Consider the following 60,948-nt stretch of genomic DNA (forward strand, 5'->3'; position numbering starts at 1 on the left):
TGCTATAATGATTTAATCTGCGTGGTAAAGTAAACCGAAGGCTCTGGTTACCGTATAACGTCCTTGTTCGAGGAACGTCCCATATTTGTTTACTTCTGGTGTGAAAGGGTTTCTCGTAAGGCTTAAGTCCAGATATATTCTTCAAGAAGTCAGTTAAGCATTGAGGTGACAATTTAAGGCAGTGAAGTAGATGATACTCAAACATGGCATGCACACGATGAATCCTATATTTCGGAAATAATGTTTCTGTATGGGCAGTGTAGCATGCACCAGCGATCAGTCTAATTGCCTTCTTTTGGAGACCGAGTATGATGTTTAGATTTGTTTTGGATGTTGTACCCCAAACGAGGTGACAGTAGTTTATGTGAGATTGAATTAAAGAGTGATAAATAAGGAGCTTATGCTTTGGGGAAAAATCGTTGCGCAGTCTCGAGAGGAAACCAACAGATCTAGTGAGCTTGCTTTCAATATACATTATATGGTCAGACCACCTCATGCGAGAGTCGAATACAACACCGAGTGATTTGAACTTGTCTACAATTTCAATAATGTTATTTTCTAGATGCAGAGTACTGTTTAGTGTAATATCCTGGCTAAGGGGACGAAAAAAGACTGCTTTGGTCTTGTTAGAGTTAACTACCAAACCATTAGTTGTGGACCATTTGTGGAGAGCACAAAGAACCAGATTTGCACTATTGATTAGTGCATCGGCAGAAGATCCCATAAGAAAAGACTAGTGTCGTCAGCGTACTGAATACAACTTGTATGATAAGCTATGCTCGGAAGGTCGTTAGCATATACAATAAAGAGGAACGGTCCAAGAAGGCTACCTTGCGGGACACCACATTCAATGAAAAGGGAGCTAGACTTGTGATTATCGACCGAAACGACCTGCTGGCGCATGTTTAAATAAGAACGAAAGAGTTGGAGGGAAAGACCACGGACACCATAGCTTTCAAGTTTACAGAGTAGTATTTCATGATTAAGAAGGTCGAAAGCTTTGGTAAAGTCGATGAAAATACCAAGGGCCAAACTTTTAGCTTCGATATTACTTAAAATAATTTACTTTTGCAAGAGTAAAGCAGATTCCGTGGACTTGCCCTTTCGAAATCCAAACTGACTGGCATTTATTAAGGCATGTTAAGAAAAGAACCCATCGATTCTCTTGAGCATTACTTTTTCAAGAGCCTTTGAAAAAACAGGGAGAATAGAAATTGGCCTACAGTTTGTCATCTTGTTTATATCGCCTCCTTTGAAAATAACAGTTACGTTTGCATATTTCATTCGTGCAGGAAAAATTCCTGATGTGAGCGACAAGTTAAAGATGTAGCTTAAGCATGGTGCTAAGAGATCCGAAACAAATTTAACTGGTTTAATTTGGAAGCCATCGAAATCGGTGCAACTTGTAGCTTTTAGGTTCATTATAACGCTAAAAACTTCCTCACTAGTCGTTAACTCAAAAGGAAAAGTCTCTAAACCAGTACTTTGGAGATACAGAAGTGCTTCGACCGCGGAACCACTCGGTCTAAAGCTTGTGAAGAAGTCATTGAATTTTTCTGCCAGCAAACAGCGGGAATAGGGCGAGCCATCGATCACAAGCTGACCTAAGTGCGTATTTTTATTCTTGTTTAGAAACGATTCATTTAAAAGTTTCCAGAATGCTTTTGGACCTTCCCTGCTAGTGAGGATACGCGATTGATAGGCATATTTAGATCTTCGCAGTTCGTTGGTTAACTTGTTGCGGAGTTTTTTGAAAGCTGTAAGGGGATCAGGGTTCCGAGGGGACATAAAGCGTTTGAAGAGCCTAGACTTATGATTCATCATTTTGACGTGTGTTGGAGTCACCCAAGGTTTACGGAGTTTCGTGTTTGATTTCTTTGTTTTCCAGGGAAAACACTTATTGTAAATGTCTTTCAAAGTACCTATGCACAGTTCTGCCGCGTCGCTTCTCGTGAGTGCTATGCTCTCCTCTCATCGATCGTCCATTTCAGGCGATATCGGTCGAAAAGGCGTCGCCGTCACCGCAACAAAGAATCGCCTTTAAAAACATAAAAGAAATAACGCATGTGAATTGTTATCAAAATTGCAAGTCACTATGTTTTTTGCAGCGCTCGGGCTGGGGTCATACCATTTCGCCTCCCACTAAGCATTCATCTCCTAGTCAAATTAGAGGCTAGTTTTTGATAAGAATACGTGCATTGAATTCTATGCCATTCATTGTACGCAACCATCTAAAGCTCCTTAACACTTTGCCAAATTGTGTGGCAGTCTCTCAATACCAAAAAAATAATAGCTGGTCTCGTTTTTTCCGTGGTTTAACCGAGCTGGACTACATATCTCGGTTTTACATGGTTTTCCATGATATAGCGTTTGTTTAGTTAGAATTGAGGGGACAATGTACAAAGCAAATTAATTTATTCGTATTCTGCTGGTCTTTTCGCTGACTTGAAAATTTCGACGACTAGGAGCAAAATGTGCGCTGACGCCGCACAGTACACGAGCGCCTTGATTTTTCGCCGGCGTCGAAAAGCGGCCGCCACGGCTGGTGGTATTTGATCCTGCGTCCTTTGGTTTGACCGTTTACCACGGTTTTGCTTGGTGGTTTAGCATTGAAACTGGCACAGAGTGTGACAAAGTGTTAATTAAACGTGTTTAACTGTACAATGTACACTGGTTTTACAGGAAAGGAAATGCGAAATATGTGCCACACTTCTCGGTGGAGCCCTAACTCATGCCGTAAGGGAAAGAAGCTGTTGAGAAAGAGAGAACGAGGTGCTATAGAGGAACCATTCCGACCACCTGGGGGTCTTTAACGTGCACTGATACCGCACTGATACCTCCCCCATGCTGGCGTTTTCTGCGTGTATAAATTATCGGTGCGTCATTAAGCTTAAATGCTGGTGATGAACGCTGATGCTTATATATTCGAACTCTACTGTGAAAAAAACAAAAACATTTTCAGTTCTCATAATGCGAGGCACAGATTTTTTAGTTCACGAACATCGCAGTCTATAGTTCAAACAGAGCTTTTACTGTGAAGAAATTTAATATAAAACATGCTCGAAGATGCCAATGTATTTAACACATAAGTGCTATCTCAGCATCAATTTGTGTTCAACGATGTCTCGAGGCTTTCTTTATCTGTATCAAGTGTGCATATATACGCTCGGGCTCTTTAGCAGCGTGAATTTGTCCATGTGTTTACTTCTTTCTGGCTGCAACTTACCGCTGAAGTTCTGCAAGTAATATTTTTGTGCACAAAATGCAGGAAATGCGTTGAGGCTGATGCCACAGAGAATTTCCATTGCAGATCCAGAATAATTTAGTACAGTAAGGTACCATACTATTAAAGGTAGATACAGTATTTACTGAATCAAACAGTACATGTCCACAGGTATCCAACAAATTGAACATATGCTCTCACGTCTTCAAAGGCATTTCGAACAATGTCAGCTTTTCCTCGCTATAGTCTCAGCGAATACTTTTCCTTGAATAGAGCGCGCATGACCCCACGTGCGTGAATACTTTTCATTGGTCTGCTTTGCCCAACCGCACAGAAATATTTTTCCCCCGCGAACTCGCATTCCGCAAACTTTTGTGCATAGCTGTACGTACGTCATAGCAAGTTTGAAAGAGGCAAAGACCGAAACGCGGTTATGACACTGAATTGAGGACGTGAAACAGAGGTATGTTCTACGCTAAAGATGGCCAAATTTCTTTGTGTTTTCCACTATTTCAACATTTCTTTTTTCGACTATTGTTTAGACATCTGAAGCATCTGCTGCTTTAAGAATTGAAAAGCCTGAGTGGGACCTTTCCAGCGATTTACGTTTAACAGCCTATTCGCGAAAAAACAAAAGAAAAAAATAAAACTTGTTGAGCTCTCAACGCTCGTATTTATTCCCAAATGCGGTACTGTAGGCGATACATCTCTGTCCGCCACACATCGCCGATGTGTAAAATTTTTCTCTTTTGTATTTCGTCACTGCTAAATCTTTTGCGTACCCATTAATGATGTTGCTGGCGATATCACATCTCCAGTTGCGTTGTTGAACAGTTATACAGCGGTTGCACCTGTAACAGGTTCCAACTATACAGCCGGCTTTTTTAATAACTTTGTTTATTGCCTCAGGGCATAACGCAATATGTGAAAATAAAATAAAAAAGTGGTAACAAAAGGTTGGCAGTTCTAATAAAGTCCAAGAGGGAATGATGATGAGGCGCCTGCGTCCAAGCAGTGTAAGAAGATGGGTTGTTAGGCGGAGGACCCACTGCAACCTCACGAAATTTCTGTGTTGCGACAGGGGCGGCATAAGCGAGGTTAGGTGGAGCATAAATCTCATATGTTTCATGTGGGCTCGTCGATGTTTGCTAGAACGTGTCTATAGGCGAGGGCTACAAGAGTTGAATGGAGAGGTTATTTCTTGAGACATTCTGCAAAAAATGCCTCTCCTTTAGCATCCCGGCAATCAAGATTTTCTTTTAATGAGTTGAAAGGTCTGCATTGTTACTCCGCTGTCGTCTGCACTTGTGGACATCAATCTCGGCCGCCGTATCATTTTTGTATTTCGTGTTTGTTTCTCGTTTTGTTTTCCGCCTCGGTTGCGTCCCTGCATCCTGTCCGTCTGTAAAAATCTTGAAACACCTTCTGCTGAGTACCAGCTACTCCTCCTCCTCCTCCGCAGACGCCCTCTGGCCATCTTTCCTTTTTTCGCGTACCCTCTCACAAGGTCACTGCCTGACGAGTTCGCAATTAGCGCTTCTCCTCACCGCCTATTTCCGGCTGCCACCGGCGCCGCTTTGCCGCAGGTTGTTTTGACTGGCTTGTACCAATAACTGTCGAGCCTTCGTTTCGGAAATATTTCCTCAACTGTCAGTCAGCGAACTTGATGCGTCGTGTTTGGTGGCCTCCTCCTGCGAGCTGCTTTCTGCCATGTTTACGGGAAATACGCCGAAAAGAACGAGGAAGCGGCATGTTTGTCGCGGAGACAATGATTTGACAAGTCAATGCGAAATATGCTGCGGTTGTCAACCTATCTTGCTCATGGGAGAAAGTTAATGGGCGGCGCATTTTATACTTCATTGCAGAATGCAGTTGCAGAGAGTGAATGAATACAGGAACTTCTGACAGTGCCGGGCTGACTGAGATGAAGCGGGCAAGAGAAGTGATTACGTCGTTGGTTACAAGGCATTTATATTGTGGGCGCGACTAACCGGCCACTTGGCTGCGGTAATGGACAGCAGAGGAGGCATCCAAAGTTGAGCCTCTTTTCCATGTTGTATTAAACAGTCACCGAATATGAAAGTGTCAGTGTCAGGCATTACATGGCAGGCTTAGATAGCATCTGTGAGACAAACTTCACTAATGCAAAGCCTCACTCTTCCCGGTACGTGCAAAGCCGGCGGCATTGTTATGTGCGCAAGACAGCCAGAAAACCACGTCGTAAGCAGCTCTGCAGCTAACAAAAAAAAAAAGACAAGCAAAATTGTCCGCGGCATCAGGCAGACCTATGACGCATACAAAGAGCCTCCAAGGTGTATCATTTGGATGCATCCACCCACAACCGAGGTCCCCGCAGGCAGTCCCGTATACACATGTTTTATCGACACTCACCGATCTGCGTGTGGCACACACCAGTTCTCCCAACATTCGTAGGAAAGTTGTTTTGTTTGTCGTACCATCTTTTGGTGCGACATGTGTAGTCAAGTTAGAGGTTATATAGAAATTTTCTAGCAGCTGTCCTGGCAGAAATTTTCTTTTGTGCTTTGTTTTCTGTTTTTAATTTTTTTTCTTTTTTTTGCACTTTTTTACTCTCTACAAATAACAGAACATTGTTGTAGATTTACAAAAACTGTCCGTTATACTACGCGGTTTAGGTTTTTACTTTTGTCATTTCACAAGTTCTTTATATATGGTTTTGCTCAGATAAGAACGGTAATCGAGGTCCGATGACCATTTTTCGTTTGCAATAAAATTTTTGCTTGACGGACAATGTCTCAACACAAAGCAACAAATCTTAGTTTGGCAGAATACCGCGTAGTTTCCTCTGAAAAAAAAAAAAAAACACCACTAAAGGTGTAAAACGGCGTTTTTGCCATTTCAAAAAGTTGCAAGTTTGGATACTTCCTGCTTCCACACTAAGATCTTCGAATCGATTACGTTTTACTCACTAAATCTATGCACCTTTTACATACACAAAAGCTATTAGAAAGCCGTTTAGTTATTGCAGTTGATTTAGTACAAAATTGTAAACTTTCCTTTAGGAGCGACTGGCTGCAAAAAAGTTCATTTTAAACCTTACATACTGGCATGATGACTTGAATTGTTTGCTCCAACACCTTTTCTATTTCTTATGCGGGTTGAGTTCTTAGTTTCGAACAAAATTTAGAGCCGTAGATAGCTAAGTGTGTCTAAAATCGTCCGGATTTCGAAAACAGGGCAACTTTGATTCCGTGAAAAAAAAAAAAATCTTCAAATTTTAATAAAACTCTATCAAGAATCCTCAAAGCCTTATAAATATTACAGGCTAAAATGTGTTGCATTATATTGTTTAAAGTTATGAAAATTATTATAGAACCTCTCGCTTGTCCTGAAAATAGTCAGTATTGAGCCCTACATTCTGGCACGACTCGATAAAGTGTTGCCACTGAACATTTTTGTATATATTATCAAGGCCTTGTTCCTTATTTCTGGAGAACGTTTAAGCTCTAGTCTTGTCCGTTCTTTATTATATTTAATTCGGCCAAAATTCAAGAATGTAAAAAAAGGGGCAACTTTGATTCGAATTTAAAACTCTACCCCGACTTCGATATTTATCAAAATCAACTAAACACAATCCTCAGTACTTTATAAATATTTGCTGCTAAAAAGTATTCAATTATGTAAACAAAAATGTAAAAATACATATTAAATGGAACGCAATTTCTTATCTACAGAAGTGATCAGGGCTTCCTCTTAAGAAGTAGGTGCCAAACTTTTGACCTAGTATTTACTGAATTTAGTTCAATTTCATCGTATGTAATATTCAAAGCCATTAATTGCTTATAAAGTTTTCTGCTTGTTGACAGTGTTGATGATGTATTGATCATAGCCTAAAATGGAATAATTTCTCTTTTTGTTTTTCAATTTGATGGGAGAACGCAAGAGACATTTGAACTATTTCTCTATCTCGTAATCTCTTTTGTTGTGAGATCCAGTGCTATTAAGTTGAGTTCTTCATAATATTATCTCATTCCTTGGTCAAGACAAAAATAAAAAATACTTCATTTTTTGTGGCAATTCTTGTCACCTAAGTACAATTCTAAACATAAAGCTTTTCAGCATGATAGTCTTGCTAGAATTAAATATAGGTTTATGGAAGCAGCACGGGGGATGAGTCGAGATGATGAGTATTCTTGCCGGCAGAGCTATCTGTACCAGAAGTGAGCCAGCACGGAGCACCTAAGCGTGACCTGCAGTTTACCTGGAGGACGGGTTCGCTCCCTGTTGGCTCGCGTTTCCTATGAGCTCTATTAGCTAAATAGACTTATTATATCGCATGTTTTTCTGCCTCTAAAAAACAAATATAGCTTAAATCTCCACTTTCTATCAATGAAGAGCCTTTTTAGGCCGAAATCCCTACTAATCCCATTACAGGAACATGTATTTCGGCGCTGCAAATGCTCGATGGCATCCATAATTTTGGCCTTGCAAAAGCCGTTGTCTAGCCGTGGCCAGTGGAACGAGGCATGCATAACACATGTTACTGTAGCATGGAGCCACTTTCGCTTCTCTTTTAGACCACTATAGACTCGTAGTCATCAATAACGGACGTCAGTGCAGCGCCACTAGTTACCTTTTTTCGCATCAAAATTATTACGCCGCTGTTCTTCGGACAGCGCCTTCTTGGTTGTCATACAATTTCTCTTCCAATTCAGCGTGAATCTACTATTCCAGTGAGAACCGTTTGCGACAGGAAATTGAGCAGACGACACGTGTACCTGCAATTGTTTGTCTTCCAACCAAGGTTTCGACTGAAAAATTATTATTTTTATTTTTTAGCGAGCTATTTCGGTCATTGGCGTAAATAGATGTTCTCTACACGCGAAACGAATTTTTTTTAAATTATCTGTAATTCCGCGTATATTTCTTGCAGTGCTAGCAATAGAGACTCACCAATGACGTATCTACCTGCAAAGGCCTCTTTTCAAGCCAAATGTTCTGTGAATACGGCTCCCTGATGTCATGCGAAGCACGAACGTTTATGTGGAGTACGCAAAAACACTACAAAATACCACCAGAAAAATACATATCGAAAGCCTACACGAAAACACTCCACCCCCGCTATGTAATGCTTTCGTTGCATTCATGCACGACAGCAATCTGAAATCCTAAGCGTCTTTGTTTTATTCACGCTTGCGTCTGAAAAATGTCCGCAACCTCCCGCACTCATGGCGTACTCGGATATATACCGAGCACGATCCCTAGCCGAAAGTGTGAGAATGATAGGAGGAACAGCATGCTAACGATAATCATTTTCATGGACCCGTTCCCGCGCACAGATCGTCGTCATTGCTAACATCATTGCCGCTGTCCTCCTCCTATAGTGCGCGATCTTCTGTGCAATCAAGTGCATTGGAGATGCTGCACATTCGGAACGAGCACTATTAAGCCTTTCGGAGTGACCAACAGGAATGTAGCCACCTGGATAGTTACAACTGCTAGCGACGGTGCTATCTGTGTGCTATTTTTTTATCAATTGTGTTTTATCATTCGACGGCGAAATCCTCGAATCTGTAAGCCGAGCTAGGAGTTTAACATCCGTTTATTTTATTTTTTTATTTTTTACTATCGGCTAAGGGTCGAAGAAATGCGGTAAAGAACATCATTATGGGTCTCCCTTTAAGCTGGGCATCCGACAGGGGCCTGACCCGGACATAGGGTAACCACCTAACTGGGAGCCTCGGGCCTGAAGAAACCCGCGGTCGCAGGCTGCGTAAGTCAGCGATAATCTCAGACGGATTTCGCTCGCACTGTGCACGCCGCGACAGATCCTTCATGTCGTCACCGCTGTTGGGGAGATGGATAGAGTGCGTGCAGCGTGCTCTAACCCCGGAGACGGCAAAGGAGACACTGCGCACCATGGGCCTTCCACCACGCGTTGCTGAGATTGCGGCGGAAGAGGAGGCCGTCATTGCCAGCCTGGCGCAGCGCCTGCAGCAGCGGGGACCACATTCCTGCAGCATGGGGGCAGCTATGGTTGAGGATGACCTCAACAATGCGGAAAATGCCATGGATGAAAGTATCATCGCAAGAGACGTCATTCCACCTATTCAATGGAGGGAGAGGACCAAAATTGTTGAGCTTGGGGAAGAATCTGCTGCTAAGCGCGCACAGCAGATCAGTAACGACCATGGATACAGCATGCCGTATAATTAGTTTTGCCTTAATTTCCCCAATCTTGTTAGGGAATAAGACATGCTGACGGGCTTGCTGGCGCTGACTCATTGTAATCGGCAGCGCTTAGGGTATGAAGGGAGCACAGTAACACAATGGGAAAGGCGCTGATCTTAAACTTTATTCGGGAAGCCACCGAAACAGTGTAGGTATATGTACACAAGGCAATGGGTGGTGGGAACTTTTTAACGCACTTGACGGCAGGCGACTGGCATTTGCAAATGGTAAAATAAGGAAAGATGAAACATAGAGAGAACCAGCACAAGGTTGCTAGAGGGGGAGGCGAGAGCATCACAACGGGCCGCCCATGCAAGCGTGTGTCGCAGTCATTCATGCTGCCAAGAAGTGGCGCTCCTCTTAGATGTGTCTCGGCAGGCGCTGGTCTCGGCCCCCGTGATCTCTGCGGCTTGCAAGCGCGCTTCAACGCTGAACATGCGCAGGTATTTGTGCTTCTCGGGGCTTTCTCGTTGCATTGTGAGCAGTCAGTTTTTTTTTTTATTATTCCGGTGCCCTTTGTCCATATATATCCTCAGCACATGAGCGACAACGGAGAAACGTTTCAATTGCCAAGCGTATTGGTTTGTGTCTGGGTGCGTCAGGATATACCTACGCCATAAACAAGAGCAATAACCTCCAAGCCTCCTCAAGCGACGAAGGAAGACAGATGTTTCACAGCATGTAGTATTTACCATGCAGTCAGGGTGCCGCGTTAAGCTTGCTGTATCACAATAACTCTTGCGGACTGCCTCGATTAGAAAAGTTGCTCTGTATTCGCAAACAAATATTCGGGAGAAATGGTTGCCCTACTCCGTTACAGTTCCTGCATGCTTTGAAGTCAGTAGAGTGTTTGTCATATTGTGGTCTAGCGAAGGTTCCGTCTTTTGTTAATAAAGAACCGGACTCTCTATAGATCTGCAAACAGCGATTGAAAGACGTGTAAATCCAGTGACAGCTTGATCAGCGCTCACGGATACAGTTGGGTGTCTGAGGAGCGATGCACGAGAATTGAGACATTTAAATCACGCGACCATTAGCATGATTCATCTGCTTCGAAAATGAGCGACTCGCGGTGCTGCTGGCAAGTTAGAGATACTAAATAGAACGCTGCAAACTGGTACATATGACTGCTCGTACTGCTCTTTCCAGCTAGCTAGCAGGTCAAGGAAGCTTATGAGAAAAAAAAAGAAAAAGGTGATAACTGGAGGAATTGATGTAGAGGTTTTTTAGCGCACACAAAGACAGACAAGAAAGGTGAGACGTACACACACAAGATGAACTACCAACTCGCCTAGCAGGAAGTTTTAATAACTGGAGGACTGCTCTATATATTACCTGCAAGAGCATCGTAAATTGTAAAATTAGAAAACTCAACTAAATCATCCGCAAAGCAATTTCTTCGTTGTCGACAACTATATACAGGCTAAAGGCGAAGAGCGTAATGGATTCGAATATACTTTGGCAATTAAGCAATGATTATAAGCATATGGCTAGGAGTGAGAAACATAGGACAACTCTTATTTGAACTTCTATGCTTTTATAGGGTCGCCTTTTTTGTTTGGGGGGGGGGGGGGCTGCTAGCAGCACTATATATGAAAACACGCAAAGTATCGAGGCGTGGCAGCCAATTTGAGGTGCGTTCGTGAAGTACACGTGAGACACCCGGCCGGCCAAAAACTCGGGCGGGTTAAATCCCAGCCACGGCGGCCGTTTTTAGATGCAAGGCGCCCCTGCACTGTGCGCTGTCAGTGCATGTTACAGAACAACCGGAGGTCAAGTCAGGTCGAAATTTCCTGAGCCCTCTGCTACGGTCTAATCTCGAGTCGCCTTCGGCCACACACACACACACACACACACACACACACACACACACACACACACACACACACACACACACACACACACACACACACACCGTAACCAGGGATCAATCCAAGTGCGTTCCCCTGCAACAACTTTCTGCGACTTTTCACGGGCAAAAATAGCTAAAAATAAGACGCCGATTCTTTGCAAGAGCCTCAAGTAACAAGTGTCATTATATAATAATAAGGGCAGAGTGATGCTAAGTTCCCCCTTCATGGATCACTCCCTTGTCGTGGCGGAGGGGCTTGCGAAACTCGATGAAGTCGTGAGCTCTGCTGTGTAGGGCCACCCAAGATAGACAGGTCACGCCAGAGAGTTCTGAAAAAATGTGATTCACTGGAGAAGGTAATGGCAACCCACTCCAGTATTTCCTGCCAAGAAAATCCTATCACCAGTCACAATAGCATTAATGATATGGCGCCGGAAGATGAGCCCCCCAGGTTTGGAAGGCGTCCCACATGTTACTGGGGATGAACAAAGGGCGATTCCTAGTAACTCCAGGACGAACGAAGCCAAAAGGACGCTCAGTTGTGGATGTGTCGGGAAGTGACCGGAAAGTCCGATGTTGCAAGGAGATATATCACATAGCAACATGGAATGTAAGATCTATGACGCAAGGTAAACTGGATGTCGTCAAGCGAGAAATGGACAGATTGAACATTGATATCTTGGGTATCAGCGAGCTCAAGTGGACCGGAATGGTAGAATTTATTTCCGGCTACCATTATGTCGTTTATTGTGGGCACGAATCCAGGAGAAGGAATGGGGTCGCTCTCATATAGCAAACAGAAGAATGGGCGAAGCAGTGCTAGGGTACAACCCCAAAAACGACCGAATGATTTCACTTCGGATCCAAGGTCAGCCTTTCAACATAACAGTTATCCAAGTCTATGCACCAACCACTACTGCTGAAGAAGCAGACGTTGAGAGATTTTATGCTGATCTGCAATGCCTTTTAGACCGCACTCCCTCATCAGAGGTCCTTTTTCTCATTGGAATGCTAAGGTGGGGAGTGAAGAAATATCCGGAATTACAGGCAAGTTTGGTCTCGGTGAGGCAAATGAAGCTGGGCAGAGGCTAGTAGAGTTTTGCCAAGAAAATAACCTGACCATAGCGAATACTCATTTTCAACAGCACAAGAGGCGCCTGTACACATGGACTTCACCGGACGGTCTGTACAGGAATCAGATTGATTATATTCTTTGCCGGCAGAGATGGAGAAGCGCTATACAAGCAGTAAAAACAAGTCCTGGGGCCGATTGTGGCACCGATCATCAGCTTCTTGTTGCCAAATTTAAGCTTCGAATGAGGAAAACGCAGAAAACTAGAAGGCCTTTCAGGTATGATCTGGATCAAATTCCATCAGAATATGCTGTTGAAGTGAGGAATCGATTTCAAGAATTAGATCTAGAAGACAGAGAGCCTGAAGAGATGTGGACTGATGTGCGTGATATAATACAAGACGTTGCTACTAAGGTAGTTCCAAAGCAAAAGAAATGCAAGAAAGCAAACTGGTTATCTGAAGAGGCTTCGCAAATAGCTGAGGAAAGGAGGATGGCAAAAGTTATGGGGGAAAAGAAAGATACAAATCTCTCAATGCGAACTTTCAGAAAATCGCAAGAAGAGATAAGAATGCCTTCCTGAACATACAGTGCCAAGCAGTTGAGGACAACAGCCAATTGAGGAACACAAGAGCTTTGTATAAGACAATCAAAGATATCAAAGGGAGCTTCTGTGCTAAGCTGGGCGTGATAAAGGACAAACGAGGCAGGGACCTCACGGAAGCCTCAGAGATAAAGAAGAGGTGGCAAGAATACACAGAAGAACTGTACAAGAAGGACCCGGATGTGCAAACCCAACATAAGACGGCTGTGATTACTGATCTCGAGCCGGGCATACTGAAAAGAGAAGTTGAATGGGCCTTAGCCAGCCTTGCTAAGAACAAAGCTAGCGGAATTGACGGCATTCCAGCTGAGTTGCTTCAAAACCTCAACCATTACGACGCTGTTAACGTTCTGTATACATTATGTCATCAAATTTGGACAACCCTGCAGTGGCCACAGGATTAGAGGAGGTCAGTTTACATCCCTATTCCAAAGAAAGGCAGTCCCAGAGATTGTTTCAACTACCGCACGATCGCGCTTATTTCGCATGCTAGCAAGGTGATGTTGAAAATCCTCCTAGGTAGGCTGCAGCAGTATGTCGATCGGGAGCTTCCGGACATGCAAGCTGGGTTTCGCAAGGGCAGAGAAACTAGAGACCAGATTGCCAACCTTCGCTGGATCATGGAAAAAGCAAGAGAGTTTCAAAAACCCATCTACTTCTGATTATTGATTATGTGAAAGCGTTTGACTGCATACATCACAGCAGATTGTGGCAAGCTCTCCAGGAGATGGGAGTTCCAAATCACCTCATCTATCTCCTCAAGAACCTGTATGAAGGGCAAGAGGCCACAGTCAGAACTGGGCATGGTCTTACTGATTGGTTTCCGATTGAGAAAGGAGTGAGACAAGGCTGCGTTCTGTCGCCCTGCCTATTTAACCTATATGCTGAGTGCATCATGAGGAAGGCCGGTCTGGACGAGTCTTCAGCTGGAGTTAAGATTGCTGGGAAACGTATCAACAACCTTAGATATGCGGATGATACCACTTTAATGGCAGAAAGTGCAGTGGAACTCAAGAGACTTCTGATGAGCGTACAAGAAGAGAGTGAGAAGTTTGGGCTTAAACTGAACATTAAAAAGACAAAGATCATGGCGTCTTGCCCCATCAAGTCCTGGAGCATCAAGGGACAAGAAGTGGAAGCTGTGACAGATTTTTTCTTCTTGGGCTCCAAGATAACCCCGGAAGGAGACTGCAACCATGAAATTAGGAGACGCCTACTTCTGGGAAAGAGAGCCATGGCTAACTTTGACCGCCTAGTAAAAAGCAGAGACATTAGTCTGTCAACCAAATCCGTATAACTCGTGCAATGATATTTCCAGTTATGATGTATGGATGCGAGAGTTGGACTGTGAAGAAGGCTGACCGCCGAAGAATTGACGCGTTTGAATTGTGATGCTGGCGGAGAATCTTGAGAGTTCCTTGGACGGCCAGAAGATCAAATCAGTCGACATTGTCGACCATAAACCCTGACTGCTCATTGGAGGGTCAAATTCTAAAGTTAAAGCTCAGCTACTTTGGTCATCTGAGGAGAATAGAGGAGTCGCTGGAGAAAGATTTGATGTTGGGAAAGGTTGAGGGTCACTGGAGAAGGGGTAGGCAGCGAATGCGATGGTTAGATGACATCCTCGAGGCGCTGCAGATGACGTTATGTGATGTTAGGAAGATAGTGAGAGACCGGAAAGCGTGGCGTGATATGGTCCATAGGGTCACGAAGAGTCGGACACGACTGAACGACTGAACTGAACTGAACTGATGTTAAGTTCGTGTTCGGCAGGTTGATGAAGTAAGATGACAAGTCAAGCATTCTTGAAGTTGAACGAAAAGGGATGGTATATTTACAGTTTATATACACAAAAGACAACTGAATTTACACTGGTGGCCCCACACAGAGCTGCCACCGCCCTAGCAAAAGGGTACATCATAAGAACAAAACATCTACACAGAGAACCGTTTAGCTCACACAGAGGAAAGCTACATCCCGAGCACGGAGTTGCCAGCTTGTGCTCGATTGGACAGAACTGCTCAACCGGGTCTCATGGCCACTTTTTCATCGCAACGACAAAGACATGAGGACGGTCGCTTCACACGATCCGCCTCAAAATTACGCAGCCAATCAGACCCGTTGATTAATACGACCCACCCCGGTGGGATGGCCGTAATCTCGGACCCAGGTCCTCAATTTTGTAAAAATAAAAATGCAGTGGGCATGCTGCACACTCTCTCCACTCGAGGGTTAACAACCTATCCCCATCGGCGCTCGTCCTCCTTTCTCTATCGCAGGGTCTACATGGAAAAACAGAAACGGCGTCGCCGTCACTGCTGCCCGAAACGGAAGAGACGCCTTCTGTACAACAGCTCCATTAACTGCCGCGTTTCTTCGAAGAAGTGCCGCGGGGAGGGGGGGGGGGTTGAGACGAGGACGCTATTTTGTTGGCCACCGGAGGCCTGAAAGGGATCGTCAAGACGCGCGCGGGGGCGTCCATTGCCCCTACAACAGAAGCCGACGCTGCCGAGGAGTACGCCGGCGCCTATACAGCGTCCAGACAGAGGGACATTCTTTGGTTAATCTCCCTCGACAAGACTATGGACGACAGAAGCCGACACGGCTGAGTGGTAAGCCGGCGCCTAGTGTCCAGACAGAGGGGCATTGTTTGGTAAATCTTCCTTGAAGTCCCTGAATGGGAAGTGGGAGACCTTCCGAGTCGCGTTCGAAGAAAGGTGTCGCGAAGCGACGGCGCCGGCCCTTAATCCCCCCCCCCGTGACGGGAGCTTGAGGTCAGCAAGGAGACAGACGTCGTCGGCGGCTGGTCCGACGGGTTTGTAGCGAAGATGCGTGGGAGCGAACAGCTTCGAGAGTTCTCACAGCGTCATTTTCCCCTAACCCCCCCCCCCCCCAAAAAAAAAAAAAAAAAACTGCCGCTTGTCGCCGCCTTACACGTCCCCCTAAGAGGGTGATGAGCTTAGAGTCCGCTCATTCCAGCCGAATATAACAAAGGCCGCCACAAACCGCGACGATAACAAGATATGTATGACACTTCACACATGAATGCGGCACAAAATAAATCTCGCGACACAAAATGAGTCTAACACAGAATGAATCACACACATTCGCATCGGCGGACCGAGCATTGTTCGTGAAAGTCCCGCGTTTGAGCAATTGGACGTCCTCACACAGAATTCACGCGCACTTCACCATTCACATCACACATTGCACCGGGTACGCGGAAACATTCACGCGTCGCCGAAAGGCCATGGCTCAAGCGTGTGCTTGCTCTACGCCCCAAGTAACATTGGGGACCCGGGATAACGTGTCGGCATTCCCATTGCTTGACCCTTTCCTATTGGTCACCGCCACATTGTAGCGCTGTAGGGCCAGCGCCCATCGCGCGAGTTTTGTTCCGTGAGGCGTGATATAGTAGTGAGATAGGAGAGTGGGTTGTGGTCAGATGCCACGTTAATTTCTGCCCCGTACACCCAATGATCAAATTTCTTTAGTGCCCAGATAATGGCGAATGCTTCCCGCTCGATCGTAGACCAGCGGGTCTGCTTTGGCGTGAATTGGTGGCTGGCAAACGCTATTGACCTTTCTCGTCCCTCGTCTCCCATCTGCGCTAAACACGCCCCCGCTGCGACGTCGGACGCGTTGATGAACAGTCAATATGGCGTTTTAATGTCGGGGGTGTTAAGCGTTGCAGCTCCGCACAGAGCTGACTTGAGCATATCGAGCGCGTTTTGCGCTTCCATGGCTCCACGGAATCGTGTTAGGTACACCTCGCCTCGTCAAAGACGCGAGTGGTGCGGGCACCTCGGCGTAGCCTTCAACGTAATCACGGTAGTAACCACATAAGCCTAGCAGACTTCGGAGCTGTTTACTCGTTGCGGGGTGCGCGAGGCCTCGAATGGCCGATATCCTTTCTGGATCGGGCACATGGCTTCCGCCTCCCACTATGTGTCCTAGGTACTTAATGTGCGCCTGTGCGACCTGACACTTTTCCTGGCTCACTTTAAGCTTGGCGTCGTACAACAAATCAAAAATGATTTTCAAGTTCCGCAAGTGTCCAGCCCACGAGGAAGAGAAAATAGCGATATCATCGAGGTGTGCGGCCGCATAAGCCTGATATTTAGAAAGAAGGGTGCTCATTATCCGCTACAATGCGGCAGCGGCGTTCTTTAGCCCGAACGGCATGACGCGCCAAGCGTATTCTTCCTCATGGGATACGAAAGCAGTCAGATGTTGGCTCTCCGGAGCTACCGGCACCTTCCAGTATCCGCGTCGCTATTCGATAAGAGTGATATACCTAGCGTGGCCCACCCTCAATATTAGCTCTTTAAGGGGTGTCATTGGAAAGGCATCCATACGCGTCGCTGTGTTTAGAGCGCGATAGTCAACACACATGTGCATAGATCCATCCTTCATACCCACGCATACAACGGGATGGGCGCACTCGCTTTCCACCGGATACACTAGCCCGAGGTCTAGCAAGTCGTTTACCTGGCGGCTCACCTCACTCTTTAATAACTTCGGCACGCGATATGGGAAAGTGCGTTTGAGCTGGTGGCCTTCGTGCCGCTCTATCTTATGTGCACCAACCCGCGCGACTCCCGGCGTCTCGCTAACAAATCAGCGTAGCGGCTAACACCTCCTAGATCTCGAGGCGGTCCTGAGTAGGTAGGTGTGCGAGTTTCTCGGCATCTATCAGACAACCACCACATCTCTCAGGTGCAGACCGAGGGGTGTACTCGATTTCACCAAACTCCTCGTCTTCCTCGAAAACTACTCCGACATGGCTGACACGTGCGTAGTAGGGTCGCAGCCTGTTCGCATGCACTACCGCTGTAGCCGTCTCTCCCCTGCCGATTCTGCACGAGTTCTGCCTTTCTGGCGCGGTTACGACGAATCGACCAAGCCATTTTGGGGCAATTTTACTGCCAGGGTCTGTGTCAAAGAGCAATACCTGTCTTCGATGACAAACGTCTTGGTCCATGCTCTCCTGTTATACGTCTGCGCGTAACTTCCCTGACGTGCGCTCGCCGTCAAACCCGCTACTTCTGCTGCTACTTCTAGCTGCTCGCGTAGCTGTCGCAAATACTTCACGGGTTCTTCCCTGAGTGTGTTCGGGAGGGGTTGCTGGCCTGTCCATGTTCGCTGCAGAATTGCTAGCGGTCTGTAGGGTTCCTACCGAATAAGAGCCGGAACGGCGCCACGCCTGTAGTGTCATGGGGGACTTCCCTGTATGCCCAAAGAACGGGACCAGTCTATCCTAGTTCTTGATATATTTTTCAATAACATGGTACATGTTCTTCAAAACGCGGTTCCAACTTTTTGACTCATTAGTCAAAAAACGCGGCGCGCATCCCAGTCTTGCTAACATGTCACGCGTCAGCTGCGCCGTGAAGTTTGTTCCCTGATCTGGACAGACTACCTCAGGTATACCCGTGCGGCTGTAAATAGTAAGCAAGGCATCGCATGTTGCCCTAGTGGTCAGGGATCGAAAACAGACTACCTACGGCCACCGCGTGCCCAAGTCAACGAGGCAGAGAGCATACCTATGACCCCTGCCTGAGGGAACATCGAGCTGCCCGATTATATCGACATTTACGACCTGAAACGGATGGTTGGGTCTGGTGAGAGGTGTGATGGGAACCCTGTTTTTAATTCGCCTGTCTGAGCGGACTTGACAGCCGTGACATGTACTGCAGTGTCACGTTATGTCCCCTTCTAAGCCTGGCCAGTAAAAGCTGTACTTAATTCTAGTCTTCGTCTTCCTTGGCCCCAAATGTCCTCCCCAAAGGGACTCGTGCGCAAGGGAGAGTAACTCTTCGCGCCTGCTAAGGGGGAGCACAAGCTGCTTGACTTTGCTACCGGAGATCGAGTCCCAGTATACAACAAGCCGTCTGAAACAAACATGCCAGCCTTCACTGCCTCTGCGTCAGCCCACGCTTTCTTTAGGGTTTCGTCTGATTCTTGGTCGGATCTGAATACCTGGGGCTGTTTTAGGGCTTCGTCCGCATCATCCTGGGTCGAAATTACATCTTCCTTCGCACTTTCTTCCCGGTCTACTGCTAAGGGCTGTTCTGTCGCTACACCCTGCTCACCACTCATTAGTTTTTCTGCCTCAGGCCCCGCTGCTTGCTCCTCGTGTGATGTAGAGCTCAGCTTTATGCCCTACTCCGACATTGTTACGGACGCGTTAACTGCTTCAGATAGAGGGCGGGCCTCACTCGTAACAAGTGCCTAGTAACGACTGTCTATCTCCGAAAGCAGTTCCCAATCCTCCCTGGAGAGCAAACAATCTACTCCTTCCACCAGCTTATCAGAAAGTGCGCATACGATGTCTACTGCCTCGGCCCTGTATGTGTGCGGTGGGCCGCCTCATGCTTACCGCTAGAGTGACCAGTTTTGCGTTAACCGTCTCGCCAAAAGCCGAAACTAGCTTTATCGAGCCGGATGGCTCCCGACATATACTTGGCAGGAGGTTTTCCCCGACCACGGTTATCTCGCTACCGCTATCAATAATAGCTGTCGCCGGTATCCCTGCGCACTCAATCTCCACCTGCTGTAGCTTCGATCTGCGTACCTCGTCGAATGACTGAGGCGTTTTCATCTCTGCTACCAGGGTTGTCTGCGAGGTTACTGACGCCGGTGTTTCGCATGCCTCTACGTCGGCTACAGCTACTTTTTGAGCTCGAGTGCGTTTCTCCTTCTTCTGCGCGTTTTGCGGAGCGCAAGGGCATTCTTTGGCCCGGTGGCCAGATGCGCGGCACTCATAACACTAAATCGGCCGTTTTACATCATTGTTCACCGCTTGCGAGGTCTCTTCGGTTTTTCCGCGTACACGACAAATTCACTGCGCGCCCCTTGCCCTTAGCCTGTTCGAACGTCTGGAAAACGTCAGTTATCTCATCCGGTTTTAGCCACCTCTCCTCCTCACGAAGACGCACATACTCTAAGCCTACAGGGCTCAAGCTACCCTTTATGCGATCTGCGATGATCAATGATACCAGGCCGTCCTTGGTTTCTACGTCCTGTGACCGAAGGTAGTACTGAAAGTAGGTCTTAGAGCGCGTAGCGAACTGCGCCCACGTTTCATCGCGGCGTTCCATCGCGCGGTCAAAGCGTTCGGGGTTTTATGAGGGGTTAAGTTTCAGCTCATTTAAAACGGCTGTTTTACCGAGTCGTAGCTGCCACACTCATCGTCCCCGAGGTTACAGAGGAGGTACTTGACACGCTCAGCTAGTGCTGGCATGATTAATTGAACGCGGTTTTCTTTTGTCACCTTGTACGTCGTGAATTTCTCTCGACATCCGCGAACCATAACGGCACTTTCGTGTCACACGGCAGCTTCCGTCCCTTAAGGACTTTAGCACATGGGGAGAATCGATCGGGCCCCGGTCGACGATGACCGTCAATGTCGGACCTTACAGACGTCTGCCCGCTTCCCGCTATCGCCATTGCAACCGCTGGATCTAGCCCAATTTTTTGCAAACTCTAGACGTCCTGTGAAAGAATTTTCAATTTTTCCAGCTCAAAATCTAGTTCCATGCGACGAATTGCAACCACATCGGATACTGACATCTCCGCTACTTTATGTAGCGCTCCTGTTACAGGTTGTTTTTTTTTTATATTTATTCATACTCTTGGCCAGAGGCCGTTACAGGGTGGTTACAAAAAATAATTACAAAATAGCAGTACTGCTATGCTTAAAGCAGGTAATACAACATGAATATTCAAGAAATGGCACAACTACAAAGCAAGCAAAAAGAGAAATTCATCAGGATGCCATCTTTCTACAGCTGAAAATTGGAACATAATCACAATTAGAAACAAATTTACATATTGAAAATAAACACGCTTTCAATGAATTGTTAGCTACGTATTTCAAGCCACTGAAAAAAGATCATTCAGGCTGGATTCAAATTTAGTTATAGTATGTGCTGTTGGTATTTCATGGGGCAGTGAGTTCCACTCTTCTATTGTTCTCGGAAAAAACGAGTACATATATTTATCTATTCGTGCTGACATGGGTTGGATTTGGTCTTGGTGGCTGCTTCTGACTGTTCGAGACATGCGCTGCTTTATGTACTGTTGTGTGCTCAAGTTGAATGAGTTATGTCGAATGAGATAGAGAAATTTAACCTAGCTATTTTTGTACGTTGGGAGAGTGGCGATAGGTCAAGTTTCTCGAGCATTTTAGTGACTGAGTCGGTTGAACGATATTGCGATAAGATGAACCTCGCTGCTCTTCTCTGAACTTTTTCAATTTTCTCTATGGGGTTCTTCTTGAACAGGTCCGACACGACGCTCGCGTACTCCAATATCGGGCGGACAAATGCCATATATGCGGCTAAATTTGTTTTTTCAGGAGCGAGTTTCAACTTACGTCTTAAGTACCAGAGCTTCTTTTCAGCTGCACAGCATATGTTATTTATGTGTGATTTCCAATTGAGGTCATTGGATATGGTTACACCTAAGTAGTTGATTTGATTAACACGGCTTATGGGCTTACCATCTCTCTCATAATCGAGAGAGTACACATATTTATTCTTATTTATCACTCTCATGTACATAGTCTGACTGTTGTTTATTTTAATTTTCCACTTGGCGCACCAGTCAATAATAATTTGTAAGGTGATCTGTAATGCAGTCTCTGATCGTTGTAGCTGGATACTTTGGTGTATATTAAGCAGTCATCATCATCATTCATCATCATCATCATCATCATCATCATCATTTATTTACCCTTAAGGGCCCTTTTGTTAGGGCATTACATAAGGGGGGGAACAACCGTGACATAATACATTGGTCGATAATACAATAATATAAAACAGAAATACATGGTACAGGGTTCATCTTGTAACTATTCTAAAAAACAAAACATCAACGTTAAACATCAACATAAAAGACACTGCTGCTCAAGAACAACCTGAAAAAACGACACGCACTAAGAAGCGCGGAAGAATCATTCAGTACTTGAAATGTACTGTTAATAATTGCCTGAATTTATTTGGTTCTGTTTCAGTGACAATGGCATCAGGGAGTTCATTCCATAATGAAATAGCGCTTGGTAGGAAAGATTTATTGAAAGAGTTAGTGGAGCCGTGTATGCGTTGTAAACTTAAAGAGTTAAAGAGTCGGCGTGAAGTGCGAAGCGGCGTGTGGAGGACAGAGGATCTTAGCTGTGGAAAGTTGTAATATAATTTGTGGAATAAACAAAGCTGTGAAATTTTACGCCGAAGTGCCATGGGTTGAAGATAGAGGGATGATTTGATAACAGTTACGCTATGTCGTCTGTCATACTGCGATGTGATAAAACGGGCCGCGCGATTTTGGATGGCCTCGAGCTGATTGATTAGATAGGTCTGATAGGGATTCCAGATCGCTGAGGAATATTCGAGTTTGGAACGAATGAATGTTTCGTAGGCGAGTTGGCGGATAGAACGGGGTGAAAAGGCGAGGGATCGTCTGATGAAACCAAGCAACTTGGAAGCATCCTTACAAAGGTTTTCAATGTGCTCAGACCAGGTTAGTTTATTGTTTATAATGATACCAAGATACCTGTATGATTCTGCTTCGGAGAGTGGTATAGAATTTAATGAGTACGGATAGCTGAGGTTATTGTGCTTTCTTGATACCTGCATAAACTTACATTTAGAAATATTCAGTTGCATTAACCATGTGGAACACCAAGTTTCTATGAGATTTAAGTCACGTTGAAGCAGAGACTGATCTTCGTTGGTAGATATGCGACGGTAAAGGACACAATCGTCGGCAAAGAGGCGGATACAAGATGAAATGTCATTAGGAAGATCGTTGATGAATATAAGAAAAAGGAGTGGTCCTAGCACCGATCCTTGAGGGACACCAGAGATAACTTTAGTATTTTCCGAACTGTGGTTGCCAATAATTGTATATTGTAGGCGGTCGCGAAGAAAGCAATCAATCCATGATAAAGTCAAAGGGTCAATGTGGACGGACGAGAGCTTTGCCATTAAACGCCGATGCGGAACGCGATCGAATGCTTTGGAAAAATCTAGGTAGATAACGTCAGTTTGAAATAAAGAATCTAGGTTTAAGTGAAGGTCTGTGGTGAATTGGAAAAGTTGGGACTCACATGAATAGCCTGACCTGAAACCGTGCTGTTTTTCATAAAAGAAAGAATTATTGTCGAGGTGTGATGCAATCTGTGAGTATAAAATGTGCTCCAGTAGCTTGCATGGAATGGATGTTAATGAGATCGGGCGGTAATTGGAAGGATCGGATCGATTACCTGCCTTGAACACGGGAGTTACTTTACTAGTTTTCCAATCGTTTGGTATTTCACCACAAGAAATGGATTGGTTAAAAATAATTTGCAAGAAATGGCTTGAAATGCTCACTGTTCCCTTCAATATTTTTGCAGTTATGTTGTCCGGCCCAGGAGCGCTTGACAACTTAAGGTTGTCAATGAGTTTGCTGATACCCTCATGGGTTACAAAAACTGGTGGCATTTGGGAAAAATTAGTGGCAGGTATTGAGGGAATATGGAGTGCAGGTTCGCGCGTGAACACAGAGGAAAAATAAGAATTCATGACGTCTGCGCGTTCATCATCAGGGACATGTAAGCCGTCTTGGTTGAGTAAAGAAATGTTTTGAATAGCGCTTCTGCTTGGAGTGACCAGGTTCCAGAATTTTTTGGGGTTAACGCGCATGATGCTTCCAAGATCTTCATGAAAAAATTTCTTTTTAGAACGTCGTAGTAAGCTAATATATTCATGTAGGCACTTGCTGTATTTTTCCCATTTTTCAATTGAGTTCATCAGCATGGCCGCACGGAAGAGGCGCTTCTTTTTGTTTGCTAACCGTCGTAGGGCGTTGCTAAACCAGGGCTTATTAGAATCACCACGTATGCAGATTAGGGGAACACAGGTTTCAACAAGGGATAAGATTTTATTCTTGTAGAGCAACCAGTTTTGTTCTACGGATCTAACTGGTGCGGTCTCTTGAAAAAAGTGAAAAAGCGTTTCTAACTCACGGTTAATAGTGCAAAAGTCGGCTTTATTATAGTCTCGAATATACTTTAAGGAGGGTTGCTTGGTGAGGACAGGAACGGAAAAATTGAAGACAAGCACTTCATGATCGCTCAGACCGGTGACAGTTGTTAAAGACTCAATCAACTCTGGATTGGAGGCGAGAACGAGATCGAGGATATTGCCACCACGAGTAGGCACTTTAACTGTCTGGGTGAAGTTAAACGTGAGGACCAAGTCAATAAAATTTTTCGATGGACCGGAATGTGCTGACAGGTTTCCCCAGTCAATATCGGGAAAGTTGAAGTCTCCACAAAGTAGAAAGTTTGCGTGGGCGAAGCGAGAGTTTAGGTCAAGAAGGACCAAGTGTAGGTCAGTAACAAAGGAAGAGTCACAATTTGGAGGCCGATAACAAGCAACAATCAGATTTGTACAGGTAGGAAGGGCTAGTTTAACGCAAAGTATCTCATGAGAGCAATTAAGGCCAACAGGAGATGAATGCAATTCTGATTTTGCGAGAATAAGGACACCACCACCCCTTCTTCCCGCTCTGTCACGCCTGTAGGCAATAAGGGATTTCGTGTTGCAAAAAAGCTCTGTGTCCTTGATGTCTGGGGTCAGCCAAGACTCGGTAAAAATAGCAATATCCGTAGAACTATCTTCAAGGAGGGCTTCTACGGCATCTTTCTTTGGGAGGTAACTGCGGATATTTGTTAATAATATAGTCAGGGGCTCAGAATTCTGCGCCCTCCTATTAGTCAATGAAAATTGCTGAGGATTGGCCCGTAGAGGGCGGAAAGCAGGTGGTGGTGGTGGCTATGACAACGACAGCTCTGTTACGGAATCGGTTACGTCATTGTAGACGTACTGCTTGCTATCAATCACGAGTTTGTTGAAACGTATTTTGAAAGCAGCGTTAGTCTGCTGAGCATAGGCGAAAAGTTTTTTTCGGGCCAATCTGACACGGGCTGAATAATCTTCGCGAACAGTAAACTCCGAGTTTTTCAGCTTTGATGTAGAAAAAAGGATGACTGATTTGGTTTTGAAACGCGCAAATTTGACAATTATGGGGCGATTCTTTGTTTCCATGTAGCGTCCCATTCGGTGCGCACGCTCAATGTCAGCAGGTTCAATTGACACACCAAGTTTCTCGCGGCAGAAAGTAATGACATGCTCTTCAGATCGCGACCACGTTTCGTCACTTACATCAGGAATTCCAAAAAAAAATAAGGTTTGACCTGCGAAGGCGATTCTCAGTGTCATCACATTTATCGGTGAGCTGTTTAATTTCAGACGAAATCTTAGTACTGTCGCAAAAAGTCGAACTTTGATATTGGAGTCAATCCTGTCAACGATATCATTTTTATAACTAAGGAAAAGGACGGGGTCCAGCACTGATCCCTGAGGGATGCCTGAAGTTACAGGTAAAACACCGGATTTTGCACCATTTACCTCCATAAACTGTCTCCTTGCTAAGTATGATTGAATCCATTTGATAATTTATTGTTCACACTAAGATTGAGCAGTTTAAAAAGCAAATAAGTGTGTGGAACACGGTCGAACGCCTTGGAACAATCGAGGCAAACAGCATCTAGCTGACCTTTCTCATTAAGCACACTATAAAATCATGTATAGTTTCGGTGAGTTGTGTAATTGTTGACAGTTTCTGACGGAATCCATGTTGATTAGGTACAAATTTATATGCATTCTCAAAGTAATTAAACAAGCTTTATGATATAACATATTCCATAATCTTGCAGCATGCGGAAGTAATTGAGATAGGCCTATAGTTTTCGATACGATGTTTGTCACCAGACTTGAAAACAGGAATTACCCTGGCGGTTAGCCAATCAGATGGTAATTTGTGCTGCTCCAGGGATGCAGTGAAAATGATATAGAGATACTTGGATATCCACTCCAGATACCGTTTTAAGAGTTCCTTTGATACGATCAGGACAAGCTGATTTCTTTACATCTAGGTTGAGCAGTAGGACAAATATTCCCTTCTCTGTAAAACAATATCTGGCATACACGGCTTCTCACTGCGCTTCGCGTCAAGGTCAATTGAGAGTGGTTCCGGCGGAGAAAACACAGAATGAAAATATTCATTATAAAGCTCAGCAATTTCTGCACAGTCCCTAACTGCGTTGCCATCAACATTGATGGCAACGTTGTCGCTTGCTGCGACTGCTCGTTGTCATTTGTTATATCTCCCCCTGTCACTATCTCACCTACGCTCGCCATCATGCTCCGTGTTAAAACCATACGCCACTTTACACTTGAGCCATAGCCACTTCAACAAAGCGCAAGAAATCTCGCTTACCCGTGCTGGTGTCGCGAGTTGGGGCCCCCGTCCCTTGGTGCCGCAGCCTCGTCGGAGTCTTTCCCCAGAACGCTGCCTCTGGTTCGGGGCCTGGATCACCTTGCTGCTTCTGGCTGGACGTGCGGACGCTTGTTGCCTAGTGGGTTCCCAGGACCTGGGTGCTCTGGGTGATGTTCGTGGTCGCTGGTGCCAGTGATGAATGGGTGTCGCCCTTCCGAAGGTTCAGAAGAGTGATTCGGCAGACGAAGGAATATGACAAGTCAGGCAGTCTTGAGGCTGAATGAAGAGGGAAGATACATTTAAAGATTATATACCCTAACGAGAACAGGATTTACACTGGTGGCCTCACACAGAGCTGTCACCGCCCTAGCAAAAAGGTACATTATAAACACAAAACATCTCACACAAAGAACCGCTTAGCTCACACAGAGGAAAGCAACGTACCGAGCACGGAGTCGCCATCTTGTGCTAGACTGGACAGAACTGCTCAACCGGGTCTGATGGCCGCTTTTTCATGGCAACGATAAAGACATGAGGGCGGTCGCTTCACATGATCCGTCTCAAAATTACGCAGCCATCAAACCCCTTGATTAATAAGACCCAACCCCGGTGGGATGGCCATAATCTCGGACCCAGGTCCTCAATTTTGTAAAAATAAAAATGCAGTGGGCATGCTGTACACTCTCTCCACTCGAGGGTTAATAACCTCTCCCCATCGGCGCTCGTCCCCCTTTCTCTATCCCACGCTCTACACGGAAAAACAGCAATGGTCGTCGCCGTCGCTGCTGCCCGAAACGGGAGAGACGCCGTCTGTCCAACGGCTCCATTAACTGCCGTGTCCCTTCGAAGAAGCACCCCGGGGGGGGGGGGGGGGGGTTGAGACGAGGACGCTATTTTGCTAGTCACCGGGGGCCTGAAAGGAATCGTCAAGACGCTCGCGGGGGCGTCCATTTCCCCTACAACAGAAACCGACGCTGCCGAGGGGTATGCCGGCGCCTAGCGTCCAGACAGAGGGGCATTGTTTGGTCAATCTCCCTGGACAAGACGCGCGCGGGGGCGTCTATTGACGACAGAACCCGACACGGCTGAGGGGTAAGTCGGCGCCTAGCTTCCAGACAGAGTGGCACTAGCCTTTTATACATGAGCCCGACGAAAGCGGGTCGGGTAGACGGGAGCCGGTTGTCGAGATTAGCCAGCCCGACCCGTCCGGGTTTACATGAGCTCGATTCTGTCGGGCAAAGATCGCTGCTACACCGTGCGTCGAGCAAATGAACCAGGCGCAGGCGGGAGAGGAAGAATGCTCAGACGAACAGCTCACGGTCCCGTCCCCGACCTGCAAGGAGGCAAGAGAGGAGGCGCCTGCCCGACGCGTCAGCGTATACATGTCCCTCGCCCATCGGGTAGGGTCGAGCCAACCCACCCCCTGCAGTCGGGCTGGTGGGACACGACCCGACGGTCCTTTAGCTCGACCCCCTAGCGTATACATGAGCCCGATAGCCGGTTTTTAGCCCGACAGGCCTCCCCGACCCGACTTTGTCGGTCTCATGTAAACCCCCTGACTGTTTGGTAAATTTTCCTTGAAGTCCCTGAATGGGAAGTGGGCGCCCTTCCGAGTCGCGTTCGAAGAAAGGTGTCGCGAAGCGACAGCACCGGCCCTTAATCCCCCACCTTGACGGGAGCTTGAATCGGTCAGCAAAGGAGACAGGCGTCGTCAGCGGCTGGTCCGACGGGTTAGTAGCCAAGAAGCGTGGGAGCGAACACCTTCGCGAGTTCTCACAGGGTCAATTTCCTCTAAACAAAAAAAAAATGCCGCTTATCGCGGCCTCACAGGCCGGCTCGCGCGTCGGCGTATAATGCTCCGCTTGTTATCCTTCTGGTTAGATTGATTGGTCTCGCCTGTGATTAGTATTTTATATCCCAGTCATGTGCTAGCATCACAGATACAGCCCATTTCTTCATCGCCAACCAATTCAAAACTGCTTCGCTCGCGTTGCGCGCTCCACGCGCACATTGTAGCGCGGGTCGGCGAGCACCATCTAAGTGGCAACAGCAGTACCACCGCTGCTGGCGTAATCGTTTGCTTCACTCCGCGTCGGCCGTTGCCTCACCTTCCCTTCTAGCCACTATAAAAAGTGGAATAAGTAAGCGCTGCTTAAGAGCCTGCAGGTAACTCGGTCGAAAGTTCTGACAAACTATTTTTCAAAAATAGGTCCGGTAAGATCTAAAAATAAAGCCTAAGAAACAGTTGAAGCGTGGTAAGAAAAATAAAGCCGTTATGGTAGGAAAAGGGCGCTATGGGAGGAAAAAGTGAACGTGTGTGTGCACGACAAAAGACGACACTCAAGAATAACGAATGTGAATCTAGCAAATAAAACGCGAACTTTATTTTTGCTTTCAGCCTTTATTGCTCTATCATTTGTCGAGAAATTTAATCACTTTTTCCCCTTTTAGTGTTTACTGCTCTTCATCTGCGTTTAGCCGTGGTAAATGTTGGCTTAACCTCTGTTACACAGGAACATCTTATCTTTTTCGCTTCTATACCCGATCAGTTGTTAATTCTTCGCTTTGCATTTGTTACTCATGAGGGTTTTCTTTTTTTTTCGTTCATATGTCCGATCAGTTTTTCATGCCATAGCGCTTTTTTTTTCACCATGCTTTATTGAGTACGCATCTTTCTAAACGGAAGCTCCACTCTCCGGGGTGCAAATTCCGGGTTCCTCGGATGCCGGCGAACGACCTGGAGCGCCACCTCGTCTCTTCTCCTGAAGCCTCTGAGTATTTTCTCCTTCAGGCCATACCTTCTCTTCTTCTCATAGAGGGTATTTTCTTCACGAGGCCCCATCTAGTCTTCGTAAACCTCTGAGTTCGAATAAGATGGCCTTTGCAAGACCTTGCAAGACCAAACTATGAATTTGTAGTTTTGGTACTGATTTAGCTAGTAGGTGGCAGTTCTTTCACACTAAAAAAAACGCAGTGGGGTCAATATAAACCATTCGGTTTCCAGCTGGCGTTGTCGGGTTCAGTAGAAGTGAGTCTTAACCATTGAGCCACCGTGGCGAATGCTTTCACTCGTTATAACAAATTATAAGTAGGATTAAACTTCCGCCATCTTTTAGTTCCATGCAACACTTTCTACCCAGTTACGTGTTCGCTGTTTTAAAGAAGCGTTTGTTTGTTTGTTTTTTCACCTTTTATTCGTAGTTTCCCATCTCCACGCTACATCTTTTGTTGTTTTACCATTTGCCATGTGAATCTCCTGTCGCCACGTGCGGTAAAAAAATTGCCATTTGGTGGTGTTCGTCTCGGATACAAACACAATGCTTCGACACAGGCGCTCAACTTAAGCTTCGTTGAAATTCAGCGCCTGCGTCGACATGTTTTGTGTTACTGTGCTCCGTCCGTGCCCCTTGCTCTACGTCTCGCATTCAGGTGGTAGCAGGTTCAATCCGCGGATGTTGCCGGATGCCCGCCAGTTTTCTATGGGTGCAAGCTTTCCCTGGCTTGGTGCTCGGCTCTTTGAAGTGAAATGCTTGGGAAAGGGGTCCAGAACCAAAAAACGGCCACATATGGGCTTCGCCACACAAGGCTGACTTATGGTTGTCCGATGGCGGAAGCATCAGCGCATCATTCTGATGCTGTTGCCATATTAGTCGACTTATTCCGTTGCGTATGCTTTAGCAGAATTTGCAATTTTATTCACGATCTGTGCAGCTCTGAATGATTGGTTTGATTCAGTTTATGTGGTTTAACGTCCCAAAGCAGCTCAGGCTATGAGAGGCACCGCTGTGCAGGGCTGTGGAAATTTCGACCACGTGGGGTTCTTTAACATGCACTGACATCACACAGCTGACGGCCACCTTGATTTTCGCCTGGACCGAAAAGCGGCCGCCGAGGCTGGAATTCGTTTCTGGATCCTTGGGTACAGCTGTCAAGCGTGCCCTAACCACTGCACCACCACGGCGGGGCAGCCCTGAAGGAGTTGTGTCAGTTGCGCCAGAGTGTCTACCGACACTTGTCATATTGTTGTGCTAGTGGAAGGTTTCCATTTCGGAGCATTCACTGGCCTTGCTGCCGTACTAAGTGCAGGCGTCTCTGAAGATTGCAAATAGATTCTTAACCACTTACGGTGTCAATTGATTCTGTAGACTTGCGAACTCGAGCTTACGCTTTCAGACATTGAGAGAAAGTGATCATTAGAGTTGCATAGGTCACAATTCAATTTCGTCTCGCCCGATTCAGTTACGCAGTCGGAGTTAACTCCTGATGGAGAAAATTTTTGGAAATGGCCTTCTCTGTAGCACATATAACAGTGCACACCGGTCTAGGTTTGTATGTCTTCGGCGCACTATGGAGCCGTTGTAGTAGAATTTATCTAAATAAGTGTTTGCTCCCTGCAATGAGTCCAAACAAGTGCCTCTGTTACCTATACGACGTAGGGCCAAGTATGTGTTCCAGACATGGGCTACCTTGTCACCGTCTCCAAGGAACCATGTAGATTTAGATCATAGATGCCACATCGCTGATTGTTTGGACCTGATACAAAGTAAGCGTGTACTGGAAGATACTCCTTCTACAGGTGCCCACAAAAGATTATTGAACTCGAAAATTGGAACAAAAGTTAATTACTCGGAAATCTGAGCATAAAGTGCGGCCCTTTGAGCGCTTTTCCGCGTGACCTATAAGTCGAAAACCACTTGAACGAACATCATTTAAACCAAGTATTCAGTTTTGCGAACTTTCTTAAATCTTCCACTGAAGCTCCATGGAACGCTATACAAACGCCCTCCATTTTAATGAAATTCAGTGTATTGCTCATTTCAGTCTCGCGGCATGACCTTGGGTCTTCCAGGTCATACCGAGCATTTCAACAGGCACAACTCGTAATTCTGTTGCATACTTTTACGTTGACGACCATGCTTCAGTTACCATGTGACGAAAAGTACTTGTATTTTTAATTTAGCTTTGAACTGAATTGACTCTCTATGTAAGCTCGTAGCGAGCCGAAGCCATAGCGGGCTTTGCACGCTTAATTGGCTCCACAGCCATAGCCATAGCATCAACCCTACTAGGCTTTTTATCTCCAACAAATGCCTATGTAAGCATGCTGGTACCTTCTGAATCTGTGATCTTGAAGAAACTAAAAGACTTTGCTGTACTGCAGACTGCTGTGCCGGACAAGGTTCACGACAGCTTGGACACAGTGACTGAGACCACTGCAGACCAAAGTTCAAATTTCCTGCAAACTGTTACTACATTCTTCTCTTGCAAATGAGCACAGTGATTAATAAATTAGTTTGGACGTGGTTTGAACATCTCATGTTTTCTGTAGCTAAAGGAAACACGTTTCCACGCACATATTTCAATTCAACGAACTTTCACTTCAATAAACTTTTCCTTAAAGTCCTTTGAGGTTCGTTCAAGTGAATATTCTCTGTATAATCTATCCTTAATCTTTCCATTTTCACGAAACTTCTCTGGGCACCTTTACTTGACTGGGACCTTGTTACTGTGCTCATTTTTCGTGGAAGTTTAAGTGTGGTTAAATGCATTGCGATAATGTAGCTTCTGTAGCTTACAAATCCCTGGACACCTGTGGCACCAGGTGCTGTGTCTATCATTCTATACATTTTTCATGGGTACCTTTGTAACGTAAAACTGCGCTGTTGGTCTGATATTCCCTCTGAAGGATTGCTGCAAGTCTGGTTTTGTATATCAGCAACTGACTTATCAGGGACTGTCCTTACCTCCTTTGCCGGTAGTGCGCTGACTGGCAGCTCGGGCAGTTTAACCGGCCGGGAAGTCCGTTGCGAAGTGTCAGCGGTAACTTTTTGTCGCACATCCATAGTTTGCAGCGCATCTTTCGGCTCGGGCAGCTGCCCGAGCGGTGTCCTCGCATTTGAATTCATGTACACGTTACTTTGCGACCAACGTCTCGCTCGACGTGGTCATGTAAACGCCTGGTCCGCTATTTGCCGTTGTGCCCGCAGATGTCGCAGCGACGACCCTAGGTTCCAGTGGCGTCCCCATGCTTGACACATCATCAACTGTGAGGCTCAGCGGAGCCCCAGTAAGCCTATAGCACCCGAGCGGTGTCGGCATTTGGCAGCTCTTACCTGGAAGGCTGCGTCCTTGGCTGTCTTCTTATGAGTCATGATCTGTTTGGGCTTTACGCTGTTGTCAAAGATTTTGACGGCCGTTGTGTGGGTGCGGATTGCAGAAGAAGCTGGAAATTTTGCTTTACGCAATCGTTTTCTTCTTTTCTTCCTGTTTTTTTTCTTCTTCCACTTCTCGTCTCTGTTCATATAGAATATACTCACAGTGTAGGATTGGCCACATTTCAGTGCTTGTGTAAAATTGAATACATGATCCAGAGACTTCATGATATATATAACACATTAATTAGGAATTAGTGTTGCTAAAGTAATTTCCTGTCGAATGCATGGCCTGGTGACAAGCAAAATGTAGTCGAAGTCGAAAGCATTTCGACTACATCTCGCTACCAGGCCCCACAAGCTCGGGAACTCTCGTCGCTTTGTAGCGACAAGGTCCTAATGTTGCCGGTCTGGTGTGGAAGAAACATACAACCACGTTATAAGAAAGCACTTTCATAAATTTACAAACACTGTGCGGCAAACTCACGGCCGCAAAACCAATGACGCTTTCTCATTTTGGCACGTCAGCAGACTAGAGTGTATCTGCTGATACTTCTTTTTTTTTTCCCCGGTTGTGACAGCGTCAGTAGTTTGCCGACTACGGCCAGTGGAGATGTGCTTTTCGGCAACGCCAGTTCTGGAACTCGGGCAATGAATCATGCGCTGTCTCTCTGTGATGTTTTCCGACATAGCAGCGCATAGCTAACGGATTTCAAAAGCTACGAATCCTCTTGCGCGCTAGGAGTAACCGGCCAGTTTTGCTTCAACTTGCGGAACGGATGACCGTCTAACAGCAGCACTGATGACGCAGCAATGTCCCGACGAATCTCTTGGGAATGCCAGGACAAACCTGACCCAACGTTAATAGTGCCATGCCCGACACACGAGCAGTGGGAGGCGGCCCTGACCAGCGACAACCTGGACCAGCAAGCCTGGATTATCCAGCTAGTCCGCAAGTCAGCTGCTGCCAGCGGAGCCCTGGACTAGGGGCACCGACCACCCAGCTCCTGCGAATATTTACTGATTATATGCTCATTAAAAGTTTTCTCTCTCTCTCTCTCCCGACGCTTCAAAATGCTGATGCAAACTTTGTACTCACATACGGCCCCACAAATAAATTTGGATGTAGAAGTATTGAACAAGACAAAAAAAAAAAAGCTTGGATCGCTTCCAATATGACCGCACACTCGATACTGCACGAACCGAGGCGCGTCCCTGCCACCGACGACGACGACGGTCATGGCGCTGTAGGCGTGATGGCACTTGTATCGTCTAGTGGCACAGCCTCAGTGAATATCTTCTATAAACGCGTGCCTCGATCCTAACATCCCTACGAATGAGAGGTTGATAAAACTTTGATGAAGCTACTCTCGCGGGTCTAATTTTTACACGTCACGTAAAAGCCTGCATCCCGTAGTTCTGAACTGAATTAGAGCCTTCTGGACTGAGCGCATTTCACTCATTCTAACTGACAATGGTCATTGTTCTCGCCTGTTTTGTCTGCCTTTCCTGCAGTACCATTTCTGGGTATCTTACCTTTTTTATTTAATCACTGCCTCTCCCGCAATCGCTAAGAGATGCACTGAGCAGCGCGCCTGAGCGCCTCTCGCTGCGTTTCGTTGTCGTGCCATCGAGCGGTGATATGTCGATGTATGGCGAAGCGAAACATGCGGTGTATAGTTTCAGCCGGCGTGCGCATTAGGTAACAAAAGCCACTCATTCGGTCGACGCGGCCTTCTAGGCGCAGGAGGGACGAAGAAAGCGGCGCGGCACTTGAACCACAAGGCAATGGCGCTGGTAGCGGGACTTAGAGCGCGACTTTTTCTAAATAGTACGTCTTCACTCGAGGTAGCCGAAATTGGTTAAGCCAGCCGTTTTCAACGAGAGCTCAAACACTTTTGCTAAAGAAAACTTACCTTAGGATTCATGATCAAAAATAGCGCGCAAATTGTTTGCTGCCTCCCCGGGCCCTGCGCTGCAATTTAGGTTGCCCTTTGTGTGGGTGAAGATGGAAAAACTCGTTATTGAAATAAAACTTAGCGGTCGGCCGCTCTATTACGACGCCTGTGATGACAACCGCAAACGTCGATTGGAATTACACAAGCTCTCCAAGGCGCTACATTCCTGAAGCGTGCGCTTCATGTGTTCTGCATTCTGTTAGTGCGTTTTTAAAGCCCCAAAATATCACGAAAAAGTAACCTCCGCAAAGACTCGCCATTTGTTGTCTCCCTTCACGACATCTGAAGGTTTTCCCAAAGCCTCAATGATTTAATTATTCAAGGTGAAGTAAGTTCATTGGGAACGAATTTAAAAGAGTGACATTAACTGTAAGTTGCAGCTGAACACATATACGTTTCATTCTGCAAGACTCATTTGCTAAATCTCTGGGTGCGCTTTAGCTTCTGCACCCATCATGCATTGGCGCCATGCTGTTGCAAAGAAAGGAAAAAAACGGGGATTGGTTCTGTTTTATTCCAGCAAGGCAGGACAATTTCCACAGTCAACGAAGTGTGAGGCGGCCCCGGCTGTCAAACCCAGCTTTCTGGCCTCCGTTTCGGACCACAAATTTATCAGCGTTGACACAGACCCGCTTGCGGCCCAGCCTGACGAAAAGAAACTTGTCGGGACCATAGGCGACGGCCATGTTACATCCAGGAGTGGTGATCGACATTGCTCCTTCCATTGGCGAGGTCGAAATGATGGTTCGGCCAGAGTCAGGGGACACCTCCACGTCACCTGACGGCTTCTGCACGACACATACTCCGCCAATAAGCCAGACATCTTCTCCGGCCTCTGTCGGTTCCTGGATAGCCTGTGCAAGCATCTGTAAGCACTTGTTAATAGTCTGGATGCCTTGATCCGAGCCGCATCGGAAGACATTCAGGGCTACGTCGTAGCGCTGCACTTTAAACATCTCGGTCGTTGACTTAGTCCCTGAGCTGTCAACCAGGTATACGAGCCCATGAAGATTGATTCCGTGGAAAGCTGTGAATGTGATCCCGCGGCTTGAGATCTTAGCCAATCGCATGCCCGACTCGATGTCTATAGCAGAACCTTCCCGAAGCACTCTACCGCATGGATGACAGACACAGCTGCGGTTTCCCAGGCGGCCGAGAGCAGCCATACAGTGCTTGGTGAAGTTTACAACCCGAACTGCGCCGTCCACCGAGATATCAACGCGCACGCGGTGTTTCAGGAACATGGATACTGTGCCCGAAGACGTCACAATCGGTCCGTAGAATGCTTCCAGCAGATACTGCTCTAAGGTAATCGGATCTGCGGGGGTGTCGCCGCCACCTTCGCAACTGTTGAAAGACGGGGCGCCTTCAGTGCCGCTTAGCTGTGGCTCACCTGCGCGGTCATTTTCCTTTGTGTCCCCATTGCCAGGCATTGCCGCGGCCTTCAGGGAGGGAGTGGGCTCTGACTGCTCTGGAGCGCCACAGCCGAACGCGGATCCGTCTGGAAGCGCTGGAGTGCTCCGCTCGGCAGTCTCGAACGAATTGTCGCCCATGCCGTCTTGTCTGTCAGCGTCAAAGCTGCACAGACCACAGGGCAGCTCGGCCATGAGGGAGTAGCCGTACGATGGCTTGCAGCGATGGCGAAACAGCTGCGTCCGGTGCACGAGGCGCGGGGCGCAGGCTTTGTCTTCGTCATTCAGGCGGTGCCACTTTCTCGCTCCGGTGATTTTTTTTTTATTTTTAGCGGCCACCCCTAAAGTACGTAGTGAAGGCAGCCTGATGACGGCGGTAGCAGTGCCGCTTCTGCCAAGAGTACTTTCGACCATTCTTCATTTTGCCGAAGCTCAACGCACTGCTTATTGCTTGAACGAGCGTGGGCTGGCAGCGGCATATATTTTGTCCTAGACAAAAGATACACCTTTTGGCTTCGAATGCGCTTTCATGGCAAGATTGACTGGTGCAAAAGCGGCATCACTCAGTTTACTCTTGCTCTGTCACAGGTCAGTGAGGCTTAATGAATACGAAACTAGGTCCCAACATTTCATGTCACTTCAATTGCCTCAAAAAGACGAATAAAAGGTAGTTGTTTTTGTTGTAAAATGTTCTGCATTATCGTTCCGCATTTGGCGAACGCCGTGTGGCGAACGCCAGCCAGAGTGCCTTGCGCCCTTCCCCTCGTTTCTTCTTTCCCCCCTTCCCCCTCTCCCGGTCAGGCTATATAAGCCGGTTGTTCAGCCTGAATAAACGCTTTCCACATCGAGCGTCCGTCTGTAGTTCAATGAAGCACGGAACGCGCAATGCGCGTACTTATGATGCGACAGAGGCGACGAGCCCAATGCGACCCCACGAAGAGAACCAACCTGAAACAACGGTCAAGACTGAGACGCTGAATGCAAGCAGTTCAACCATGGCACATCACCAGCTTCCCGAGTATGACGACCACAGTGACAACTGGGGGGCATATCTGCCGAAGGTTGAAGCCTACTTCGAAGCAAGTGGAATCGAAGATCTAATGAAGAAAAATTTGGAGGACGCTTAAGCTTCGCCTTCAAGAGTGGAACGCGATAGCGTTATTGCACCTCGTTCGCACCGCCCAGGCATTCGCTCGATATGCTCTTGAGTCACACAGCGTTCGGCGCGGCAACGAAACGTGCGCCTGAGCAAGCGGAACGAACCAAAGAACTTGATGCCTCGGAGGGAGAAAGCCGGGCAGCGACGCGCCATGAAGGCGGACGCGATCATGGGGCTGACACCTTGATGGGATCGTCCTCTATCTCGCTTGGGAGCACCACGCAGAAGCATGATTACTCGGAAGCAGCTCGGCACACATCGCAGGGGACGCTTTCCCAGCAGAAGCGCTACGGCGCGGCGATCACGTCAGAGGCGTCCGGCATCAGACGCTGCACCTAGCAATCGCGCTGTGAGCGGAAAGAGGAGCCGCGTCGCCTAAACACCACTGTTCGAGTGACGCACGCTGGATGTTGGAAGGGGAGAGAGCGAGAAAACTTATTAAACGAAAGGGTATTGGGGCATCCTCGCACCGGTACTCGCGCGGCCCGAAGGGCAGAAGCGGGTGAGTGAAGATAGTGACCTAAGAAAGGAAAGACGCTTGATTTTACGACCCGTGAGGGTGCACGGCGAAACGTCAGGGGCGAGTGGCGCGCCACGTGTCGGGGCAGCGCCGCACATTGCGAGGAGGGGTTCTTCTGTGTTTGCCGTTTATGAAGTGCATGCCGGGATTTATCGCTCACGGCCAACGCCGCCGACGACACCGGCTTTTCTGCGACACGAGCTCCTTAACGCTACCGCGTTAAAAGGGCGTTGCTCATCTCTGCGCTAAGCACACGCAGAGTCCAAGTGCTTTCAGGAAAAGTTGCACCGAAGAAGCCAAATGCGATGAAGTACGAAGAAGTAATCGAAGTCCTAAGTTCGTACTTTGACCCGAAACGCCACGAAATAACGGAGAGTTTCCGCTTTTTCAACTAGTGCCAGCTGGAAGGTGAGTCTACTCATACCTTCATTGTCGAAATTCACCAAATAGCGGATAGCTGCAACTTCGGGAGCATGCTCGATAGAACGCTTCGCGACAAGATAGCATGCGGCGTCCGGTCAAGCGCCCTGCAAAAGGAGCTTTTGGCGAAAACACACCTCACCCTGCAGGAAGCCGAAGCGATAGCGTTCAGCTCTGAGGCAGCAGAACTGGGTGCAAGCACGATTCTTCGGACTTGACAGCCGTAATGAAGATACGCGCGCGTCGACAGAGCTTCGACGAGCCGGTATTAGAGTGTGGACGGTGCGGAAGCTCTAAACACAACGGAAATGCCTGTAGCTGGACGAACGCTCGATGCTACCGCTGCGGCAGGTGCGGGCACCTTGCAAAAAAATGTCTTAGCGACGTCAACAAGGAACGCCGGAAAAACTATGCTCGGAGCAGGTCAAGCCAAGCTTTAAATGTAACAGAGGAGAGTTTGGACGACGCGGCCGACAGCATGCACATCTGGACTTTAGTTGCGTCTCGAAAAGCTCAATTGGAACCTCCGATTCGCCGAACGTTCACGTGGTGTGACAGCGATATACAGATGATTGTCGATACTGGTTCGGCTGTGTGTGTTAGGCCTAGGCAAGTGTTTGAGCAGCACAAGAAACAGTGGCCACCATTGTCGCCGTGCCACATCAAACTTTCCCGTAATTTTGGAACCTTACCAGTGCTGGGGCAGTTGGATATGCTTGTTTCGTACAACGGGACCAGCGTTGAGGGCCCAATAATTGTTGTTGACTGCTGAGGACCAAGTCTCTGCAGACGCGACTTGATATCAAAGTTCAGCAACGCAGGGTCATCAGTCCTCAACGTCGGGGCGAAGCTGGCGGAGAGCTTAGGGAAGAACTGCACATCAACGGTGGACGATGTGCTCTCGGACTTCCAAGATGTTTTCAGCACAGAATTGGGCCTGACAGACGGACCACCAGTGCAACTGCAACTGAAAGAAGGAGCCACACCAAAATTCTGTCGAGAGTTGACACTTTTTACTGATCACCAGCCTCTCCTGGGGTTGCTGAGAGCTGATCGACCGACCCCATCGCTGGCAGCCGCGCGCATACAAGGTTGGTCTCTGTTTCTGGGTGATTTCCGTTACAAGCTCCAGTACTCGCCGGGTAAGAAACTTCTGCATGCCGACGCCCTGAGTCGACTGCCACAGCGTACGACCGAGGTGCAATCAGAATATCCCCCTGATTACATTCTTGCTCTAGCAGGACTCGATAACGGAACGGTGTCCCTTGATGAACTGAAGCAATTAACTGCGAATGACCCGCAACTAAAAAGGGTTGCGCAGTTGACAAAGGATGGCTGGCCGTCGACGGCAAGATTTATAGATGATGAGAGTGTTATCCCATTTTTTGACAAACGACAAGGACTGTCTTTGGCCCACGGGCTGGTGTACTGGGGGCACCGCGTAATAGTGCCAAAGGAATAGAGATCCTATTCTACACCTGCTGCACGAAACCCATCAGCGGTCTACAGCGATGAAAGCAGTTGCCAGATCATCATTTTGGTGGCCAGGATTGGACCACGACATAGAACGACTATCAGCAACATGTCAAAACTGTGTCCAAAACTTGCCCATGTCAGCTGCCGCACCACCAGAAAGCTGGCCTACTGCTCGAGAACCATGGTCCAGGATACATGTAGATTTCGCAGGGCCATTAGCGGGAAGCATGATTCTCGTTGTAGTTGATGCATACAGTAAGTGGATTGAGGCAGTTCCCATGCAGCAAGCTAATGCTACTACGACAGTGAATTCCTTGCGCAAGATATTCAGCAGGTTTGGAATCCCAAGGACTGTGGTATCTGATAACGGGACTCAGTTCACCACTCTTGAATTTGACACTTTCATGAAAAAGAATAATATAACTAATTTGCGAACGGCTGTGTTTCACCCATCGTCAAATTGGTTGGCGTAAAGAGCAGTCAGAACGATTAAGGATGGCATCAAAACGATGGGGGCTGGAAGATTAGATATCCAAATATCCAGACTGCTCTTTAATTACAGAAGGACACCTAACAGCTCGGGCAAGTCTCCGTCGAAGGAGCTTCTTGGTTATCGTATCCGCTCGCGCCTAGATACATGCTTTCCACCCATCCGTACAGGTTCAGTCTCTGAACCACATGAATGGTTACCACCTCTTCCTGGAGCTGCAGTGTATGAGCGCAACTTTGGCGTAGGAGAAAAATGGCGGCCTGGAACAGTCACGTCTACAAGAGGGTCACGGATGGTAACCATAGAGACACCGGCCGGACCGGTCAGGCGTCACGTCGACCAGGTGCGTGTTCGGCACACAACTCCACCACGTGCGCAGGATCACAGCCCAGCGGAAGACAGCGCTGTGCAAGCTGGTATACCAACGCCTGTAGCCCACGACAAAGGAGTGGAGTGCGCGGTTCTTCGAGCAGGTACCCCACAGCCAGCCTCAACGTCACCGACGAATTCGTCAGCGGCGCAAGACGTCGAAAGCTGTCCACATCAACAGCATGCAGGAACCGCATCGACGCAGCCATCGTGTACGACGCTAACACTTCGACGTTCCACGCGCCAAAAGAAGCCAGTACAGCGACTTTCTTATTAAGGAAAGAGAAATGTTGTAAAACGTTCTGCATTATAGTTCCGCCTTTGGCGAACGCCGTGAGGCGAACGCCAGCCAGAATGCCTTCCACCCTTCCCCTCGTTGCTTCTTTCCCCCTCTCCCGGTCAGGCTATATAAGCCGGTTGTTCGGCCTGAATAAACGCCTTTCCACATCGAGCGTCCGTCTGTGGTTCATGGAATCACGGAACGCGCAATGCGCGTACTTGTGATGTAACATTTTTAAAATAACTAACACCCGTCACTACGGCAATTGCAGTAGTCTATTAGCGATAGTACCAGGACCAATGTTCGACTAGGCAAGCTTCTGGAATTATTGTTTGACGGACACAATTTCAAGCCATCACTGTTCTATTCGGTTCTTCCCATGAGACTCCAGTCGGGGTGTTGCAGTTTCTATGCAGTTTACCTCGCGACCATGTCTCTGCGGCTAGCTTCTTGGAAGCCACTGCAATGGCATACCGGTAGCCTTTTCTTCCTGTGTGGCATATGGCTGTAATGCGGGTTACAGGGCTGTTATGTCAGCGCGGCCCGAGGCAAGCAAACGACGTCAGGGGACGGTTTAGGTGTTGTTGACAGTGGTGCTCAGGTTCACCAGCAATAACACCTCTTCAGCCTGCTAAGTTTCGCTTCTCAAATTTGCTCAGCATGCTTAAGCCGGCAAGCAACTGTGGAGGAGCTCTACCCTAGCACGCTCTCACATGAAAATTGAACGCCACGCCGTGGACATGAGTTCCGCCTTTGACAAGTATGCGAACTTGGAAGAATCAAGAGAGTACCTGAGTTAAATATAGGACTCACATTGCGGGGCAGCGACAGCATGGCTCATCGCTTCGAGAGGCGGCAAGAGTCAGTATGACCGACGTGCAGCTCCAACGTCGTTTTCTTGTATGTCGTCACGCTTTCTGTGCAACAAGCTAAACAACGACTCACGCCCGCGAAGACTTTGTGGAGGGCCTTATTTGCTCCCAGTCGAAGAGTTATCCTCCTCAGGTTCTGCAGGACTGGCTGACTACCTGGAAGCGTTGACACAGACATGTGCATGGACGCTACCAGCCGCTGTTGTCCGCTGGCTGTATAAGTGATGTCTACGACGCGCTTATCGACTAATTTTCGCAGAAGCGGACGCTTGCTCTACTTCCGGACTGCCGGTCAAGCGTGCCTATTTTAAGGAGTTTCCTTTCTACCTCTAGCTTCGCGGGCTTTATGGGGTGTGTGTCGAGAGCACACACGCTCGTTCTTTCGCAATTTAACATGGCACAGTAGTCCCGAAATCGCCTAGACTATGTTGTGTGAGCTTGAAAACTACGAAATAAAGAGCAAACACGTACACTGAGGCTAAGGTAATGTTGAACAGCCTGCGAAAGGAAGAGCATTTTAAAAAAGGTAGCGAATCGCTGTATGTGGTAGGCGAATATGTCTACCTAGGACAAGTAGTGACCGAAGCTCCGGGCCACCAAAGGGAGATAACAAGGAGAATAAAATTGGGATGGAGCGCATTTGGAAGATGCTCAAAGATTATGGCTCAAGAGGAAAGTTTAGAACTGTTGAATCCTACTGGTACTGGCCTATGGTGCTGAAAATGGAGGTTAAAAAAAAGGGGTCTACCCAAGTTGAGGCCACGGAACGGAAAATGGCAGGTGTAACGTTAAGAGATAGGAAGCATGCAGAGTTAGTCAGAGAAATAACTTAAGTTACTGACATTCTAGTGGAAATTAGGAAGAACAAATAGGTATGGGCAGGACATTTAGTGCGAAGACAGGACAACCGATGGTCGCTAAAGGTAACAAACTGGATTCCAAGGGAAGGTAAGCTAGCAGCGAGTGGAAGGAAATTAGGTGGGCGGATGACGTTAAGTTCTTTTAGGTCGAGTGGATGCAGTGAGCACAGGAGCGGGTTAATTAGAGGAAAATGGGAGAGGCCTTCACGCTGCAGTGGGTATAGTCCGGCTGGTGAAGACGTAGTACGTTAACTCGCTTTATTGTTCTTAATGTTCATAGACGTCGAACCAAAATAATACGATTTATTAGCTCCCAGTGATTGAAACCGTACACCCCTAAGCGCCTTTTGCGGTTTCAGCTAGTTCACCTCGAATGCAAAAAAAATCAACTATGAAGGTGACGGTAGGCATATATTAAACATTGCTTTATTTAGGATAGCTTCGCTTGCTATCTTTGCTGAGCGCTTTGTCATTTTATGATTAAGACGTTTGCTAAAGCTTCAGCATAGTTGGTTTCTGGAATACATTTGTGCCCCAAGAAATGCTGCCCGAAGACAGGTATCTGGAAAGCAGCTAGTACGTCATATTGAGATGATTTCAAATGGGGTTATTTGCTCAATTGCCTTGCCATTCTTGCGGTTGTTTTTCGCAATGTTGAAGAACGTATGTTGATTGGCTAGTTGGTTCACAATGCTTGCAGAGCTGAAACCAGCGAAGACAGACGCAGGACAAGACAGAGGAGACGCACATGGAAGCGTTTGTAATCAGAAAAACTAAGCAGGCATGCATCCTGGACCCCTCACCGAAAAGGAGAGTTTCGTTTAGTCATAAACGCCTTCATTCACTTCGCTCGGCGCACGTTCTTGCGCAGGAACGATATATGAATGTTCTTTCTTATGTTTCTTCTTCGAGATAGATCAGTCGCAAGTCCAGCGGTGGTGTTTGTGTGCCTGCTCTGTCTTGCCCTGCATCTCTCTTCGCTGGCTTCACCTTTGTAAGCGCAATGTTCAGACATAGGCCTGCGTTACAGATGAAATGTACCATAACGTTTGAAAAAATTCTAGAGGACACTTTGGACCACAAGAAGTGCGATGAGGCGAAATCTATTATAACGCGGTGGATCGTAGCCCTCCACAATAGCACCTCCATCTCCCACCTTCTTCCCTTCCTTTACGGCGTGGTGCACGTGTCCGCGGGGAATTGTGACAGATACTGCGCCTTTTCTAACCTGTAAATCAATTTCAAACGCCACTGCTGCCTGCTGTACTAGCGCCTCCTAGACATCTGGGTCTGCTTCTGTTTGCTGTTGGCGCGGCGTTCGAGGAAGGGGCAAATGAAAGGCTCCGCACGGACGCTTGGATTGGACGCCCGAAGGCGACAGCTTCGTATATGCATGAATCGCCTGATGACGTCATGACCTGTCGTGATGGTAAATCGCGCGCCCCTTGTTGAACACAACCAGCATTTCATTTAACACATCAGAGTTCACCGGCGTTCTATAATTAGTTTACAGGAAAGGAAAGGCGCAGTATTTGTCACTCGCAATATACCGCTATCATCCTCACAGTAGACAAGGGGAATTATGAAGAGCGTTTCACAATCAGGGGCGTAGCGCAGTGGTAAGGCGCTCGGCTGGGGATCCAAGGGATGGAGGTTCGCTTCCCGGTGGAGACACGGTTTATTAATGCGAGAGCATTACTTCGCTGTGCTCGCAGATTTCTGTCCGCAGACCGCGTCCGCAAAATCATGCCCGCAGCAGTTGTAATTGAGAAGTGGTAGAGGTTAATGGGTGGTGTCAATCGATAGAGGGTGACGTAATGCTGTTGCTGAAAAAATAATTAAGCCGATACGGTAATTAGTAAATAATTAGAGGCAATAAATGTAAAAGTAAAGGCGAAAGCGGACTCGTTAGCCAATGGCTTAGCGCCATATTGGAATGCATCAAATGCTAAAGTAGTTATTTAATTCAGTCAATTAAGGTGACGTCAAGAATGTGATGTCACGCAACCTGATTTCGAGCCAAAAAAGGGCATAGGAACGAATTTGAAATAATCAGACTAAAGTAGTTAATTAAGGCAGTCAATTAGGGAGACATCAAGGATGTAACGTTACGTAACAGGAAGTGGAGCCGAAATAGGGCATATGAAGGGAATGGCGCGCAATGTGAAAGTACCAAAGAGTAAAATGGATAAACAAGAAGTGAATTGGGCAATTAGAGGCAACCCGAACCAACCAACAGCCGCATTCGTGCTTTCGCATTACTCCAATGCCGATTCTGCAGTGCTCTTTAATTTATTTTAAACTCTCGCTCTCGAAAGAGTTAAAACCAAGCTTGCCCTGAGCCATAACTACCGCCTACCCTAAATCATAAAATTGTCGCTATTAGGGCTGTAATCAATATTCAGTAGCTGTATTTTCTTCATCATACTCAAAATAGATGTTCAGATTCACTGTAAGTAAGCTCACACCAGTGCTCTTGGAATGTAAACAAAAGAGGCGAAAAATTGTCAGCGGATGATCACAATATAACGGGCGTGTTTCCACGCTGAAAATAGAATGGGGAAATTATTATATTGATACGTACTTCTTGTCACTGAATCGTCGATTTATTGTTACTATACTTGTTTCCTGCTGATGTAAGCTGACAGAGGGTTTGTTGTTTGTGAAGTACAATAAAAAATGAAGGTGCAAGTTGGGGCACAGAAGCAGACAAATATTCATCAATTCTTCGTCACCTCCGTGTGCGGTATGGGCAACGTTGTTCGCACGCGACTTGCTCAGGGGGAACCCTTAAGTACCCCCGCTTCTTAAAATCACGTGCGCAATTTGCCCCATGACAAGAGAAGGCTCCGTCCTTCGGGGTATTTCTGCGTTCGATAAGGCCGCCTCAGCTTATCATGTGGGCGGAGCGTGTTGTCTTGCGGCGCGTTGAAAATTGAAATAAATTTTATGTAACTCTAACTTCTAACCAGAGCGCATCTTTCACACTATATAATGCTCACAAAGTGCCGTTTAAGGCACAATACAGATGCGATAAAAAATATTGCGTCTACAACATACTTGCATAAGTAATGTATTTTCTCGTTGAAATAATGAACAAATGAAAGAGAGTGTAGAGGTTGGGATCGCGTGAGTTGTATGTAGTTAGGCGACTGCCGACGAAAGCTATGAAGCGACGCCCGAGTGATATCCGTGTGAGTCTATGGAAACCTTTGAAATTGCAAGGCCTGCTGAGGGTTGAATCGTATGTCTTGGCATCACCAATTTATTAAAGTGAAGGTGTCAGAATCAGAAGCCGCCAGGGAATCAGAGTAAGCTATACCTGCCATAATATGATTTATTATATGTTCTATTTTCATTCAAGTTCTCCGTCATCCCTCCATATTTTATTTATTTTGTCTAATATTCCTAGCCTATAGCTGCCGCTTCCTTGAACGCCGCACCCCAGAGCATATAGAAATAGACGCAGTACAGCAGGCATCAGCGGCATTTCAAATTGCTTGACAGCCCACAAAAGGCACAACATCTGTCACAATTCCCCGCGGGCACCTTAACCGAGCTGTAAAGAAAAGGAGGGTGGCAGTGAAAAGAGAAAAATGTGCCGTAGTGGAAGGCTTCGGACAGACGCTCTCGCCTCATCGTACTTTAGCGGTCCAAAGCGCCCCTTCTCTTGACAAGTATTCCGCTGTACTACTTCTGAGGCCCGTTTGGAATACCTGTTCTTTCAGCATCGAAACTGCTTGAGATGCTGACTCATCATCTGCCTCGCATTGTACATTTCCTTGCTGCTGCCGCTTTTTTATTTTATTTTTCAGTAGACAGGTCCACCGGTCATGTTCGTAGAAATTCGTGCCGAAGGAAATATTCTTTCATTCCTTGTTCTGCTCCTCCATCCCTCTCTCTTGGTTTTCTTATTGGGAAGCAAAAGCGTTTTTAAACCCCGCCAGTGATGATCGCGCTGTGCAGGCGAAGACAAGTCCCTTTATCGAAACGTTGGCCTGGCTTGTGAACTGAGGTTCCCACTCAAGTTCGGTTCTCTTTCATACTCTGTAGCCGTCTTTTTCTCGTTCTGTACTTGATAAGTTTATGCAGCAACTTTATGTAGTACATCTCGGCCCAAAAGAATTAAAACCGAACAATTCAGTCAGGTAATAGCTCGGTACTCTCAGTGTCCGTCTCTTTTGTGGTAGCAAAAAATATTTAAATTAGCACACTGCCACAGCGATTCATAGGAGTTGTTTCTCTCAAAGCTAATCATAATGAAGAAATAGGTGAGGATCTTTTTCCTTCTCTCTATACTGTTTACCGAAAAGACAGATGCACCAGAGGTGGCGGTGTAGCCATCCTTATCAAAAATAGCATATCTCTTGGAAGATATCCCTGGCATTAAATGTTTGCGCGTCAAGGTAAACTCTTGGGGACACAAATTTATTGTTTATGCCTTCTGCAGACCACCCGATGTCGAGTATTTGCAGAAACTGGAGGAGGAAATGGTGCACAATAAGATCGTATCAATGGGAGACTTTAATCTGCCAAATATTGATTGGGCTGGGAAGTGTACAACCAAAACATCAACCTTGCCTTCAACATTATGCTGCGTTATAACCTAGCGCAGGTGGTACATGAACCAACTCGTGGGCAGGGAACATGCAGTTCATTTCTTGAATTAGTTTTTCTTAGTCGGAATTTCTCGAAATATTCTGTTTGTATAGAAGAAGGACTGTCAGATCACTGCTTGGTGAGCATTACCCTTCCACTTGTGCAAATCACGCAAAACCATTCTTCAGTGCTTTACTACAAAGATTATAGATTACACGGAAAACTGTCTTGTTGATTTTAACAGCGCCAATGTCTGTTCTCTTCGGAATACTTTCAAAACTATGTGTCTACACTGCCTAGAAACATTCATACCTATTAAGAGAAAAAAAGTTCACAAGCGTACACCCTGGATGACACGCGACGTGATTCATGCTAAACGAAAGGTAAAAAGGTTAAAGAAAAAGCACAGGGTGTGCTTGAACCGAAGGTAAACGCAGCAAAACATTATTATTATAATATTCCACTGCCTAACTTCATTAAAAATGATCCTGATAAATTGTGGAAACACATGAAGGAGAAAAAGAAACCAATTTCGCAATCAGCAGTGGATGGCACGCCGGATGACAGAACCAAAGCGCAGCACTTTAATGAAAAGTTCCGAAGTGACTTTTCAGTATCAAATGTTATTAGTACGTTTTTCAATAAACTTGTATTTGATGCCAGTTTTGTTTCTTATGCTGGTATTGTCAACATGCTGGTAAACCTCAAAACGAAAGCATCATGTGGCCCTGACGAAATACCAAACCTTTTCCTATAGCGGTATCCTGAACATGTTTCGAAATTTCTTGTCAAAATTTTTTCTCTTTCGCTTTCATCGGGAGAGCTACCGGATCACTGGACGGTGGCGCGAGTTATTGCGGGATTCAAAAAGGAAGATCGAAAATTACTGCAAAATTATCGCTCCATTTTGTTAACATATCAATGCTGTAAGCTCTGTGAACACGTTGTGGCCAACTGCATCAAAGACTTCTTGGCTGAAAACAATGTGCTTACAGAGTTTCAGCATGGCTTCAGAAAGAGGTATTCCACTGTAACACAAATGGCATCAGTAATTCATAATTTTGCGTTTTGCAAATAGATGTAATATTTTTAGATTTCACCAAAGCGTTTGATAAGGTTCCGCACGAAAAATTAATATTCAAACTAAGAACGATTGGCATAACTGACATTTTTGTAAACTGGATTGCTGTTTACTTTACTAAAGGAACACAGTACGTTAAAATTGGCGACAACAGCTCGATCATTCTTCCAGTCACATCAGGGGTCCCCTAAGGTAGTGTTCTGGGTCCCCTACTATTCCTCATACATACCAATGTCATCGTGAATGTTGTGAGTCCGGGTGCGCAAATAAGACTGTTTGCTGATGATTGTATTTTATATAGAGATGTGACGACTCCACATGATCATATTGTCCTTTAAACAGATTTAAACAACATATTGAATTGGCGCAGTGAATGGGGGATGTTGATAAACGCTGACAAATCAATATTCCTCCGTATTACTCGTAAAAAAGCCACGCTTATTTTTTCTTACTCCTTACGCACTTCACCCCTGTGCGGTACTAACAGCTACAAATACTTGGGTGTTACCTTAACTTCTACTCTGTCCTGGAACTTGCGTATTAATACAATCTGCTTCTCTGCCTTCCGCAAACTCTGTTTCCTGAGACAAAAACTCAAAAACGCCCCTTCTTCTGTAAAATTACTCTCTTACTTCCCATTTATTAGATCTAAGCTAGAGTATGCGTGTATAAGCATGGGATCTTCACGCTAAGTCAAATATCAACCGCCTTCAAAAAATACAAAGAAAGGGAGTTCCGTTTATATTTAATAAATTCGAAAGGTTTGTCTCATCCTCTCAAGCATGAGAGAAAATTTTATTTCCACACTTGAATCCAGTAGAAAGCAGCCGAGGCTTGAATTCCTTTCTCTTCTGATAAATAACAAACTTGCAATTAACCCTCATATACATTTCCTGCATTAACACGGCACACAAGTCATCCTGACTCACCTTATTATGTCCCAACTGACACGTTTAAGTTTTCCTTTTTCCCTAGGACAATATCAGACTGGGACAATATCTTACAGATGGCATTGCAGTACGACTATAATATTGTGTAAATTTGTATCAGTTTTTGTTGTTGTTGCTTGCTTTCGTTCATATGCATCTATGCCCCCCTGCTTGGACCCAACGGTCTGCAGTATGTAATAAATAAATAAAAAAAATAAATAATCCATGAATTTGAAAAAAAAGGTGTTTTGTCAAAAAACCATTGCCCGAGAAATTTTAAACCAATGTGAGGTTTAGTGGTGTTATGTACATTTTAAATTTTTTTATGAACAGCCATCTGAAGGGGATACTCAGCTTAGAAATTGATAAAAATATTCATTTTAACAAAAAGCGGGCAATGGAATCTCATGTGCATCCGCAACGCCCCGGCAAAATAAATTGAATAATATGCGAAAGCATTCTTTAGAAAGAATAGTTATTTACTGCTGGAGCCGTTTCATGCTTGTAATCGACCTTTAAAATCTACGTCCAGACATGGATTTCAAATATTTCTAAAGATTTGTCACAGGTCGCTATATATAGACAAATGATGCAATCGAACTCGAAAAGAGCCCACACTAAATATTCTCTAGATGCACATATTGTGAAACACTTTTTCCAAGTTTTTCGGCGGGGGTAGCAACATGAAGTTGGCATTCAAAGTAGCAGTTGCCTCGTGAATTCCCTTTCTAGTCCAGTATCGATATCCTACCGCTTGCTGCATCATTTTGTCTAATGGCGGAGCAGCCAGCTAACGCTCAGGACAGGCAAAGAGGACTTGGTGCGGAGGTACTGCACGCGTGAAATAAATAAAATGTAGTTCTTCAAGTGGAATCCTTTAAATGAGTTCATTCCTTACGTGCCCAGATACTTTAGTTTGAAACGTTAAGCCTGATTATTCCGATCATTTTCAGGCTTTTGGTGAGTGCACGCATATATCTGCACAAAATCACAGAAGCGAACACGTATGTGATTCTCACCATCTCAAAGGGCGCACAGTAACGTCAGTGTGTGAGCTACTCATAGATATAATATTGTAACTGGAAGATTTTTTTTGTTAGCAGTTAACTGCAATTACTACACTTTCAAATTTTGTTTACTTAAATATACTTTCTTCATTGCTATACCTACGGCCACAAAGTATTTGTGAAACATTTTCCACTGACATTTATTTCAAATTCATAATTTATGTATGGTACGACTAAAGTCAGGGTGAATAAATTATTGCTTATGTCTGCACCAAATCCAGACCAATCCCCCACTGTGGGTATGTGCTCTATTATCTCAGGCTAGATGAGGAAGAAGAAGAAGCTGTTTCACCGTAGACTATGTGTACAGATAAAAGAAGATGAAGGTCGATGTTTGCCATTTCAACATTTGACACGGATACTGAAACGACTGTGGTACTTCGTGTCCCCACCGGTAATGTTTTCATCAATAGCTTCTTGCATGCAGACCTTAAGGGGCGATCGTACAGAGCTCCTGACTTCCGTGATGTCCTTGCTACTGTTATGAACCTTAAAGAGGTCTCTATCTTCGAACACTACCAGATGAGTCACGTTTCGACAGAAATTTTTGAAACAGGCCTTTCAATGCAAAAGCCAGATGACAAAGTTGAGCTTCGTCTCCAATGCCTAATGTGTATGATGTTCGGTGCCGAAATCAGGAACACCAAGCTAAAGTTGTTATGGCTTCCGCGTCACATGCTGACCCATTGGATAATGGTATCTCCTCACAGGAGATTGTGAATGGTGGCCAAGGCATAGTGAGGCCAAGCATGGGGTCTAGCTGACGCTGAAGGATGAAGGTTAAACTTGTGGTACCCACGGACGTTTCTGTATTTTGGGTCACAATTGCCTTCACTGTGCCTTTAGTGCAGCAGATTTTGGCATGTATGAAGGCAATGCCGCACGCCATGACGTTCACAATAGCGACGCTTTGATCACACTGTAGGGAACTGTGCTATGGCATACGCACATAGGTTGAAACAGGATCAATTGCTGAAAAACGTCGTTGAAGCCTTTGATTTCATCAAGAATATGTTTAAGGACGGGGACGCCTCTAGGGAGATCAGCTGTAAGGTTCCAGGGGAAGAGCGGTCCAAGCTGGTACACCACATAGCGACAGTGGATGGTATAGGACTCACGCCTCCTGAACTCAAGTATCCAGTCACTGGCCTGCGCGAACTAGACGTGCCATGGTTTTGTGCGCACTGTGAAGGAGTCTTCTGTCACGTATATGCCTCAACATGTGTCACTTTTTCTCTAAGGGTCTGTGAATGGGTTCCCTGGCTCTACATCGACCTCGCATGGTTATGACGCAATGCTATGCCGTTGGCTGCGTTAACTTCTGAGGTGTCCTGTGGGCCATCGGCTGCCCTGGATGAGTGGAATCTGAAGACGCCTCTTAAGGTCAAGCGACGAGAAGGGTAGGCCAGAAAAAGGGGGCGATGACTGCCGTGAGAGCCGCTATCACTTAGGTAGTTCTTTCCGCTCTAGCGGAAGGGCTTCATTGGGGCGAGCAACAAGCATAGTAGGGGTCGCAGCATTTGAGGTTCCCACCTCAACGTTAGAGATGTGTGGACTCGAAGGCGCATATATGAGCTAAACCACCTCGTGCAGAGATGAATATTTAGTGTAGCTGACATACAAGAGACGAAGCTATCTTCTCATGTTGATATGGAGCTTCTCTAGTTTCGTTTTCGCCTCGCTGCAATGTCATCCACTCGAGAACATTCTCTGGAGGCGGTTTGATTCTCCTGAAAAGGCTAGCTTTTCGCTGCTTCTCTTGTAGCACGGACGGCGAGCAGCGCTCTGTGTGCTGTGGCCTTGTATTTCAAGAGAACAGTTGAAGTGGAAGAGATATGTGTATGTGATAATTTAACAGCGATGTCACTGAATACCGTTCTTTGAATGAATCATTAAATTATACAGCTAGATTTCAGTTGCGTTTGCAGCGATGAGGGTTGGTGAGAGTTCGTGTGAAGAATTATACTAGTTCTGCAATTCTGATTTGCTCTTTGAGCACAATATTACTGATAGTATATATATCGTACGTTTTCAATATTTCTCAATGGCTTTAAAGACAGGATCTACGTTTCTGCTAGACTAATGTGCATGCCTATTGGGTACTGCCAGTTTTCTTCAGTGTGCGCTCATATGGGAAGGTGCAGGCGCAGTATTGTCCAGACTTTTTAGGAGTTTTCGCAGCTGAATGACTGCCTATTGTAACACGCAGTTTACGAGCTCGCAGTTACGTCTTGCTAAACAAGAGCCTATTGGAATATCTTAGTATTTGAGAACTCGGATCTATTATGTACTAAAGGAAGAACTTAACAAATGAAACCTCAGCACAAATGGCATTTCAGATGCGCTGTCGCCTACCTAAGCTTAAGTACCATAGAATTATATCGGAGAGATCAGTTAATTTTTGGACACGTGCATGATTCCTTGGTGAGCACTTATTTCTCCGCTCACTGGGTAATTAATGGCAGACTGCTTATGCAAGTGATGTATTGAAGATGCGGTATTGTGGGAATTCTTGCACTGACACACAGGGAACAATCGGGGATTTTTATGACAGCCATGCGAATCTCTTTGGAGGTGGTTGTAGCGAAACTTGCGTGGCAGACTTCAGCTCCTACCTGCCTAGGGTTGCTTCCAAGAGTATGGCAGGCACAAAGTGCGCGTGCCACTCAACGTAGATTCTTCTGCGAGTACCGCGTCCTAACCGCATTCATTGCGTAAAGCTAAGCCGCACCGAGACGTTATCCGCTGCCCCCGGCCTTATTTGTTGTTCTCCCACACGTGAGACATGTGACTGACCTTGCTTGGCTCCCCATTGAGGAGAATGCTGCCAACAAGAACTGAGACACTTCCTGCGGTATCAATATTCGCAACCTGCCTCGCGAACCTGCTTCGCCGCCTCCTGCTCCTGGAACCTATGATAAGGTGACCACGATGCTCTCGAGTACCCCATCATTCTCGGCTTGTTCTTCCAGGCCTGTCTTCCATACTCATTCCTACATGCATGACCACGCCAGACGCAACTTAGAGCGCAGTTCATCCAGCAGAACCAGCCTGGCCTGCCACCCCAATGCGCAGCGCAGTACTAGGGCCTTGTAAAATCTACGGACCACAAGACAAGCGCCTCACATATGACGCTTGCCCCACAGTTTCATCTGCCTATTCACATACGGCTTTGCCAAGTGATTCCTTATCTGGTAACATCAAGCTGTTTTCTTAGTTTAGTGTGGTCAACGTAATCTAGGCCAGTTAATGGATCGACAAAAAGAAAAAATTGAATAGACCTCTGGGGTTAAGATCTACTGTGTTCGGTGTAGCCGGATCACTTACGGCGGCTATCCTATCTGGGTAGTCGCAACCATTCTCCAAGCAAGAAGTTATTACGGCGTCAAGGGGTTCATTAAGGGACATATGGGGCAAGACGGCTGGAATTCGAAACTAGTTGGCGCGCGCACTGGCACTCTCTTTTGGACCTCCACTCTTTTTTTTTAATTAAATATTTTCGCCACCAACAGTTGTTGCATCGGCTAGGGCACCATGGTACCTGGTTACTTTCGTCGCTACGAGGCGAGGGAGGGGTAGGTTATGGGGAGACAGGCGGAAAGCTCCATGGCTTGAATATCACTCAGAGCATAGTGCATAGGTTAATTCTTAGGCCTACGCAAGCAATAAATAACTTAGCTTCTTTGGGGGCTTCAAAAGACCGAGACAACATTGGGCCAGCAAGACGTATGGTTCACCGCTCGTTTTTGTCTTGACCGCAATGAAAGTAAGGAGCGTCCGACCATGTTACTGTTTTTGTTGTTTTGTTGCTGTTGTCTTAACTTTGCAAAGCCGCGTGCTGTAGGAAAGATGCAGGGAATAGTTATCTGAGAAGTAATGTGGGGGGGGGGGGGGGGGAAGACGAATGAAAGTGTGGGTCGTGTCTGAATGTCTGAAGGGAAGCAGCTGTTTCACCTACTAGATCTACTCAGCCATTGTATACATGAAAACTAGAATGCAATTTAAGAGTAATAACATTACTTAGCAGAAGTAACTGTAATATAATGTCATTTCCTCCCAAAAGCCATTTTGCCATTCTTGAGGCCTTCAGGAGTGCGTTCACGCTCCCTTTCTGGTCGATGCCCACCTATAAAGCAGCACTCTCTCCGCAATCTAGGCTAACAGCGCTATAGCTCACGTCATTGCTGGATGTTATGGATCTAGGCATGGGCCACATTGAGATCTGTGCCATACGAGTCCACCTAGGCAGCGCGGATCCCCCCTCCCCCCGGTTCATCAAGGGTTTATTGCCCTAGACAACCTCTTGTTAGTGGCCAGCCCACAATGTAACGTGGCCCCATTCTACGAACAGCTCTAAGCTTCTGCTCCAACCAAGCCTCAACAGTGAACGCAGTACAGTGAACCTGTCCTGCACAGCTGCCTGCTGACCAGGCTCCTGCAGCAGCGGTAAGCGTGTGACCTCTCCCGCTGCCATCTGACTGACCATCACCCCATATGTTCAGATGCCTGCAGTTTTACTGCAGGGCCAGCAAGCACCATCCCTACACTCGTTGCTACACTCGTCGCACGGTTACTCTCTATAAGGTGAGTACCGTGCTCACCAGCCCAATATTTGCTTCTTGTGCAGGGCCTCAACAAGCGGAATCCAGGTGGTTGGATCCTAGCTGCCAGCAGAATAAATAGGCTGACCATAATGCTGTTACGCCCCTGATGGGCGCCGTTCAGCACTACGGTGCCTGCCTCTATGGTAAGCCAAGTCCTGGAGGCGTGGATTAACCCAACTGAAACATAATCGTATTCGGTGGCTGCAGTTAGGCATCTCGAGCCCAACTGCTGGCCATTAACATCTCTCTACCGTGGATTCATCCTTTCAGTATGCACGACCAGACGGCTGCGACAGCACGGTATACTATGTGAACACGTGTGAAGCAGCGGCATCACTGCAGCCAACAAGGTGGACGTGGGAATCGTCCGCCATCGTCTGCCTCAAGCAATGGGACGATTCGGCCAGCGTCCGCTTCCTGTTCCATGACCACACCCAAAACCACATTCTCGTCTGCAGGAAGCTCCCAATGTGGTGGGTTAAACTATGGGGCAGCTATCTGCACCTGACCCAAGAGATGATACTTGTAGTTGTCCCCATCATTTCAGGTGTAGCAACGCACGACACGAAGGCACGGAGCTTCCGACCATCCCACCCAGCAGCACAGGCGCCTGCTCGCCTGCAGTACACGGTCCAAATTGTCCAGCCAATGGTGACTGCCGCCCGGCGTATTGCTGCCTAGAGCCTACAGGCCCAGCTACCACTAGTTCTACAGCGCGAAAGCTGTGCACAACTCTCGATGGGGTGAGCACTGCCTGCCATCATCGGGAAAAAAGTAGTGAAAGGTCACACGTCTTGCAGTGGAATGTCAACTCTACGTAATTGCCTTGCTGATATGAAATATTTGGTTTTGCTGAGTACTCTTCACTATGACATTCTTGCCCTCGTAACACACCAAGACACCAACGTATATGACTAGCCTTCTGGCATATATCTGGTATGCTGCATCCTGAAAGACTGCGGTGACGCCCATGTTTGGCCGATGCCCGCCCACAAGATAGCCTCCGCACCACTGTCTGAGCAAAGATCACCACCTCTCACACAGGGATTGAGGTTGCGCATTCAGGCAAGGCCCAGTGGCAGGCCTGTGCACACAAATCTGACAGGGTAACACGGATTGCTCGGTGACATTTGTCTGCGTTGCGACGCAAGCTACCTTGCCTCCCTTCATATCCGTCCTGCTAAGGAGGATTCACATGAGGTGCCATTAATTGTATCATGGGGTACAATTAGCACAACCAAGTCATTTCCGCCAGAGGCTCCTGCGTCATCGGCCTGCGTGTCATTTGGCCCAAGGCTCACTTTCATCCAGCGTGGAAGCTTCTCGATCTTGGACACAGCCTTCCTGTCGGACGTTTGCCACTATACCTGGGAGACGGTGCCTGATTCTTTGTGCTCCACCCATTTTTCTATCTTAGTTAACCTTCCTCACGAAGGGGACAGAAAAAGCAGCTGTATCGTGTTGTAAAACATTCTCAATTCAGGGATATGTCGAAACATTTTCCCCGCGCAGGAGAATTATCGGCCGTCCTGGGAGAACACAAACGAAGTGCATTCTTGTACTGCTCTGCCCCTGTCAGGAGTACGGTTCCGACGTCTGACTGTTAGGAGTCTGCGCTCAGAGGTATAAAGCACAAGGCTTGGAGTGCAGGGGTGCCAGGAAAACGGATATCCTACCACAGGATATCAGCAGCCTGCCGGCGACATCCATCGTGCTCGGGAGGGCAGGGCTGGCATGCGCGGCTTAATGTAATACACTGGGAGTGAGCTTTGCCTGGCGCTAACTTTGTCCTCGTTGCAGGCGACTGTTAACAGCTACCCTGTCCTAAGTGCGGCCATCGGCAGAAGAGTGACCGACCATAATATGGCCGAACAGCTGACATAATTCTCCTCATGGCAGCCAACCTGCCCCCCAGCCGCGACGAGGTAAACTAATTACATATACACAGCCTCTGAGCGTGGTCAACTTTTTATTGTTTAACTTAGACATGGCTGAAGGCTGACATCCAAAGCGAGGAATATTTTATGTCTGAATTTCATGTTCCTCGCAAATACAGGGATTACCGGGCCTGTAATCAGATCTATGGGGCGGCGCTCTTTGTGCCATCCGTCGATCGATTTGGTCGGTCAGGAGGACGACCTCGAATGTCAAGCCGAATGTGTATGAGTCGAAATTTTTATTACTTGACGCCGTCGACCGATCGTCGGTCTCATCCATATTCGTCACAGTATAGATGTCTATAGAGTGCAGTGCTAGCTTAAGTGAATGAAGATCTAGTGTAATAGAACACGGTGTCATCTCAAGCACCATCAACCATATCTAGATGGTATTAAAGCAAACACGACGAAAACCATCTTCGCGGAACTACAATTACTTAGACACAAGATTTCCGAAGCATTTAAATTTGCAAAGGTAACTTGCAAACATCGATTTTAACATCGCAGTTAACCAATCCAAATAAGTAAATGAAGCTTCCAACCACGGAAGCACTTTATTGTGGTTGTCCACAGAACTTGCAGCCACATGCTAATTTGCATCTAGTGTAGACCACGACGAGACAATGTTGACTAAGGGATATGTCAATGTATATCTGACTTTGGCATGACATGGTAACAGAGCTGACAGCATTGTCCTGCTTTGCCATATATTGGCCAACCTCAGTGGAGTGACTGCTAACACTGTTCGATATAGCCATTCTGATGAAACGGCAACGCCAATACCGGTGAAAAGTAAGGTATGTCAATGTATATCTGCCATTGACAGGCCACTGAAACAAAGCTGACAGTATTATCCAACATAAGGCATATATCGGGTAACGTTAATGGGCTGACGGCTAACGCCGGGCGTTATAGCCATCCTTATAAAGTGGCAACACCAATTTCGGTGATACACCACACATTCTGGCCCAGCGTACCCATCCTTATGTAATGGCGCCACCGATATTGCGAGAACATTGGACACAACGAGCCAATTTTGGTATCATTTTAATCAAGCACGGACAATATTGGTTACTAGTTCACTTATCAGGGCCAATGTTTGACGTGTTATAAAATGGTACACCCATTATCAGCGATAGAATGTCAGCGCTGTGCCTACATGGGGCTTACCTTTGCCAGATCACTGCCAATATTGGCCCAGGATGTTGTGCTGCCTGGGATAATGCCTGTGTTGTGAGCATGCTGATTGGGCTAAATGATCATTGTTAACAGTGGGACTCATGTGGTTAGAATTCCAAGTTTTCAAAGCAGTTGCTTCTACAGTCCTCCAAAGAATGCATTCATTCATCCTAAATCACAGCGTCCATTGCTCAGAACAGCTGTTACAGCCCACGGAATGGGAATCATGTTGGTGACAAGAATGATAGGCTTGCTCCAGAAACCAAAATGTGAAATATGTAATGACAACAGCGACCTATTCTATTTGGAGTGCGTTCAGACATTGTACATCCCCCTCATTGTCCTGTACCCGAAGGCATGCTGCTAGAGCTGCTTGGTGAATCGGATGCTCGGCTACTATAGGTCAGGGGATCTGGATTCGATTCTGGCCGAATGCACCACGAACCTTTATAAAGGATATCAGTGCATATTGAAGAACCTCAGTTTACTGAAATTATTCAGAGCCCTTCAGTGTGGCGTGTCCCTTATAGCTTGAGTCGCTATGGGGCAATAAACCCCATAATCAAGAGCTGGTTGCCAGCTCTATAGGTATGTCACCGGACGCTCTACTCTGGACACGTTCTGGAAGGACATTCTGCGTCCAGAATACTACACCCAAACGGCAGATGCTGGCTTTAAGAAATTGGAAATAAATACTCTTGAGAGGCCTTATCAGAAAACAAGTTAGTAGAGCTTATCTACTATGGAAATACTAGTATACATCGTTATTTTGCCAGCACATTAGCACTCATGGGACAAGAATGTTCAGTTGGTGGTTACAAGTCGTACATTATTATATAATGTTGCTAGCGTTGCTATAAATTTAGATTAGGCAGGAAGGCAAGTGCAGATATGCATTGTGCTTCATCACATTTGCATATCAGATGCTAGTTTGTTATATGGTGTACAGCTCCAGCAGTGCCGGCCAGAAGAGGTGGAAGAACACCGGTCAAGTATTTCTTTCAGCCAGGTTTCATTGAAGGGGGAATTTTAGAAAGGGGTTCAAGTTAGAATGTGGACCTTGCTTTGTCGCTCTATCAATGTGTGCGGCTGGGCAAGTTAGTAAGGAAGCATGCTGAACCAAGAGTGCAGGGCAAATCACAAAGGTAGGACGACTGCTACCAACCAAGCGCATGTTGCTTGAGCATGATCAAAGGCGTGTTGAAAGGAGCAAACACACAGAATAAAAGAAAATCAAGACCAAGAGCGAAACAGACCTGTCTTTCATCAACCAAGCTAGGCATTGTTCTGGTAAGAAAGGAATTTAAGGTTTGGTAATGTTAGCAAGATGGCCCTTACGCTGCCCTCAACAGTGACCTGTTTCAACAGTGCGACATATTCAGGTACTACTCCCATTCATGGACATAAAATATTTTCCTAGGTGTTGCATTATTGCATATGAGAACTGAGGTGGTGTTATGCATTACCATACCTTTGGTTTCGTTGTCGTGCCACGAGATTTATCATCTTTATTCATGATTGACAAGTGTCTGTGTTTTTTCTTGGTAGTCATCCGTTTTTGTGTGTGTGTGTGTGAATTTCCTCTTTGATATGCATTTAATGTGATCCCACGGTAAATAGCTTTGGTTAGTATCATTTGGCATCATGTACATTGCCTCAGATGCTCTGACAAAGCGAGTGACTGTTTTATCCTTCCTTACTTGCCTAGCCTCGACTAGCTGGCAAGCAGGAATGTCTGCAGAGCCCTTGTGCGAGCCAAGGCTTGCTCTCTGGACTTCTTTTATTTCTTTCTATTTCTTTCTGTGTTTGTTGCGTGCCCGTTGCAATGGTAGCCTTCAGCATGGGCAAGGCTTGCGATGCAGCATATCTGATGTTCACAGTGCTTAGCCAGGATTTAAAGCACACAGGAAGGTGAAGGTGAAGGAAGAAAGCTGTCCATCGGCAGTGCAGTAGATGCATCTCGTGTTCCTATAGACAATCTGATATTTCATCAACGGCTTGCCAAATATTTCCATGGAAGTCTTGAGAGCTGCAATACTATTTATTGTAAGTAGTGTGGAATTGTTAAAGGCAAAATCTAAAAAAGGCTCACTGGCCCATATGACAGATGCTCTGGCATATGCAGTTTGGCACATCTCCTGTTCATGTGCAGTACTAGGTTTCATTTCATTAAAGGCAATAAAAGGGATGGAAAATTTAAAAAAATACATATTCACAGTAAAAGGAAAGCTTTTCGTCTTCAACGAACTGATGTGAGCAAGTGATTACAGCAACATTCTGGACGGCCGTTACAGTCTGAATACAGATATCGCACAACGTTGGTGAGCAGCAAGTCTGGAACCTCACTTTCCTAAGTTTCTTTGGCTTTCGCTGTTTGCTCATAATATAATCGGATGGCGCTAGCACCCAAATATACCGATACTTTCAGATTTGTAGTAATGTGGAAATCTCTGTGTTGCCTTTTTTCTCCCATTTCACCCTTGCCTTTTGCACTACCTTCACCTAGATTCCAGACTTGGTTCAATGACTGGCACTGGCATTTTGTCTGGGTCACTGCAGCTGACGCCTCACTGCATGATCAGTCCTTGTGCTGAAACAGTGGTGAAGGAGGAGATGGAATAGTGAGGGGCTAGCTCCCTCCTGACTTGTTCCCATAGGCTGAAAACGTCTAGCCAGAGGGCACTTGTCCTCCAGTGCCAGCTGGCCAAGCTCGTGGCAGGTGCTAACACTGGGCTGTTAAGGAAGGATCTGATAAAAGCTTTGTGCTCAACAGCTTGATACTTGCAGAACACACCTCTGCAACCTGCCTAGTAGCTGCATGCTTAGTGGTCAGCCTTCACCGGCCAGCTTACAGCGCTTGTGGGGTTAGGCGTATGATATTGTCACGTAGGGGTGACAAGGTCGACGACACAAATGAAGGGTCGATGACTGCACTGAAGAAACTCTTTATTGGGCAGACTTGCGCCCGCAAAAGAACTAAGCAACTCGGCGGCGGCGATAGTAACAAACGTGCTCGTCGGTCGTCGGACAAAGAATGCTCGTCACACTCGGCAACGCTCAATTTAAAGGCTGCACAGAACAATCTAGATAACGTCGCAAACAGCTACCAGCACGGGCTGGAACATTGTGGAAAGACACCCGGGTGGCCGGAACCTTCCAGACAGATCTCGGTGCATCTTGCGCTACAACAAAACTGATAAAGGTGTGACTCGCGACATCGAGCATTAACAAACAAAGATTACGGAACTTATACGCGGTCCAGAATCAGAGTGATAAGCCTGTATGCCGGCGGCT

At 46.5% G+C, this 60,948-nt stretch overlaps 1 protein-coding gene and 1 pseudogene across 1 annotated transcript; one reads left to right on the plus strand and one right to left on the minus strand.

Annotated features, from left to right (window-relative positions):
- Positions 1-34,942: 34,942 nt before the first annotated feature.
- On the minus strand, positions 34,943-36,007 carry LOC146171657 (uncharacterized). Its single transcript, XM_084586469.1, has one exon. The coding sequence runs from the start codon at positions 36,005-36,007 to the stop codon at positions 34,943-34,945; it is 1,065 nt and encodes a 354-aa protein (XP_084442595.1).
- A 728-nt stretch (positions 36,008-36,735) lies between these two features.
- LOC146171658 (uncharacterized) lies at positions 36,736-60,276 on the plus strand (annotated as a pseudogene).
- The last annotated feature ends 672 nt before the right edge of the window (positions 60,277-60,948 follow it).

Source organism: Amblyomma maculatum, unplaced genomic scaffold (assembly GCF_055883805.1).
Source record: "Amblyomma maculatum isolate TAMU_Amacu unplaced genomic scaffold, ASM5588380v1 scaffold_19, whole genome shotgun sequence".
Lineage (NCBI taxonomy): Eukaryota > Metazoa > Arthropoda > Arachnida > Ixodida > Ixodidae > Amblyomma > Amblyomma maculatum.

Excerpts from the sequence above, each read along its gene's own strand:
- LOC146171657 (XM_084586469.1), bottom strand. The coding sequence starts at position 36,007 with ATGGCCGAGCTGCCCTGTGGTCTGTGCAGCTTTGACGCTGACAGACAA.